The sequence below is a fragment of the Ictalurus furcatus genome, chromosome 24 (assembly GCF_023375685.1).
Source record: "Ictalurus furcatus strain D&B chromosome 24, Billie_1.0, whole genome shotgun sequence".
Classification (NCBI taxonomy): domain Eukaryota; kingdom Metazoa; phylum Chordata; class Actinopteri; order Siluriformes; family Ictaluridae; genus Ictalurus; species Ictalurus furcatus.
In genome coordinates, this window is record NC_071278.1 from 16,195,370 (window position 1) to 16,267,458 (window position 72,089).

The window sequence follows — 72,089 nt, forward strand, 5'->3', positions numbered from 1 at the left end:
TACTGCACTGATCACCACACCAGTGCAATGGTAGCATGCTGACCATAGTTTTGAGGACATCATCACCATAACTATGTTTTTGTAAGGGACACAAGGGATAGTACCATATAAGCATGTAGAAAGTAGATCCAGAGCCAATCCTGAGAACACTAGGAGTAAGGCAGGAATACAGCCTGAATGGGTTCCACTCCATCAAACAGCACTGTGCACACACACATTCACAACTAGGGTTAATTTAACACAGCCAGTCCACCTACCAGCATTTTTTGAGAGGTGGGAGGCAACCCACCCAAACACAAGGAGAACATGCAAATCTCCACACAGACAGTATCCTGAGTTTGTCGTCGAACCAGAGATCCTAGAGCTGTGAAACAGCAGCGCTACCCACCATGCCACCCTGCTGCCATATGTTAATAAAATTAAATGAGTTTGTGTAAATATATATATTGGGCTGTCACTTCTGAACATTTTTACTTAACTTTTCTCTTTCCTCACTTACTAGCTTTAGTTTGCTCACTTCAACATTAGAATTACCCCGCAGCTACTGTAACATCTCATTTACATTTAGAAGTTCTCCTAACTCTTACCAGGTGTTAGGCAGTGAGCGAGATTAGGGACAGCTGCCTTTTCCTGAATAAAACTACAACAGGATAGCAGTCAGAATGCTGACCTTCCTCAGCAGTCCGCTATTTCACTCTGCTGATGGACTCTGATGAATATGTCTGAGCATCACAGGGGGAGCTGCTGTCTGTCGTTGGTCAGGTGTAGGTGAGGACTGTTTTGGAGCCAGTGCTGTCTACATACTGTACATCTTGACATCCAGGTTATACTGTAGTATGTCTATAAAAGATAATTAAATTAAGGAAACATACCAGTACATCACTGAGGTTGCTCTATCTTTATCAAAAAATAAGTATAAAATAAATTTACATTCCTCATATATTAATACGAGCATTACTGACTAAAAGTTCCAAGGTCCCCAGTTCAATCCTGAGCTTCGTGGAGCTTCTGTACATCTACATTTTCTCACTGTGTCCATGTGGGTTCCCTCAGGGTTCTCTGGTTTCCTCCTACCTCTAAAAACATGGTTGATCTTGACTGCCCCTACAGTAGGTATGAAGAAGTGTGTGAATGTGCATGCGCATGATGCCCTGCGATGGACTGGCATCACATCCAGGGTGTTTCCCCACCTTTTTCCCCAATTGTTCCTGAGGTCCCGAATCTACCACCACCCTGACCAGGACAACGCTGTTTAGATGAATATATGAACATTTTAATTTATTTACTTTATTTGGATAGTCCAATGTAGGCAATTTGCAGTCACAAAAACACAGAATGACATCAACCTGTCACATTGCTGTTATCAACCAGCTTATTAACACGTTAACACATAAAAACAGTGTGTGGGTATTGATGTTTGGTATATAATCTATACGCACTGTAGACTAACAACTTTTTTCTGCATGGTCTACTTTATAGCAATTGATGTTTCGTAGATCATCTGTCAACAATACATGCATTTATTTCTTCACTTTTCTCGATTATACAGGAACAGCTATTTTTTAATAAAGACATTTTCTGCTAGATTCCAGTTCCCCAACTTAAACAATATTAGCTTTCCAGGCTATATAGGCTATGTGTTTCTCATTGGGAGATGGAAATACCCTACATTTTATCATTTTATCAACATTAATTTCTGAAGGATTAAAAATATAGTGTTTATATAGTGTCGAATGTGTTTATAAAAAGCAACGACAGCAATTCTAGGCCAAAAAGGAAGCCTTTCTCCGTTTTCAAGTAAATGCCAATGGGACTATTTTTGGATCAGTGTCTTTCCATTCAATACCACAAGACAGGATAGGTCCACTCAGGTGTTCCATTTTAAACAAGCTCAGAGTAAAATGAAAAACAGTCAATTATGTAATAGTCCACAATTTCCTATTAGATTGTGAAATTCTGTATAATCATCTTTAGATAAGGACACAGCAAAAAACTGCAACAATCATACGCCACCATTTCATATGAACAAACTACAGACTAGAAAGGTGCACTTTGATTTATTATTCCTTGCTGTTTATTACCTCACTCTTTCCTCCCACTGTTAGGAATATCCATGAATACTCAAGCCACTGTGTTAATTTCAAGATAATTTCAGGCACTTCTCAGAAATATTTCTAACAAGGCAAAAACCAGGCTTTGCAGTGCCATCCTAACATAGCATCCTAACATCCTAACCCTGGCATTTGTCACACCAGTTCATGTTATAGGTGTGATTCACACATAGTGACATGAAAAACAGGGGGGGTTTTTTTCCACAATTTAACAGAATTGTGCCCTTTAAAAAAAAAGTCTTCATGATCTTAGGTCCAGTTGCCAAAATGTATTACCATGAGACATCGACCTGTTGGATGCTTTATGAGGTAGAAATGAACTGGAACCAGAAGCAGTGGTCCAGGCATTCTGGAGATAAACTATTTCTCCGCTAGCCCTGGAAATATGGTTTATGTCGAATTAAGTACAGCAATACAAGAATGACTGTACTGGAATGTACTTAATTCATAATAAATAATGAGATAACCTCGTTATGAAGGAAACTTACATATTTGTAAAGGGAAAGTTTGTTCTGGACTCTTCCTGAGGGCTTTGATGTCTGTGGATGTACAGATGTGGCTGGCAGGTACAGTGCCTTCGGAAAGTATTCACAGCGCTTCACTTTTTCCACATTTTGTTATGTTACAGCCTTATTCCAAAATGGATTAAATTCATTATTTTCCTCAAAATTCTACAAACAATACCCTATAATGACAACATGAAAGAAGTTTGTTTGAAATCTTTGCAAATTTATTAAAAATAAAAAACAAAAAAAGCACATGTACATAAGTATTCACAGCCTTTGCTCAATACTTTGTTGAAGCACCTTTTGCAGCAATTACAGCCTCAAGTCTTTTTGAGTATGATGCTACAAGCTTGGCACACCTATTTTTGGGCAGTTTCTCCCATTCTTCTTTGCAGGACCTCTCAAGCTCCATCAGGTTGGATGGGGAGTGTCGGTGCACAGCCATTTTCAGATCTCTCCAGAGATGTTCAATCGGGTTCAAGTCTGGGCTCTGGCTGGGCCACTCAAGGACATTCACAGAGTTGTCCTGTAGCCATTCCTTTGTTATCTTGGCTGTGTGCCTAAGGTTGTTGTCCTGTTGGAAGGTGAACCTTCGCCCCAGTCTGAGGTCCAGAGCGCTTTGGAGCAGGTTTTCATCAAGAATGTCTCTGTACATTGCTGCATTCATCTTTCCCTCCAATCTGACTAGTCTCCCAGTTCCTGCCACTGAAAAACATCCCCACAGCATGATGCTGCCACCACCATGCTTCACTGTAGGGATGGTATTGGCCAGGTGATGACTGGTGCCGGGTTTCCTCCAGCCATGACGCTTGCCATTCAGGCCAAAGAGGTCAATCTTTGTCTTGGTCTTTGTCTGAGAGCCCTTCAGGTGCCTTTTGGCAAACTCCAGGCGGGCTGTCATGTGCCTTTTACTGAGGAGTGGCTTCCGTCTGGCCACTCTACCATACAGGCCTGAGTGGTGGAGTGCTGCAGAGATGGTTGTTCTTCTGGAAGATTCTCCTCTCTCCATAGAGACACGCTGGAGCTCTGTCAGAGTGACCATCAGGTTTTTGGTCACCTCCCTGACTAAGACCCTTCTCCCCCGATTGCTCAGTTTGGCCGGGCGGCCAGCTCTAGGAAGAGTCCTGGTGGTTCCAGACTTCTTCCATTTATGGCTGATGGAGGCCACTGTGCTCATTGGGACCTTCAATGCTGCAGAAATGTTTCTGTACCCTTCCCCAGATCTGTGCCTCGATACAATCCTGTCTCGGAGGTCTACAGACAGTTCCTTGGACTTCATGGCTTGGTTTGTGCTCTGACATGCATTGTTAACTGTGGGACCTTATATAGACAGGTGTGTGCCTTTCCAAATCATGTCCAATCAACTGAATTTACCACAGGTGGACTCCAATCAAGTTGTAAAATTTTGAATGTTATGGCAAAGGCTGTGAATACTTATGTACATGTGCTTTTTTTTTTGTTTTTAATTTTAATAAATTTGCAAAGATTTCAAACAAACTTCTTTCACGTTGTCATTGTGGGGTATTTTTTTGTAGAATTTTGAGGAAAATAATGAATTTAATCCATTTTGGAATAAGGCTGTAACATGACAAAATATGGAAAAAGTGAAGCGCTGTGAATACTTTCCGGAAGCACTGTATATCGGTATAAAGTGGTGTGACCTGGTGGATATGTCTGAAGCTTTCCACAGCTCTCCACTTAACATCCAACCGTGGCATGATTGGATCTCCACAGGGGCAGATAGTCACAAAAGTCTTCAAGCTACAAATACACAAGTACTTTGAGAGCTCTTTCACAAGGTGTTAGCCTCGCCACTTTAAGGCAGGAGGTTGAGGTACAATGCACAAGGTATGATGTTCATATGACCAGTGTTTCATTCCTTGGAAACAAGGAATTCCTGTGCCCCCAGTGTTTACAGATAGATTATGACAAAATAAATTCAGTCATAAAACTGAACCAAATCTAATACCATCAAGGAACACCAGAGGGTTTGGGGTATCACAGTCAGTCTATACAAAGCTTTACACTAGCAGTGTCTGCCAAATCTTTCCAAAAACGGTAAACCAAAGAAATACGATTTAAAACTCAAACAGTGCATTCTTCTTAAACATCCCACTGCCTCCATCATGTAAGTAAGTAAATAATAGTATAAAATTCAAACCATACTGTCACAACAGCATGGAAATCCAGAAAAACTCCACCTGGTGCACCTATTATTCTCATGAACAAAGAAGAACGATGATGTAGGAAACCATGAAATGTTGGCCATTAAAGCAGCCAATAATGGAAAAATGGAGACAGTGGCTAGAGGGCGTAGTGCATCTCTTTCTTATCCTTATGGACCAAATAAATTTGGAATATTTCAGGAATGCCAAGTGACTAAACACAAGGCAAGTGCAATGGGCTTTCTTCTTTGCATGCTTTCATATCACACTGACTTATTACCCCAGAGCCAGAAATGGAAAAGCAGATGTACTGTCCCAGATGTTTGGTGGTCCTAATGAGAAGAAACTGGGGGTAAGAAAAATGTGCATTGTAGTACCAGTGAAATGGAAGATGGGGGGTTAGAGCAGGCACTGTTCCTGGAACTGTACCCTGACAATAAAATCACACACCATTTAGTTCAGGTCGTTGACGTGAATTTCATAGCGGATCTCTCAGCACAGTTGATTGTAATCATCCTGTCACACCATTTGCCTATAATCAAACATCTGGACAACACCTGCAGTCCCCCCAAATACCAACAATTACCACAGTTTCTATGCAAATTATCTTATCAAGTGAAAATATCTTGAATTTATATATTTCTTATTATGAAATTAGCAAAAGACAAATTATTAAGTCTATTTCTAAATAATTTGTACTAGCTTCAGGTTTGAAATTGTCCTGTTCTTTTAACATATATAACATTGCTTATTTCAATAATTATTTATAGAAAAAAGCTCAGTTGTCTGCCAATAGAACAAGACAATTTCAAGTGTGAAATTTGATTGGTGTGTGTGTGTGGGGGGGGGTATTTTTCGAGTTTACATACACTTCAATTCAGCCAATTTAAACACTTAAACACACTCTCTGTGAAGTCTTGCCACTTGGATCTGTAAATCCTGAACTACGTTTCCTTGCACATGAGGATTTATTCTTTGATCGTGACCGTGGACTACTCTCTTGGTCTTTACTCTCAGATTGTTTTTGTATTGTGATTGGACTGATATTTTCTTGTTGTGTTTTTAAACTGCATTTTGGCACTTTTGCTGGAATATTTCTCTAATAAACCTTTGCTCGTGGATATCCATCATCATATTGAGTCTATGATGTTATATCAATAAATACAACAATGTAATATTATCATTACTATGTAAACCTGTGCTGTCATATCATTTCTAAGATCTTTGCAGAGGAACATTCCTCCATTAGTTGTTATCTAGTATAGTCATGCAGGCCAGAAGATCCTGTAAGAAGAGACTTCTCCCCATTTTGCCATGCCAGGTTAGGCTAGGTTGGACGCACTATTGGTCACACGCAGAGAATGTCTCATAAATTTCAGCAGCTGCCATGAGTACCACCTGCCACCACTACCAGTATCATTCATTTTCAGTAACTGTTTTATTCTAGTCAGGGCTGCAGATCATGTCAAGCCTATCCTTGGGTACTCTAGGTGTAAGATGGGAGAATTCACCACAAAAGGGATGCTAGTTCATGTACACACATTCACATGCTCACACCTACAGACAGTTTATCATAGCCAGTCCACCCACCTGCATATTTTTGGGCACTATGAGAAAACCCATGTGAACCTCCACACAGACAGTAACCTAAGCCCAGGATCAAACCAGGGATCCTGGCGCTATGAGTAACAGCACTACCCACTGTGCCACCCCCAAACATTCCATTGGAAGGTTAGAGAAGACAAAGTTTGGCCTGGATCAGCTGAATAAAATATCACTATTAAATAGTAGAATATAAACAGGGCCTATAGTAGAAAGATGAGAGCATTTGATTTTGAGAGCATTTTACCTATAGTATTCAGTTACTTTTGTCTGAGGTCTACTAAAACAATTCTACTAATAAAACTTCTGAAAAGCTTCTATTCTTTTGACATTTAATGTTGCCTCTTTACAGCTCATATCTATGAGGTATTTAGTGGTTGTTGGTTGCCTCTAGTGGCATAGCAGTGGCAGCTCTCATTTCTTTAGTTTTACGCATGATCCTCATCACGCTCTTATTGGCTGTATTCAGGGACACCCGGAACACATTAACAAGCACATAGTGAGGCCTTTTTTCATTCATGCACATGCACAGACGCAAGTTCTGAGTCAACTAAGTGGCTCATGGGTGGGGTGCCACCTAATGCAGGTGTTAGAGCTTATTTTTGGCTCCTGACAGGCAGCTAAAGGAAAAAACAGTCTCTGTGATGCAATGGCATAGCATTCAGATTTGTGATTGCTGTTTATTTTTTGTACATTGACCATAGAATGTTAATAAGGGGGAAGGGTAGATGTTATTACCAGATGGTTTTTCTAAGGGAGTGTTTCACCTTGTAAAACTGGGGTGGAGTGGGTGAGGTAGGCAGCAGTCTCAAAAGGTCTCTGAAAAAGGTCTGGTGACAGGCAGCCCCTGCTTCTGAACCCCATGCCACTTCCATAAGTCGTGTAAAGAAACACCCAGGCTCATGGGTGTGAGTAGCAAACCAGAAATTGGCACTCAAATAGCTGCACACAGGACCTCTATTGATGACATCACCAGATGATGCCTATTCAAACTATACTTTTTTTTAATAATAAAATCTGTCTGTAAGGGTTTTATTCTAATGCGTGTTTTGATTCCCATAAATCTTTTTTCAGTGCAAGTATTTTTTTTTTCTCTAATTAGTCCAATTATTAATAATTGGTAGTTTAGTAAACAATGCTTGACTACTTAAATCTTAACTGCTATGCTCAGAATCCTAAACTCTATTCATGTTTCTTTAAAAGGAAGGAAAACTGTTGCCCATATCTTTTATTTTGCGATAAATTTTATATCTACTTTTTCTATTGTAGTACACATTATCATTTTTTTACTGCAGGTAATCATTATTTGTGTCCCACTGAGGAAAAATGATGATATGAAACTGTTAATAAAAATGGCCATCAATGACTCACTCTGCTCATTTTTTTTTTTTTTTTTTTTTTTTTTAATCAGGAAAGCACAGAAAGTCTACCTTTAATTGGGCAGTAGTGGTGGACAAGGCATGGTCGACTTTATGCCACCATAAAAAAATATTCTATAACAAGATAACAGCACATCATATGATAAAAGGAGAACGTGTGATCTATGTCCATCCATCCATCCATCTATCCATCCATTTTCAGTACCGCTTATACTACACAGGGTCGCAGGGGAGCTGGAGCCTATCCCAGGGAACTCGGGGCACAAGGCGGGGGACACCCTGTACAGGGTACCAATCCATCGCAGGGCACAATCAGACACACGCGCATACATTCACACACTACGGACAATTTGGAAATGCCAGTCAGCCTACAATGCATGTCTTTGGACTGGGGGAGGAAACGGAGTACCCGGAGGAAATTCCAAAAGCACAGAGCAGAGGCAGGATTCAAACCCTCAGCCCTGATGATGCGAGTGCTAACTACTAAGCCACCATGTCCCCTTGATCTATGTCTATTTTGGAAAAATAATAGAAAAAAATCTAGTTTTGGAAAATCATTTTTCATAAATTTAATGGGCCTAACATGGGTCATGAAATGTGACATCTTAAATTCAGTTGTGAAATTAGAAATTAAAATTAAGTGGGTTTTTTTTTTTAAATACATGCCTTACATGTGTCCCATAGAACAGATGCTTCTGTTTTACCCAACCCAATTTCAATTCACACCAGTTCTGTGCAATGCTTAGACATGCAAGTAAAAACAAGAGCCCTATCGTGATATGGGGTTTGTGTACTGTCCTGCTGTCTCATTCCACATTTTAAGTGAGCTGTAATGTAATCCAACAGCTGATCCATCTTTGACTCCCCTCTCTGCATGTTCTGTTGACACTCTTATGTATTAGGTGTTAGTTTTCTCAATAAAATAAACTGTTCTGGCGTACCATTGACACATAATGAGCACAAATGCTGCAGATGAAATGATACAGAAGAAATGGCACAGAAGGCCATTTACACTACTCAGACACATACTTTTACATGACACATCCAATGTGAATTCTAGGTAGGAGCAGAACTGTAGTATACGTGTCTCTAAATACATGCAAATTATGAAATTATGAGGAAAATTCATGGTTTTGTATGTGTGACATAAACATTTTCTTCATTTAGCATCTGTATGTAGTTTTATTAACTGAGTGACAAAAAGCACTGAGCTCATTTGCAATTGTTTTAGCACACTGTCTAGCTGAAAGTTTTTCTTTCCTGTGTACCTGGATTTCTTCACCCTTTACCTTATATTTTCCTGAGGACAACGTTATTCCCTATTTCTCCCATTAGGATACATTTTCAAATGTTTTTCTTGTCATTATCCCAATCTACTGCATAAAGCCAGAACAGAAAATATTACTTTCTAGTAATCTAGTGGCGCTACACAATACTGCCACTATTTCATATAGGTTTTACCAAAGCTAGTATTTAGCTATATTTATATTACGTCAAACACCAATTATTTAAATGATTAAGTCTACAAGGTTCTGTAGGTCAGATTAAAATTCTTACTCTGAATTCATCGTATCACTTTTTTTGTTCACAACAGGCCTATACTGGGCCAAACTGTGGACAGTAACAAAATTGTAATGGAGCCATGTGCTTCTCCAATATCAGTATTTGATTTTTTTTTATTATTTTTTTTGACATTAATCTCCCTTTATCTCAGATCTTTTGGTCATTTTCTCTGGCAATTACTCTGCTACTATCAGATTCAGAAATCTGCCAGATTTCAGCCCACACAGACCACGTACAAATTGGTCTTTTCTTTAACCTGAAATCCACCAATTTGTGCTTTCAAGGTCCATTACTACAACACAGTGCATGTAAGTAGGATGGAGATTATCCACATGCCTGTTTATTGCCTGATCCAGTGCTTACATGAAACACACACTCAGATAAGCATCTGATAACCCATCTGATATCCAACCATGGCTGCATGGATGGAAGGCATCCAGTTGCAGCTCCCAGCAGTGGCTCCTATTGAGCACAATAACCCACTTGTTGCTGAAGTCTGCTCTGGCATGATCCAAAGCCCTATCGGTCTTTTGCCACGGCCTCAAATAGCTCAATTTTTAATGTGAGCTAAGATTTAATTGTAGGGTATATAATAGGATATGATGATAAGGGTGCTATTGCTCATTGTTTAATATCTTCAGGTATGAACTGACTAAAGAATTGGCTCTGAATGAGTTCATTGAGTTCATTATCTAAGAAAAACCTGGGAAATTGTGTAAATTGGACTGCATCAAGTTAATTGGAGGAAGATAGTCTTCCATGAATTAATACGTCATTAAAACACACTATATGCTTTGACACACCTTGTTCAGTTCCAAATGTGAGTACAAAGAACAGGATGTTTCCAAAATAATAATAATAATCATCATCATCATCATCATCAATATAAACAGAGATCTTTGTATTTGTTCAATGTAGGCTAATGCTTCTCATTATTTATGTTTTTGCTGCTGGTTAAAACCTCCTATACATTTAATACATATGGTATTCATTTAAGGTATGTCGTTTAACCATTTGTAATTTTAAAAAGTGAATTAGAACAGTCTAATTGGGCTGCAGAAAGTCATGATAGGTTTAAATACATTCTCCTGAATAAATAAGAAAGAACAGTGGAAAGAAATGTAGTTAAAAAAAAAAAACATCACTGAATTCTACTGTGCCGAAGTTCATATAGAAATTGCTCACCAAACTATATCTGTTATACATTGATATGTCCAAATGAGACTGCTTTAAACTGTTTGTTGAAGGAACTTCAAGATGAAAATTACATGGTAGGAGCCATCCCATAGTCTTTCACATAATATGAATGAAAATATTTATTGGTGCAACTATGAAATGGTTTACATGTGTTTCTGTTGGAGGTGGGAAAACAAGGCAAATAGTAAGAGGGAATTCGGGGAACTGTGGTGTCTAATGGATGAGAGGGGGCCAAATTTCAAATCCATCCCTCTCCACTGGCTACCCCATCCCATTCTCCAGTCTCCCCTCCTACCTCCCTTTTGCCTGGCCACAGACACATGTCTTTTGTATGGAAGGAACCAGAGAAACACCCTGTCTCTCTCAGTGGAAAAAAATACTAAGAGAGTTATTGAGAGGGGGATCGAGACAAGAGCCAAGGAGAGTGGAGCTTCCAGGTGCTTTGCCCCTAGTTAAAAGCCCAGTACGAGTGTGTAGCGAGAGTGGTCAGAGCCAAGCCAAGCACCCTTCCTCATGCTTCCTCTCTCCTGCACTTTCCTCCCCTCGCGCTCTCTTTCCCTCCTCCTTCGCACCCGTGAGTGAAAGCGCAGTCATTCAGAAGGTGTGTCTGAAATCTACTTCTAGTCAACTGGGAGACAGCTTGCAAGGACATTTTTCCTCTTCGCTTGGACTTAAATTTTCTCCAGAGACAGAAGCGAACAAAAAGAAGTCCATAAAGATTTTTTTTTTTTCCTCCTGATTTTTTTTATGTTAAAAATCAATATCTGACTGAATCTTGAAGTTCTGAGATAAACCACAAACATTTTCATTTATTTCTTTCATCGCATTTGCTGCATTTTTCAAGATCATGAGCAGAACATAACATACCTGCAGAAAGTACCTGTCTGAGATCCTGAGATATCCCTGAACTTCTTCCTCAAGCAGAAGAGCAAGGTAATTGCACATCTGAAACTTTACTTTGCCTGCTTCCACAGACAGCTGCATGTCATCTTTGAAATTGTTTCTCATATCACGTTGCTGAAAGCCAGTGAGTCTGAAGCCAAGGGCAGTAGAGAAAACAGTGGGCTTTATTTCTCAGTCATAAGACCACATAATTCTCATTGCACTGTTAACACTAGGCACAGAGTAATGCTCAGCTGATTAACACAAATTCAGCATTTTACATCATTCTCTCTTGTTAATATTTATGAATATTTTCTTATTGCTAAATGCAGTCATGGGTTTAAAAATTAATGTCTTTATAATCTACTTAACATATTTCTACAAAGGTTTTTGGAATTAAGGCTGACAACTCTCTGATTTTGTTGTAAACTCAATAGCATTAACTGAGTTGTGCTATTTTGATAAGCTTAGATCTTCATGTGTGTGTGTGTGTGTGTGTGTGTGTGTGTGTGTGTGTGTGTGTGTTCATTTCCTGGTCACTGTGTTGTAGGTTTCAGGTTGTGGGGTAAGGAAGTCACACAGCTGTTTTAGAGAGTGAGTTATATAACTGCTCTACAGTCACTATGACTGACACCTGGGATTGTTTGGTCTATATTGTGCTAAGCATCCTGTCCACTCTATCATATCTACTCTCTCTTATGAACACTTGCTTGCCCTTCAGACCCTCACATACACTGTGCCTCATTAACTGGCATGCCATGTAAGCTTTATATTATCGCTTTTTAAATATTGCATTTCAACCAAAAGATGTCATTTTCACTTTTAATGAGAGAATGCGAGTTTTTAGAGGAAAGACAGAGGCAGAGAAATGGAAACAATGTGTTTTCATTAAAGTTCTGCTTCACTTGTGCTGAGGAACAGTACTCAGTAACACATATTGTTCTTGTCTGGATAGCAGGACCCTGCTTCAACGGTCTGGAAAAGCATTCTAAAACAAAAACAACAAGTGTTTAGAAGTGGAGGCAGCACAGTCAGAACAAAGTACATATGACACTTCGGTCCCTGATCAGTGACAGCTGAACTCTTGGTTGGAAAAGAAGTTTAATGAAGGGTGCCAAAGGCACTCAGAAGAGCCCGTTGTCTATTGCTATTTTTTATGAGGTTTAGTAGAGAATATTGAGTAATGTACAACATTTGGTTCATAGAGGAAGGAGGAAAGGAATGCTCCTGTGTTTTTCAGCCTAATCTCTATCTACCACATCTGTAGCATGGGTGCAATTACAATGGACAAGAATATCCACAACTTTCCCTGTGCTGAGAAAACAACATAACTTATAGTGGAATTCTAAGGGCAGTTGTTGATCTGTCGATGAGATTATAATTCATCCTTTTGAAGATCGGACTACTTTAATCAGAGGGAAATACTTGCAGTTATGAATGACCAAAGTAGTCAACATAGTTCAAAGTAAATATGTAAGTAGGTTTACACCTGATACCTTTGTTTCCTGATACCTGCTTTTTACTATATTGATGTTGGGACATTACATAAAACTGCATACACACAGCTTTGTAACTTTGATTTCTCATTATACCGTATAGTCATTTACAACGAAAAGTATACAAACACCTTTAACAGAGTTCAACAGCTGCCATTAGACTTCCATTATATGTTTCTCAAATCAATAAATTCTCTGTTCTTTCCAGATGATTCAAATGTGTTGAATTTATGATCTATGTTAATTGCACATACACTCGAGATACAAACGATATAGAGTTTGAAAACCACTGGATTAATCCTTTAAGTGCTATAGTACTATGCATACCCTTAGAAATTATTAATTTTTGTTTGTTTGTTTGTTTGTTTGTTTGTTTTAATTGTTGGTGGTTTGGGTTGGGGGGGTTTTGCCATTCAGTAAGAGATGTAGCAATGTATTTTGCTTCTTTCTAGAACTAAATGCTTTCAATTAGTATAATTCTCTGCCAACAGAACAAGATTATTTCAAGCATGAAATTAGTAAAATGTTTAGAAATAGGCCTAGTAATCATATATTTGGTTTATTGTAAACTTATAATAGGACATATTAGATCAATTTGACTATATTCAAGATAATTCCACTTGCTAAGATGCCATTTTTATTTGCAGTGTAGAGAACATTTCTTCAGATGCATATCCATCTTGGCCCCAGGCTAGACCACCAATGCCGCAAATGTCTCAAAATGATTTCAAAGGAAAACTAAAAGTGATTCCTCAACCCTTGAATCAAGGAAAAGTGATTTTTTTTTTCTCTCTAGTATTTTTTTCCTCCAGTCTCAGCAGTAAGAATGTAAACATCCTTAATTGCATTCGCAAGAATCCCTGGGCACCAATGGCACATGACACACATGGGATTGTAACTGTAGTAGATACCTTGATGTCAGCAACCATAGCTAATGGTGACCCATTGCAAACAATCAGAGTACTTTTACAGCAGTGTGGCTCAGTTCCCCTCCCTAACCCTCCTTCACAATGTAGTTAGGAAATCACAGAATAACAGAGAGAGATACTTTGGCTCACTCTGACAGTAATGACAAGAATGTGCTGTGACCATGGATGCCCATCTTTGGGGTGGCCTGTTACTTCACTGTCTGCTTTTATGATACTAGTTAGCGCTGTCACGCAGGGGCTTTTGAAAACTATGTAATTCTTTATTGCACTCCCAGACGTCTGACTCTGGCTTTGATATATGGACCGGCCAAAGTCAGTGCTCAGTTACTGATGGAGAAGCTTCTGCTCCTACACAAAACTGACTGCATGGTTAGAGTTGGGCAATATACTCTCAATTAAATTATTTTATAAGCTTTTAAGTCCAGAAACCATATCAATCATGGGAAGGTTTTTGAACAGCTTGTGTTTTCCTCTATTCTTCTCTAGCACACTTTCTTCTAAGGAGTGGATGTGAAAATTCTTTGGCATAATTGCCTGCTCTGGAGAGGCTGAATACATGAAAAAGAAAAGAATAAGACTCGTATCCAATCCATTATGGATAGTTTTTTTCATTCAGTCTGTAATGGAGAACTGCAGTTTTACTTCCCTGTTGAGAGTACCACTGGATAGACTAGCAGGTTGAATTTGTGCACTCCATAAAACCTGGGCCAAAAAGATAAAAGTTAGAATGAGAATGGAGAGTTTTAAAGGAAGAACAAATTGCCCATCTCCCATCTCATGACTTACAATGTGCAAATATATTCATTCCAAATCCACCAGAAAGTCTGCTTAATGCACACTTTGCCTGCACAAGTGTCTAACAATTTGTCAATAAGCAAAATTCAAAACATTTTACTGTGCTTTGAAATGATTTAGGTGCATTTAGTGAATACATGCTTCTAATGAGGCAGACATATGAGGTTTGCTGTTATATCGCTCATCAATGAATATTACATTAATTCTGCTGATAAAGAACAGAATGCAAATCTGGGATTAGTTTACTGCTTCTTTGTGTGAAGTGATTCACTGAGTGGACCTGTTCTGGAAGTGTATTGTTTATATAATTTGACTAGTATATACAGAAACAAAGAAAAGGCGGTATAACAAGAATAGTATAACTAGAAAACACTAAAGTAGTGGCTTGATATAATAAGATTAGGTTAAACATTATGTCGTTGAGCTCATTTATCCTTGCCGTTACAAGTAGAAGAAAAAAAATGGGGGAAACAGATCTTATTTACTTATTTATATTTTTGTTGTTTTGTTGAGGAAAAAAGAATTCTCCCTCCAGTAAGGTGGTCACAGAAGTTGTTTCCAAGTAATCCCACTAGAGGGCAGCCTTTTTTGACATGTTACCTCAGTAGGGAAACGTGTTTCAGAGGAATGTTACAAACAATGTCCCACCCCACGCATATGGGACCAGTGTCTATGGCAAAACTTTTAGAATTCTACAAATTTTAAAGCACTGCCTTTGTACTACATAACAATTACTACCAATGAAGAGCATGACCATATTAGTTATTATGAAATTCTATAATGACTTTTCTTGTAAGATCAGCATGTATTGCTTCCCTTACTTTTTCATTTTGTTTAGATCAAGAAAATGATATTGATGGAGATTGGAACTGGTATTCATACACACATGTAATACATGCATAAGAGTTCATTCCATGGCTATATAAATCCTATGACATATTTTTTATGGATTATTAATGCAGTTGAGAACCACACCAGTTGAATCTTATCATTCCCAAAGAAAGCAAAGGGAAATTTTTAAGAGTTTCTGCATGTTGGCAGACAGGGTAGGCTTCATACCTGCTAACAGGAAATGAAGGAGAATACCACTCATTCTCCAGGAAAAGCAAAGCAAAAGCCTGCCTGTCTTCCAGGAAGCCACACCCCCATCTTTCACCATTACCATTTGTTCCTCACTGTTTTTTGCTCCCTGAAAGGGAAGAGAAAACAGTCCAGGCACTCAGTGCTACAAAGCAAGAAGTGCATTCCTTTCTCAGGCACTCTGCCTTTACTCAGTCTCTGTATTCTGTGCTCCTGCTGCACACGACTGTAATTCCACCCGCTCTCCACTTAGGGAACGGCAGACTGAAGCAAAACAGCAGATGAGAAATCACGCTCAAATCTGTCGGAAACAGCACTTTGGCACAAGTTTGGTCTGCAATCAGCACAGTACTTAGACTACGCTAGCGATTAGATAGTGTGTGCTAGTGTGTATATCAGCACATTTCATAAGTCATGGTGAGATGTCAAGATTATTTCCAACGGGTTTAACATCTTGTCGCTGAATTCCCATGTGGTGTACATAAACTGACCTGGACAAGGAAAGAGACAGCCTATAAGGGAAATCCTAGGGTTTATTAATGGCTAATCCAATGACTAGTTGCTTTGTTGGGCCTTCTATCTCTACATATTCTTCGTAGAAAATATATTTGCAGTAAACAGTGTTTTCTATGTTGTTTTCATTCATTTTATGACCCTGTTCTTACATTTAACTATATGCTTTGGTAAGAAATTTGTCCAGAACTGCTCCAAGGTTGCTGAAATCTAACATTACTCTGAATAAATAAACTTTACACTATGAAAAGTACTCACTTCAGACTGGCTGGCATAGGTTAGCTATATTGGCTAACACATGAGAAGTTCTCACTTCTCAAAATATGCACACTATTCAAGTGGTTAAAGTTGTAAAAACACTGTGGCTAAGCGAGGAAATATGGACACTAAGCATATGCTAGCCGTTGACTCGGGCTTACAATTTAGCTTGCACAATTTTTATATGAACAATGTAAAGGGTGAATGACACTGGAAATTAGTCAAAACCATCATGAATATTAACATTTTCCGCAGATGTGCTGGTAAATGAATAAGAAAACACTGAATTACATTAGAGTTGACCACAAAGCTCATTTTCATGGTTGCTGCCACTTCTGACATGGACACCACAGGAATACCACAAGAGCAGGCAGTTCATTTGGAATCATCTCATAATCATAGTGAACACATCCCCATTAAGCTGTAGTAGTAGTAGTAGTAGTAGTAGTAGTAGTAGTAGTAGTAGTAGTAGTGATGAATGCACGTGCACACTTTGCACTTGCCTTCATTATCAAGGAGGTCAATCAAAATAAGAAAAGTATTATATGGTTTTACATCGAAAAATTATAGAGTATGGAAGTGTTTTACATTAAACATGACAAGAACAGCATGGGAAAATATCCACTGTTATAAAGCCATAACAACAATCTCATAACAGGGTAATCTGTTGAAAAGTAGTTTGAGGACTAGATCACTAAATACAATGAAAATGAGTTTTATATTTTTCACAAATTTCATATATAAACAGGCAAAACATATACAAAGCCCCATTTTTTACATGCAAGTAAGCAACCATGGCAGAAAAGATGGTTGTCTCTGCTTTATCGCTTATTATCTGATACCATGATGGATGGGTGTTATCTTTAACTTAATAAATACCCTAGCTCCAAGGATACTACAAAATTGCCATCTCGCAAATATAGAACGAGCAGGCTTGAAAGACAGTTGCTAATATGTGTGAGTATTGATTTGTAATAAGGAAACTATTTAAACATTAGGCATTGCATTGCCCTTTAATTTTTATGTTGTTAATATAAGTCTAAAAAGTCAGAAGTTTTTTAATGCAACACAGTAATATGAGCCTTATTCCCCATGAACAGTGCAGAACATCATTTATAACTCTATGAGAAACAGTGCAGAAAGTAATTTAACAAAGGCATCTGATCAAGTTTGCTAGGACACATAATGTACACAAATGCATTCTTTCTTAGAAATTGATGTACAGAATCTCTTTCAGCTGCAGCTGAAGCGGAAAGATTCAGAGGCTGATGAATGAAACCCGCTGTCCAATATTCAATCTGCAAAGTCATATGGCCCCTTTGGGGCTTCATCTTAGCATCATCAATAGCTTCCGACTTTTAGAGCATGTGTTGGCTTTACACTGCGCTCTCGGTGTTGAGCACTTGAGCACGAATCTCTGCGCAATAGTGGTAAAAACAACACTGAGGTTCTGTACCTCATTTGGTGCTGTATGTGAGTTCCTGTCCCTCATTTTAGCTGTGGTTTTTTCTCAAATTTTGTGTTCACTCCCCTAAGCTCTGCCAGATCTCATTCTCACATTCTCATCTCTCCTGCATTTTCCTTGCTTTCTCTTTTCTGCCTTTTGAAAATGCACTGGACGGAACTGAGTTTTTCCGTTCCATTGGCAGTGAAAAGAAATAGCGAAGCTTGTCAGGCGGCTATTATTATTTTTCCTTTTGCTTACCATCAGCTCTATCAGAAGCCTCTTTCTCATTGCTGGGCATATGTAAATGTCTCTACCATTACAATCAAAGCACACTTATCAGCACTCTTTCTATGGATGGCTTCTGAGGCTTATGGACGGTGTCTGAGTGTAGGCCTGTGCTCTCAATTACAGAGGGTCTATGTTATGGGATATGTTCATGTTTTCCATTTAGGAATTGTATCCATCACTGACCTTTTTCTCTACATTTCCCTCGAATCCTTGATTTTGTACATTAACTGTTGGCTCTACCTATTTACCGGAATATATATTTTTATCTTATGATTTATTTCTTTCATCTTTTTCTTTATAGTATTGACTTTAATACTTTTAATTCAACAAATATTTTTTTAAAAACCACTTAATATGTTACGCTTTAGGCAGCATATAAATCTATATCTTTGTATAATGTATACTGTATATTGTTATATTTTTATATTTTCTATATTGAAATAAATTGATTTAAAATTAATTTAATTATGAAGCTTTGTATAAAATGTTGTAAGACATTTTTTGAAGTCCACACAACTAATATTTTCTTGCATATCAAGTTACATCTGTAAGCCAACATCCTGCACCATTGTACACAAACATAATTAGAGATAATTATTTAATACATTACTTTTCTAAAATTCTTCAATACATTATTTCTCCTGTTTTAGATTTGTACCATTATTAAGGCAAGACAGGGAGGTGGTGGGTGTGAAAACTTCATTACCAGTAGAGAATAAGAGAGATGGGAATTTAAAGGAAGCTTATTAGGAAGAAGGTGGTGCTTCAGGTCTGGCTTTTCTTCTAAACTTCAGTTATTTGGTAACTCAATTTAATACTTTGGAGAGTAATTCATTATGTTTATCCACACATCAAACCACTCTCCTAACTGTTTCCATCAGAGTAGGGTAGAACAATTGTGTGCCTATAATGTATATTTAAGTCTGTTAGATGTTTGATGGTAGATGTTTTGAAATAGTGGATGGACTGACCCAGATTACACTACTCCTGGTGACTTTCATACCTGATTTAACTCGAAGAAAATATTCATCTAACATTCATCCAAAGGCAAACACATGGTACAATTTAAGCACTGGACCAAGCAATGTACTCATGTACAAATGTGACATTTAGTATTCCTCTGTAGAATGAGGTCTGAATCAACTGTCTATGGTAGTGTATATCTTGTGGTTTGCCAGGATAAGGCCTTTCGTTGTATGCAGGTTTTGCTTGAATGTTGTGCTACCTTTCTTACAAAACCATGGTCAGTGACAGAGCCACCTTAATAAGAGTTGAGGTCCAGCTGGAGGCATTTAGTCTGTGTTTTGTTTAGCTCTATACCTGAACATCAGACCCCAACTTAAACAAAGGACTTGCTTTACACTAGATTAAACAGTAGGCTGATGTGGTGTGTTTGGGGAATTTTTTTATTATTATTTGCTGATGTTTGATTCAGAGCACTTGCTCCCTTTTTTCCGTGAACCGTGTCTGGCAGCAAATCATGACATGGGATTCCCAGACTTGCGCAAAAAACAGAACAGAGCCAGCTCCTCCACAGTTCTGGTCCTTCAAATAAAACTTAAATTATAACTTTTCTTTGTGCTCTACAGCCAAGGTTTTCCCCTCCATACTAGCTATAGGAGTAGAGGTAGTAACTGATATTTTATTAGAACTGGGATAAATAGGCATTCGTGGCTATTTAAACTCCACTTTAAAAACCGAGTTCTGTTTTACATGTGTTCACCAAGTACATTTACGCTGTTTTTTGGAATGGATGAACGCTACCAGTAGCTCAATCATTTATCGTTATGATTATTATGATGATGATGATGATGATGATGATGATGATGATGATTATTATTGTTATTATTATTATTATTATTATTATTATTATTATTATTAAGCTACTCAATAGATTGCAATTGTCAAATTTAGTCAGAACTCCACTTTTCCTATCAACCTAGTGCTGTATGTACCTATGCTTAAATTAAAACCACCAATGGTCATGTCTATTATGTGCTTGTAACTGTGTTAATGCCTGTATTATAATAAGTACATTATAGTTGTTTACCTCCCAAACACTCGGGCAGTACTAAGATGCCTTTTCTCTACAAGTTTTCCAGCAAACCTCCAGACCACCAAATAACTTTGTTTCACAGCACAGGCAAGCTTGTCAAGATGAGAGCACCCATATGGGCTATATGCAGTCCAGCTTCCAAGCACAACTGGCCATTTAGGTTCTGAAAGGATGTTGTCCATGGTAGCAATAGATTGGAATCTTGCCCTGTTTGGACAGATAAAAGAGATAAAACATGCTGAGAATAAAGAAAAATCCATAATATTCCTAGACTTTTTTTAAACAAACCTCAAGAAGAGCATTTGAAAGTAGATTAATACGCCTAACCTTATTTCAACTTTTTGAATAATCTTCCAAATACCCAAAAGATACAGTAATTACTTAGTAATCATCTCAAAGGAGATATTCTCTAGCCAATAAACACAATATTTTAATTAGTGTGTGCTTCTAATCCATTACCAAAGTGTTTCATGTGGCCTACAGCTGGTTACATGCACTTTCTCTCTCAGTTTTTCCTTCCTCAATGCAGCCAATCAAAGCTCTATTTGTTGCTGCTGCTCTAATGCAAACCAGAGATTTAGTGATTGGTGATTTGCCAATAACTCTTCTTAAGCACAAAAAACTCTTTCCTACCCTGTACACACACTGGGTGGATGGGAATAAAGAAAAATTCTCATGTCTTACAAGCTACAGTATTCATCACCATGTGAGTGTCTGCTTGTGGAGTCATTTTGTGAGCAGCATGTGGGAGCTTTGATCTGAGAGAGGTTTGGCAGTTTCAAATTGTTCACTTGCCATATTTGCTAGGAGGCAAATATTTTTACTTGATTATACAACTGAAACCTTTGCTTCCTGTAATTTGTAAGTCATGTCACAGAGGATTTAGAACAATTAAGATGAGCATGCAAACTCAGTCTAATGTTAAATTGTTATACAGTGTTCATGCCGCCTCATCCGTAATGTGTTTGCTAAAGAGAAATCAGAGGGAATTTGTGTCAGCTCCTTGTATAGAAATCCACCTCCTACAATGTGCAATGATATATTGTACAGCAGAGCTGTTTAATTTTATTGGTCAGAATGTGTTGATCAGGGCCGGACTGGGACATCATTTCAGGCCGGGAGTCTCCCACTCATCCAGGCCACCCCACACACCCAGAATAAATTTTTAAACCACTGACAACCCTATTTTTTCTTTCTTAAATTCAATTTACTACACACAGTTTGCCATCCCATAAAAACAAACAATCAACCTAGAGACAATGAAGCAGTCCTAATTTATATCAGCTTACATGGGTATGCCAAGCATTTAACAAATACCACAAGTGCAAAGCTGCCAGTAGCGCTCTATATTTCACTCACAAAAGTACATTAAAAGCAGAGAAAGGTAAACAAAAGACACTTTTTTTTTTTTTGCCATTTTTCATGGACCTGTCACTTCTTTACCATGTCTACTACTATAAACAGAACTGTCTCCACATTATTGGAAAACAACAACTTTTTAACCTTAATGTAATTTGTGAGCACAGAATCTAAATTTATTTTAGTTAAAAATACCTGAGATTTAACCATACTATATTTTATACGAATATATTAAAGCATATTTAATTTCTCTTATTTTACCTCTACCGGTCATCTCAAGTTGACCCTGAAGAGTGCCCACAACTCAGAGCTAGTGCCAGGTTGACTCTCTCCACCTTTCTGTGAAAAACAGGAGAAAAGGGGGGGTTTTTTTCAACCTTACATATGGGAAGACATAATTTTCTAAATTCCCTAAATAATCTGTTAGCACAATACTAACTACGTCATGACAATATCTATTTAGAAAAATCCTAATATTAATTAAACATGATGTTGCCTTTTATGACTCGTAGCTTGGGAAACTGTCTTAGTTGTTATTGCTGTTGTTGTTGTTATTGTTGTTGTTGTTTGCCCTAATTGTATTTATAACTTCAACATTTAAAATAACAACATGGAGGGCTCCCTAACTGGACGTAACTTTGGATATTTGTCTTCTAAATTACTTAGTATTATAATTATACAGTAGATAATGCTGGCCTTTAGCATATTTTGAATGACGATATAGTGCTGACGTCTGCTAGTAGTGAAACTGTAGTTAATACTTGATTAGCTAAGTTAGCAAACACAAAGCTCCAGTATTTACAGGTGAGACTGAACTGCACTTAATTTTGCTACACTTCTTTTTGGAGGTCTTTCCTCTTGTGCCCTTTCCCTCTCTGCTCCCCGGGGCCGCTTCCTCTCGATCCTCGCTCTGTGCAATGATGTCTGCTTGAACCCATTCGCAGGAGCTGAGGCCAATGGTTGCAACGTTGCAAGTAAAGACTAACAGATTGATGATTTATTATTTATGCTGAAGGGTCCGGTGGGACCGGTCCAAAACCGGCTCCTTCTCCAGATCAAACGCTTCCTTCAGCAAGGCGTCAGGCCCCTCTGGAACTCCCACTATCTTAATGTTATTGCGCCGTGACCTAGACTCCAAGTCCTCACATTTATTCTCCAACTTGTCTACGGTAGCAGTGCGAGACTCGATAGTAGTCTTCATCTCATTGGTACAACCGGAGAGACCATGCTCCATTTCCCCAACACTACCTATCAGTGTCGATATGGTAGCATCGGTAGCAACTTTATCACTAACCAGCTATGTTTTCACGGCTTGCAGGTCAAGCTTGATAGTACACAGAGCATCCCCGAGAGTCTCCTGGAGCTCCTTATTAAAAATATCGGCAATGTCTTTCCTCAGCGAAGCTAGCAACTTGAGCCTGAGGGCAGCAATGTCGGGGTCAACACGCGGTGAGGCAGATTCATGCAGAGTCACACATAGAGCGACTCACAGCGACAATACGACCGGAGACCGTTCATTTTCAATGAGATCTCGCGACTTCCGGCAACATGAGCGACGGCGACCATTGGTGACCGGATGTGGGCGTGTCCAGCGACGCGACAAAGTTGAGAAAAGTTTAACTTTATGCAAATTTGGAACGACTTGGTGCAGCGACTACCAATGGGAGTGAAGAAGAGTGAGCACACGTCATCTGTGGCCACGGCTCAGCTCAGCTTAGTTTGGGATCTTAGCATTTAAAGCAATAAATAAATAAATAAACAATAATGAAACATTTACTTTTTGTTGCAATTGAGCAAAATCCCAGTGTAGCAGAATACCGGTGTCGCTCCCATCTCAGTAAGTGAGCGTCACCATTAGGGTGTCACTCAGTATATGTTCGATGGTGACGGGGGGCCGGACCGCAGCTCTTCGGCCGTGGCCTCTGTGTTTCCTGGGTGAAGTGACCGGCTTGTCGCTGATTCCGAGCAGCACCGCCCTCGGTCACCGTCTAACATATAGTGAATGAAACCCTAATGGTGATGCTCACTTACTGAGATAGGAGCTACACCGGTATTCTGCTACACTGGGATTTTGTTCACTTGCAACAAACAATGAGTATGTTTCATTATTATTATTTTGCTTTAAACACACTAAGGCCATAAGCTAAGCTAATTGGCGCTTGTGCTTTTGCCGCATGTAGATAGCCGAGCACACACCGCTTCTCCTTCATCTCGTAGGATATGATGCATATATACACTGATGAATTTTATATAAACTCGTCTCTCTACAGAATGTTTTATTTCAGCAACAAGAAAACTGGTTTGTTGCCAAAAGTGGAATGTTAGATGCGCCACCCATGTTACTATGACAACCAGTAGTAGGAATGCCTACCTGCGACTTCATAGTACAGCGACTGGCGACTTGCAGCATAAAATCACTGTGTGTGTGTGTGTGTGTGAACACAGCATCAGGGGAAGAAGGCGATTCACTCGCAGCTGTGGTCGTGGCACATACACTAGGCCTCACTTGTGTCTATTAAGAGTTTTCATGTTTTTTTCCCAGACATTTTAACGTAGATCAAAGTTAAACGTCAAAAGAAAAAACGGAGTACAGTAAGTCAAAATCTATGGTATGACTGAAAAGTGCAAGATAATTACAATTTTAATTGAAAACAGCAGGAGCCTCCAACCTCACTCACTCCCTGCCCACCCCCCCCTGGTGTTGATTCATTTTCTATAAGAGCACAGATATTAGTGCTGGCTGCAAGGTTTATATTAATACACTCATTTGTTATGCTTTCTATATAAATCTCTTGAAAGGCCTTTACAAAAGACTGGAGGCTGTCATAGCAGCAAAGGGGGGACCAACTCCATGTTAATGCACTGGTTTTAGAATGGCATTGTTAAACAAACACAAATGAGCATGATAGTTAGGTGTCCGCATACTTTAGGCCATATAGTGTATTTTTAGACCCCTTGTTTCCAACATGCTCTCAAACTAGATGTCTTGACAGTACCTGTTTCTCTCTTAACCCTGACTGTGAAATCAGAATGCTCATAGTCATATTTCAGCATGTAACTTTGTTTCTATATGTAGCACTCATAAAAGTTAAGCAGAGTTGCTGATTACCTGCATGAGTTCATCGTAACAGCTTAGAACATACAGTATTTATTCAGAATTATATGTTCTCTCTTTAAAATATATGGGTAAGAATTGTTTTTCTTTTTACTACTTAACTTTTACAATGCAAACATCCTCAGTCTACTGTCAGCATTGGGTTCCACTTTACTTGACTCATTATGGGATGTGACCAAGCCTGATCTCCACATGTCATCATGGTAATATTGTTCAATTGATGAGATGTCAGCTGTGGGGCATCTAGAGTTCAAAGTCACCTGTAAAATGAATCCTTGAGAAGACAAAGACTGAATTGTACCTTTGAGCCTAAGATGAAATGAGGCTTATCCAAGTCAGAAGGTCACCCGTCCCATCTCCCGGGTGGAGACTGGCATGTTAGAAGATGACCCCTCTCTACAAAGAATGTATGATCTCCTTCAATTCAAACATTATTATCCCTGTCAGATCTATTTTCCTGGCATGGGTTTTTGCGCAATCAAAAACTTTGTAAGGAGAGCACACTGAGAACATATCTGCACACAGAGTCTCAGTAGTGCTGTAAATGCTGCATCTCTGTATGGATGGTCCGGTTAAAACCATGCACAGTGAGACTTTTGTAGAGGAAGTCCACCCTGTATCCCACAGTAACAAATCCAGCTCCGTGAATGTATTCCTGCTCTGAACACTAAAACGTTTCTAATGAACTTATTTGCATGTGTTTATAATAACTGCTGAAGGCTAGCAGTGTGATGACTAATGGCAGCAAAATGTCATTTCCCACCAATATATCAGGCTGTAGAAAAATCATGCATTTAAGCATTAACATTTGGCTTGAAACAATATGTGATGATAGCATCTCGATATTGATATTGGTTTTCTGCATCACTGCTAGTTTAGATTGTCAGAGAAAACTGTCCTGTATTAATAATGTAATAAAAACAAAAGGGAAGAAAATAAAAAGTGGAAGAAAGTGAAAAACAATACAAAGAGACAGCTGTTCTGTCTCTGCAAGCAAAATCATATACCACTTTGATGACGCTTTTATCAGAAACACGGTCTATTAATTAATATGGTACATATGGTACATTAGGGGCGGCTATGGATCAGGTGGTAGACCGGGTGGTCCACTAATCGTAGGGTTGGAGGTTCGATTCCCGGCCCACGTGACTCCACATGCCGAAGTGTACTTGGGCAAGACACCGAACCCCGAGTTGCTCCCGATGGCAAGTTAGCGCCTTGCATGGCAGCTCTGCTACCATTGGTGTGTGAGTGTGTGTGAGAATGGGTGAAAGAGACACAGTGTAAAGCGCTTTGGATAAAAGAGCTATATAAGTGCAGACCATTTACCATTTACATTACTTAATAAAATCACAATACTATAGTATACAGTATAATACTATATGGCCAAAGGTTTGTGGACACCTGACCATCACAACCATTTGTGCTTTTTGAACATCCCATTCCATATTTAGTCCCCCTTTGCTGTTACACGAATCTCCACTCTTCTGGAAAGAATTTCCAGTAGATTTTCGAGTGTAGCTGTGGGGATTTCTGTTCATTCAACCACAAGAGCATTAGTGAGGTCAGACATTGATGTTGGGTGTGGAAGCCTGGCATTCCAATTCATCCCAAAGGTGTTCAGTGATGTCAAGGTAAGAGCTCTGTGCAGACTACTCGAGTTCTTGAGTAGCATGGATATAAATAGGCAATACAGAAGAAAGTCCTGATAGAGGATAAAGTAAATAAATCTAGAAATCACCCCTTCTACACTTCTTGTACTTTCATAAGAATTTCAGAAGAAATAAAACAGCTGAAGATCATAATACCCAACTTTACTTGGCAAAAGTTTCCTTTCAGACATGCCATTGCATTATAATAGATCGTAAATAATGTAAAGTTGCATTAAAAACCATTTACTGGGTAAAGAATACACTAAGAATTTCTTTTAATAAGACGTTCAAATGCTTTAGTTCTCTAAACATCAAATGTTCTTTCAAAATATTGGGTCTAGAATGCCATTCACCCACAAATAACACACTCATGCATGCAGTCAGAGACTTAAAATGAGTTGCAGGAATACACAAGAATTTGAGAATGGGCAATTTGATTGGGTTCAGATAGATCCAGACACTGAGCAGATCCTTGTACAGATTTGTGTCCCAGGATGTTCCTGCTTCAGTCGGGAGAATCTCGGTCTCAGAGAGCATTTGTGGGAAATAGAGTCACATCTCATTATCTGGGGAGTTGGATTATGGTGTGCTCACCATCTGCACTGCCAGTCACCTCAGATACACTCCAGCGTTCATTCATTCCACCAATTTCCCTCTCTGCCCCTTTCCCACTCTTCAGCACATGGCTGGAATGTTTCTGTAATTGCTTTCAGTTGGTTTGCTCTGAGAGGATAAAGGAAAGCAGTACTGCTCATTTGGAAACTACATTTTTCCTATATGTGGCTGCACATAGGAGTGAACATTAAGGGAGGAGGAGATGCTTGACTGTTTGCTCATACTGAACAGTTCACATGCTTCCACACTAAGCATTGAACAACTGCCTCAATTATTCAATCCATCCATCCATCTTCTATACCGCTTATCCTTCAGAGTCGTGGGGAACCTGGAGCCTATCCCAGGGAGCATCGGGAACAAGGCGGGGTACACCCTGGACTGGGTGCCAGTCCATCGCAAGGCACAATCACATATACTTTCACACACCCATTCATACACTATGGACACTTTGGACATGCCAATGAGCATAGCATGCATGTCTTTGGACTGGAGGAGTAAACAGGAGTACCCAGAGCAAACCCCCACAACACAGGGAGAACAAACTCTGCACACACAGGGCAGCCACAGGAATCAAAGTATTGAACCCCCAGCCCTGACGGTGTGAGGCAAACATGCTAACCACTATAATCATCATTATATGAATTATGAGACTGCATGGAAATGTACAGCCATGGTACCTATAGGCAAACACTCATAGTACGCACACATACACATTTTACCCCCTCTATTTCGCTTATACTGATGCACGTGAACACACACCATACCACCCCACATAACTATTTACATTCCCATAGGATTTTAAGCACTATCTATGTTATTCCAGTAAAAACCACAGGTAGCCTATGTCTCAGGAAAAAAAGACTGAGAGAGGTTTATTAAAGGTTATTTCTTACTGCTGGTTTTATTTTCCTGTATGTACTGTATGTCTTCTGTAAAGCACTTTGTAAATATTGTTAAAAATATAAAAAGTGTTATATAAATAAAGCTTTACTTACTTACTTACTTACTTACTTACTTACTTACTTACTTATTTAAAAACAAAATTAGTGAAAAAGTCTGTCAGACAATGGTTATTTTCATGTTTCTTTTAGTCTCATTCTTGTCAGGTTTTGTGGGGGTGCTGAATGTCATTGCAGGATTTACTGTGTACGAAGCAAGGTGTGAAAGGTTCTCATTCCTGCCTTTCTGCATGGGTTTTTCTTCCTTTTTTAACATTAACATGAGTGTGCACCTCATGGGAAGTATATTTTTTCAATGTATTCCTTTAGCAGAGACAATATGGCTACATACAGAAATCTCATCAAGATCAAGCCAGTATTTCCAAATGAGGGCTCATCAATGTGATTTATGGCCTGAAATTCTCCTCCAGACCATATAACGGCATTGTACAGCTAAACATTCCATGACTATTCATGACTATTATTTTTGCATTATTTTCCCACTGTTTCAAACACCATAACAGTATTATATTCTCTCAGCACCTCATATCATACAAAATAGAGTGAAATGTGTTTTATATTCACTTTCTTATGTTGTATCATATCCATCAAGTACAATGCAATAATTTAGAAAAGATGGTTTGTCATGGGTTCTCGGGATAGTTAAGAGCTACTTGGAATCCTCTCTAAAAGCTGTACATAGAAACTTTAAAATTTCCCCCAGAGGGACAAACCAAAGAATGCTTAAGCAATGGACAGGAGTATAGATTCACAGTGTAGATTTTTAATGTCATCCCACAAATATTACCATCGTAGCAATCATTTTAAAGCATATAGTAAATATTTATTGCATATCGACCTGTAAAATAAATACAAGGCAACTGGAAAAGATCATTCTACATCTCAAACATTCTTACATTTTCCACTTGAGAACAGTTGTGGGCTATCGACCTGTGTCACCAGTACTACAGATTTCTGGCCAATCTTTTTGTTGTTAACAAGAGTCAATATATCAAGTTCCATGGTGTTTGTGGATACATGCCCAGTATGCAAAGGCCAACAGAGTTAGAGTACCAAAGAATCTGTATTGTCCAGTGAAATGGTAGTTGATATAATCTGCAACAAAAACTATCATAAGTTATATCAATCTGTGCCACAAATATTCCAGATTTCTAGCCGATCTTTAAATAGTGTCTGTAGCAGACTGTCCACTAACTTACCAGACATAAAGACAGCTGCATATTTTTCTTCAATATTTGATTTCTCCATGGTCTGAAACGCAATAATACTGTATGTAGAGGCCCAAGGTGTCTATGGATTCATGCCCAGTATGCAAAGGCCCACAGAGCTTGCCTAAAGTGCCACAGAATCTTGTCTAGTAAAAATGGCAATAGTCCAACAAGGATTATTTTGGCACTTAATCTTCCCCTTTTTAAAACACACACACACACACGCACACACACACACACACACACACACACACACACACACACATAATAAATGAAATAATGAATTCCTAGCTTATGACCAAAATGATGGCTTTCCACAAATGTCTTAGTATGGTCACTAAAGATTATTTTAATTATAATAATATCTGTAACAGCCATTTAGTCACAAACGTTCATTTGAAAATGGTAAAATAAAGACCCTGGTCATGTGGTCCAATGTGGTCTGCGGTCTAATAGTGACCTTGGTTTTTACAATATCCTTTTTTAAAAATATGAAGCTCTGTTTTATGACATAAAATATGTCTATCAAAATGCTCTAAATTGGCAATTTGGTATGAGACTCATAAATTTGTCCTATGTCATTTTATACTTATACTGTAGATTTATATCCCCCCCCCCCCCGTATGTATAAATGAGCTGTACCATATTCAATGTCAGGGAGTGCTTTTCCCATGGCTGTTTTTCTTTTGAGCTTTGTCCCCTTTCTCTTCCAAACTGTACTAAATAGAACAGTGATTGGTCAGTACCTGATGAATGGAAGCATGAAAACAGCACAATCTTGAACTGAAAGTAATTACATCAGAACCTGCTCTACTCACAGTAGGGTTCTTTGTATTACATTGCCTTAGCATATTTATATTGTTTTCTTATCTCTTTTAAACAATTTAGCAACAGGATTTGAAATTACAGGATTTCTCGTATGAATCTAGTTTATAGACATAACTTGTGAAGTGTGTAGCAGCATTTTTCTTTTTTTTTTTCTCTCCATATCACATGAATTCTGAAGTTATGGTTCTTAATTAAGCTGGACAGCTTTGGTGCAAATTGGTCAGGGTTAACTGGTATAAATGCACTAGCAGGGCTAACCACTGTCTTCCAAAGATTAAAAGAAAAAATACATTACTATAAAGTTTCACTTTAAGCATTCACATCATATTATTTGTGGCTAACAAATAATATCTAATGTTTTAAGCTGAATTATGTTGGACTTTGTGGAACCAAGCACAACAGCAGTACCAATGATCATAAGAAAAACACACAAAATGGCATGAATGAGTGAGGCTGGGGCTGATTTTTGTCTAGCCCAGACTGTAGATTCCTGCAGCCTATCCGTCATGTCAGATGATTACACAGAGTGAAACACTTTGTAGATTTGATCTCCATTTGGGTTTATATTTTTCAGCCCGCGTTGCTGACACATAGTTAATGCATCCTCAACAGTGATTATGAAAGAGCATGTGAAATACTGTCACTGGTGTAATGAATGTGAACAAGGTGGATTATTTATTCCATCCTCTTTTTATTCCCTAAAGTGCCTTTGGATGGAAATTAAATGTAATTAGACTAAGCACACACTATCCAATCAAAGTACAAATTGCAAAAGAGGACAGTCGAAAGAACTATAAGTTTGTAGTAGATTTCCCTTTTCTATTCAAATTATTCCATTAATGAGACCTGATGATACGATGCATTTTTAACCCTAACAGTGAAGCTATTGATATATATTAGATTTTAGCCTGCCCATCTAATATCATGACCAGCTATCACTGAAACATTGTTCGTTCATACTCTGACTTGATATACAGCCAGATACCTCCAACCTGAAGCATGATGAAGGAATCTGATACACTCAAATAGCAAATAGCCAATCGATGAACTCAGTAATGAAGTAGGTTACTGCTAGGGTACGTAATACAGAACACAAGTTCTTTATATTATACATTATTGACAGTGTCTTAAAATTAAACAGTTGAAAATGACTGGATTTAAAAATTGTTGATGGTCTCTTGACAATACAGCAATATTCCTCTCTGTTGATTAGTAAACATAATAGTTTTTCCAACTCTTATTGGAAAAAGAGAGAAAACGAGAAAGATGTCGAGTTCTATTTTGTTGCAGCTGTTAACCTAATTGCCAGCCCTGACAAGGCAACCTTGTGAGACAACGTCTCCAATGAAAGAAAAAAGAAAACAAACAAAAGGAGGAGAGTACAGGAATGCATTATTGTGTCAAGGCTGGCCAGGACAGGCACATAGTTTGGCATGGAGCAAGCATTTCCATTAAATAGCAGGTTTAGGGAACAAGATAATTGCTATAGCAGAAATGAGCCCCCTATCATCCAACTTCCATAAGCCATTTACTTACAACTGCACAGAGAGCCATTCACTAGTGAATAGATCTAGCCATGCATTAGAAATAACCACATTAGTCTCTAAAACCATTTGCAGACTTTGTACTGAGAGGGATTTAAGCTGATTTTACACATGAAGGTGATTCTTGTTTGGGTCAGTAAAGTGTTTGTCTAGCCTTTCCATGTGTTTAGGCCTGACTGTGCTGGCTGGACTCTCCTTCTCCTCCCCTCTAGCCATCTGGATCTGCAGTCTGCCTCATGCTTGTGTGTGTGTGTGCGTGTGTGCATGCATGCGTGTGTGTGTGTGTGTGTGTGTGTGTGTGTGATCATGGAATAATGACGGAGAAGCACAGGTTCCACGTGGTTCCAATCACATAGGCCTCTGACTCTTTACTTGACGGGGTCTGCAAATATGGAGGTCAAACTGGGTCTCGCCATCCAGATGAAAATAAAGCCAGGGCACGGAAATCATTAGAGCTGCTAGCTTATGTTTGTGCTGATACACACTCCTCCAAGTCTCTTTTGAAGAAAATAATAGTGATCATAATCTCATTAATAATGATTGAGCCACTCTTTTCAAGCCAGCCTGTTTTTACACAGTCCTGAAAAACAGCCGTCTCTCATCCCTCCCATAAGACATGCACTTTGGCTGGAATGCTTGTTTGGGTGGAAGCGTGTCTTTGGCTTTATATCTGCATATTTATCAATTGTTGCTCTGCAGAAATATGAGTTTAAATATTTGTTTGAATTTAGCTTTGGGGCTGATTGATCAGTGAACTAATAAAATGGATTAAGAGGAAAGGGATTGTTATAAAACTGTCTGAGACTGCAGCTACAAATATTACTAAGGTATCTAATAACAAATAATCTATGAACAAACCTGCAAAAGAAAGTCTGAGGAAAACACATTTGTCAGATTCCTAAATTCAAATATAACATGCAACCCGAATTCCAAAAAAGGTGGGACGCTGTGTAAAATGTAAATAAAAACAGAATGCAATGATTTGCAAATCTCATAAACCCATATGTTATGCACAATAGAACACAGAAAACATATAAAATGTTTAAACGAAGGAAATGTACCATTTAAAGGAAAAAAAAATAAGGTAATTTTGAATTTGATGGCCACAACACGTCTCAAAAAAGTTGGGACGGGGACAACAAAAGGCTGGAAAAGTATGTGTTACTAAAAAGAAACAGCTGGAGGAACATTTTGCAACCAATTAGGTTAACTGGCAACAGGTCAGTAATATGACTGGATATAAAAAGAGCATCTTAGTATACCATCTATTGAGTATGATTACATATGTCATTTTCTCTGGTAGTCCTCCCATGATGGCAGATAAGCCTTCCCATTTAATGTTTGGGGTTGCCTTTAGTGATATGCAGCTATTACAGTGGTGGACTAATGATACATTTATTAGCTAGCCCACTGGCCAAATAAAAGTTCCAAAATGTTTCCCCTATCTCATGTTTTGGTTTTCTGGAAACCTCGTTTACCAGGCTAAAAATGGTAGCTAGCATAATGTAATAATGTATGGTGAGGTAATTAGCTATTTAAGTGTCGTGCTAACAGGATCGTTATATTACGGCTGTACACTGTACTTTTATTTTGCTTGGTTTCCTCAGTAATCCACATTCCTGATTCTGAAAATATCAGCTGATCCGCACAAACCAAATCCTACCTGACCAAAGAAAGCGCCACAGGAAGCTACTAGAGAAAGCTGAGTAACTAACCCGTGGAAGTGTCTTTCCTTAGTCAACCCAAGTCAAACACACACACACACACACACACACACACACAATGTGGAAAACATATTTACCAAATCTGACCACATATTAACAAATTGTGCTGCTGCAATTGGTTGATATTCACAATGCACAAATTGGCTAAGGAATAATAACTCCCTTCAACTTTAAGATTCCTATAAAATCTCCCGAGACCTATAATTCCATACACAGTTAGTTGGGCAAAGGCCCTCTCGCTGTAACCCATGCACCTGGTTTGCCATCCTACAGAGCTATTGTCTAAGACCAACAGGAATGCACCAAGAGGAACTTCTATATCAAAGCGTGAACTTTAAAGAAATGAAAGGGGTGGAAGAACAGAGTGCTCTAAATTTTGCCTCTAAATTGTGAGAGGCATTCAAGTCTACGATCAAACAAAATGACTGTAAAGTCTCTGTCCACAATCCAGTTGACAGGCTTCGGTTTCCTGAACAGCGTCTGCACAGTGTCTGCTTCAGTGCTCATTTTTCAGCATACAGCTTTCTTTACTTTCTTTCAAACCAGCATCCTGGGAGCAAGCAACACACAGTGAATTCTGCAAAATTGTGATCATATCTGGTTTCTGCTCTTCTATTTTTCTGGCTTTCGTTCTGTCTCATCTGACTCTCTCTATTTACTCTCGCAGCCATCTAACCTACACACTTCTGACTCAGTCAATTTTCACAGAAATGCAGCAGCCAAGCAGAGGCCTTCACTCAAAACAAAATAAACCACCTGAAATGTACATGTCCAATAGGCATGCTTTGCTCTTCCTGTACTCTCCCCTGAGGACTATGCAGTGTGCAGTCCATTGGAGCCCTCAATAAGGTGCTCCCTTTTCCCTTCCTCTCCCTTACAGAGGTTGTATCAGGCCATCAGCACAAATGGAACACAGCACAATGTAGTACTTTAAGCAGTTAAACAAAGGGCCTTTTTAGCCACCACCGTTTCTTTGCAGGTTGTTGACAGTGATGAGTCACTTTATGGGAAAAGAACGAGTGTCCGGCACACACACACAGTCGCACATTTTTTTCTCCTCATGACATAATACCACAGGGGTGGATCACTAAATCTACCTCCTCACCTCACTCTTCCCACTGCCCGTTTGCTTAACAGCTCCTTTTCAAACAAATCTGGGAAACAGCAGCCCAAACAGTCCCAGCCTAAACAACACTGCAGTCTCTCTGTCTCTCTGTCTCTCTCTCTCTCTCTGCACAGCCTTCAAGCTCTCATTCGCTACTGCTTGTTTTTACTCATAACAGTATAAAGCTGCCCACCCTACAGAGGCTCACAATCTTTGAGCCAGACATTCTCACTCAACACAATAGTGGCTTTTTTAGGGTCGTGTCTAAACTAAATGTTCGTGTGCTGTGCTTATATTAACAGTTGTTTAGTACAAGTTGGGTCTTTTTTTTCCTTCAATATTTCAGGCCAGATGTTTTCATATTTGACTTATCAAATTTCTGTCTTATCTGCCTTGACTCTGTTTAATTTTCTGGTGATTACATCTTTGTTGCTGAAAATTATAGTCTGTGTGGTTTTGAGAACCAACTGGAAATATTAATGAGTAATAGATGTATTCCCCTTTTACCAGTCCACAGCTGAATGCCAAAAAATGCATGGCCCAAGGAAACCACAGCAATTTTATTAAATCCATGTTGATGCATGTAAAGGTCTCAGTTAAAACACTGGAAATGCTTTTAGAAAAAGGGTCCTTCAGTGGTTATTAGCTCTACTCAGATAGGGAAACACTCTATTCTAAAAACCTATAAAGATTTCCCCAAAGGCGCAAACCAAATCCAGCTTTAAGGTTCTAGTTGGAACTTTTTTTTTTTTAAGAGTGCAGATATCGTCATTCATTTAATAGTATAACACAAATGCAGCTTCTATAGAGAACTGATTACAATTACAGTACAAGGTACACAAAAATTCATTGTTTGGCCTTGAATTGGGCATTTTAGATAACGAATAATCATGGCAGGCTTTATTGTGTATAGCCTAGCCATGACTAAATTCACTCAGGCTTTTACTGGGGTTTGGCATGCATACAGGAATGCTAGTGAACAGGCGGAAATGGGGTTCTGGTGGATGTAATTATCTGTGCCTAGTAAATGCCGTTAAACTCAGATTTTTTTTTTATTTTGTATGTTTTTCAGTCCAGACAGTTTCAGTGAGTCCCAGACGCTTTAACAGGCCATTACCCATAATGTGCTTTAATTCTGGCATGTTTACGACTGGAGCAGTTGTGAAAATGATTCCTAGTCTGCCTCTTCGAGATGAAATTGCGTTAAGGTTTTTTGAGACAATTAGGACAGGATGTTTCCCTCAGCTTCGCATGATATTTATTCTTAAAACAATTGCCATGTATTCCATCATGCCAGTTCCTGCATTAGAACACAAGATTTGTATCAGTTAGTGTCAGTAGACCTATGATGCCAACGTTTAGTTTGATGGCATTGGGCTAATGATCAGGGTCATGATACAAGGTTATAAGGTAAAATTCCAGCACTGCCAAGCTTCTACTGTTGGGTCCTTGGCCCCTAACCTTCAAGTACTCGGTTCTATCCAATTTTTTATTCACTTTGAATAAAAGCATCAGCCAAATGAGGTAAATAATATTGCTCAGTGGCAGCAGTAAGATGATAGTAAAAAAGAGCAACATAACACTGGCTACACTATATCTCTGATGGAGGAATTATTGCATAAACCCCGTTTCAAAAAGACACACATCTCATGCCTAGCTCTAGCCTCCAGGCCTGGACTAGATTTATACCCCAGCCACATCATTCTGCACAACTTTGTAGCTGAAGCACATCTGGAGATGAAAACAGGACAGTGAAGCCTTTCTGTCTCTTTAACCTCAATTTCAGAAGCACCTAAATTTGCCTCGCAATCTGTTCTGGATATGTTCTTTGATTGTTAGTAATTTGGCTATGACAGGTTTTATTGCTCCTTTGAGCTTTTTTAACACTGTTGGATAGAGTTATCATCTCATTCTTTATCCTTTTTTTCAGTGTGTCAGAGAGGTATGTATTGCATTATGCAGCTAATGGTGTGCAAGTTTGCCACATGTGCTAGGGAAATGATGATATGATTATTATATGAGTAATGTTATTAGTAATTTACACATTTACAACTTTGCTTGATTTTCATTAGTGCTTGTACAGTACTTCTTTTGGTGGTAAAGAAAACAGATTTAGGCTACTTGACATAAATTTCACATTTTCCGTATACATAGAACACTGGCTCTGAATGCACATATTTCATTGTAGTCATCTAGGACTAGTAAAGTTGGGACCAGAAAAACACTGAAGGGTTTGAAGGCATTACATAAACAAATCGAATGAGAATGCTAGGAGAGCCAAGAGTAGATTGGAGGCTTTAATGAGACTCCAGTGAGTCCGGGACCTTTCCCATACCCCGCAAAGTCTAGACAGAGCACATTCAAAACAACAAAATGATTCCAGTTTATCACCACACAGAATACTGTCATGAGCATCTGCTTGTACCTTAACACCTTAGTTACACCCCAGTAGTGTACTGAAGGTTTCATTCTTTTAATTTTTTTCAGAGAGCAAACAACACAGACATTTTTCTAGTTGAATACCTATGAAATGTGTTATAAATTCCTTCTTGAAAAGCAAGGGGGGAAAAACGCATTTTATCGAAATGGAAACTTCATGAAGTCCAAACCATCAAATTCCTAAACATTCAAATTTTATACTCCCTCCCTGTAGTTCTCTCCTGCCTGTCATAATCACAATATTCAGTAAATTACCTTAAAATGGCCAAGATCTGTGCAGACACCATAACGCTTTGTACTCTCACAGGAGGACTTTTGTCTGTCTGGTTCTCTCTCTCTCTCTCTCTCTCTCTCTCTCTCTCTCACACACACACACACACACGCACACGCACACACACACACACACAACTTGACTAACTTTAATCAGGTGGCCAGAACTTACATTTCAAACTAATATCAAAATATCTTTTTTTAACAGTTAACATTTTAAATTAACAAAATATTTAAACATATAAATACAACAGTTTACAGTTGAAATTTTAAACTGAAAGAATTATCTATAAAGCAGTGATATTTTGATTATTATATTATTATCACCCTTGTTTATCTTAAATTTCCGTCCAATTGTAGTACTTGAGCTCTATTTGCTTTTCCCATAAATCAAAAGTACAAGTGCTGCCCCCTACCTTTCCTTTGAATATATCTGTCCCTATAGCCCCCTGCTTCAAAGTAGCTGAAATTCCTCACCAGTATTGTTATCCCTGGAACCCTCACAATTTGGTGACTGGCAAAACACTCTCCATAGAGCAAATCTCTCTGCCAAGTCAAAGCCATACTCAATTCCGTGAGAGAGAAGTGTTTTTGACTGATTGTTGAGACTTTCTAAAAGCTGGACAGTAGTCCAAGTTGGAACAGTAAGGCCTAGTGTGGGACACTGGCCCCATGGGAGCATAGCTGTTCCAGTTACAAGGTCCAGCTGGAGACTTTTGTCCTGGTGACAAACCTACTGGTTTGTTTCAGGTTCACCTATTCACGAGTGAAATGGGGAAAAACAACTCTCAAGTTCAACAGAGAAGAGGCTTGACTGCTTGAGACAGAGACAATAATGATGCATTCTACGGGATTCTGAATGTCCTCTTAATACCCCAGCCCTGTAAAGCGATAGCAAGTTTTTCCCAAAATGGTATGTGGCCATATGGGTTGTATTGGATAAATGTTGTCCCAACAATTGTTACTGCATGTTTAAACTAAACCTTGACAAATTAGTCTCTTTACATTTTTCCTGGCAAATAACAAAAGACTTTTCAGCATATAATGGATTGATGTGAAATGCTGATGTTGCTTTTTTCATTAGCCAATGTGTGCTTTCACTGGAAACCACTGAAAGTTTGCTTAACATATTACAACATAGCCAAAATACCCAAGACATACTCTCATCCACTTTCTCAACCACACATGTGTATACACAAAGACACACATGCACGCACGCACGCACACACCGCGCACACAGATTTCAAAAAATAAACTTCACAGTTTGGTGCCATAATTTTCGGTACATTAATTTCTGTCAGATGGGGGGAAGCAGCTGGGCTTCTGTATTTCTAAGATCTTCACTGGAGGTGTAATGAGACCCTTTAGAAGCCTCTCTCTAAATATAACAGAGACGTCTCTAGCAGCCTGCAGGAATTCCATTATAGGGATGTTTTGGAGTAGAAAACGTGCACTCAAGCCTTTATACTGTTACCACAGGCATAGATAAGTTCGTATTATGCATTATGTTGAATTCCTTTCACATCACATCAGAAGACAGTGATGAGTAGATATTTAGGTCTTTTAAAGCCAATGTGTTGATGTCCTGGCTGATCAAGGTTGTAGGCTGAATCCTCTGCTTAAACTGAACAACTTTCTCACTGAGCCTGCAGTCTGCATTCTCAATACTGAGACATTTAATTCCATTCAAGGGGATTTGACAAAGATTTCCTGGATCTTATTAAATTATAATCCCCCTCACTCACCTCCATTCCCATTGAGGAGCTTGGACAAATTTTGCTGACAGCCAGGTTGTGAAAATATTCCAGAGGATTACCTTGTGTCTTGGCCCATTCAACAGTCGAAGAGAAAGGACTGTGTTTGTCCTGGCACATGTCTGAAATGGATCAGGGTGGAGACTCCATGGTCAATAGACCCATGCTAAGCACTTCTGTCTTCAGGTCCATGGACAATACGCCCAGATTATGATAATATAAACCCTTAGACTAACAATTTCTTTAGGTGTCAAAAATGAATCAAACATCACGTGATATACACGAACCAAACATTCCTCCTGGAAAATACTGAAGGTCACAACCAGTATTTAATTGATCCATCTTCGGAAAGATCAATGAGGTTTGGATTAAGTAAGATTTCCTATGTGGAAGCCAATGAAATGGTAACACAGATGTTTACATTGTTCATTGGAAATGCACAGATCTGGTCTCTAATTTGATAGTTTTATAGGTTTTGTAGAACCACTGTAAAAATAAATAAATAAATAAACTTCTAAAAAAAAAAAAAAAGTATCTGTTTGAAATAGCATTTCTTTTTTTTTTTTTTTGTGGATACATTCTGTAGGGGAATAAAGTGAAATTTTCCCAAATAATAATAACTTGTTCAGACAAAATTGTCTAAAAACTACTAATTGTCATAGATAATAAATATGTTGAACAGATGTAGCAAAAACTGAGTCAATACTAAAATGCTTTTTTGCAGTTGATGAATATAATTATATCGTCCAACCCTAAAAGGCCTACTGTATTCAGATAAGAAATGTAACGCAAGAAGTGCATTAAAGATGTATTGGAACTCTGTTAAAGTGCTTCCTATTTCTTTTCAACAATGAATAATGCAATCATTTTAGTCAGTTAACCATACAGTTAACTGAAAATTAACTGACAAGATTAATCAATCTAAATTTGCTGGATGGTCAAGGCTACGGTCGGGTTTGCTCTCATGCAAACCACAAGACAAAAAACATGCACGAAATGTACTATCTTCACAACAGACTAATCTTTGTTCACAAAATTCAAGATGTCATGTTTAATTCTGAGAGTAATGAAGAATTGACACCAGTTCCACCCAATAGAGGAAAACACAAACAGACTGTAACAACAGATATTTTTACATTCTGCAAACCATTACTTAGCTGTGTTATTTACAGTCATGGCAGGTTGAAAATACAGTGTTAATTTATAAAAACTAACACCACTATGGATCCCATAGTAATTTTAGCTCTGCAGATTCCTGGGATCTGAAAGCTACATCATACGTAGGTATGTACGTGTTTTCCTCCTTATTAAAATGTCCAGGGAGCTTGCCTATTCATATAAGTCTCACTTCACTGACGAGTACCACCCACATGGACAAGTAAGGCTAGCCATTTGTCATCCACTTTGAATGCATGGCACAAATTTGTTCAGACAAAACACACCCAGCTGATTATGTTCTTTGAACAGCACATCTGTGTACCAAAGCTGAACACTTCCTACTTTCACTCCTGCGTCCATCCATCAATCCTTTCATACAGCTAGCTCTTCATTTGCCTTTGTCCTTCCTTTAACACCGGAGGAAAATGTGCATGATGAGCAGCCAGCACGTGTCAGCATTTAAAGGCAGAGACATGAGCAGAAACGGGGCCTCTGCTTCATCGGGCCTTGGCAGCCCACAATAAGAGCATTCACACAGGCAATCTGCTGTGGTAAGGTCGGCATGGGGAGGGGGGGCTGTATTGGGGTGCTTGGAGGAGAGTGAACAGAAAGAAAAGAGAGGGTTAGAGGTAATCTAGCCAGTTCTACTTCAAAAAATCATAGAGTAAAAGAAAAGGAAAAGAAAATGATAGAGACATAAGGGGAAAAACAGAGCTTGTTAATGGGGGAGGCAGAAAAGGACAGAAGGATCATATTGTGTCTGTGTCTGAGGAAAGACAGACAGACAACACACACCATAGAGAGCTTGACCAAGGTACAGCCAGCGCTGAGGTCATGCAAGAAAACCCAGCTGAGTCTGTTATAGTTATACATTAAACCTACAAAAAAAAAAACAGTAATCTTGTGTGTTACAGCAGCTGCTTAATATCTTGCCTCTAATTAGATTATTCACATTTTCAACCTTGATTCTTTATTTCAAGCATTTGCTATAGGTTAGACATTGGACCACTGAATTAAAATGAAATGGGATGTTTTTTGTTTCAGATTTAACATTGGGACTGAATTTTGAATGGGGATGTAGATGTGGTGAGGTGAAGGGAAGAATCTATCTGCCGGCTATGCCACAGGATATGGAGGGCTAGTGTGTTTGTAGGGTGGGGTGGCATGGGGTGTGTGGAGGGCATGTTTTGGTCCAAGATACACTATATGGCCAAAAGTTTGTGAACACCTGACTGTCACACCCATATGTGCTTGTTGAACATCCCATTCCAGATTTAGTCCCATTTTCGCTGTTTTAATAACTCTTCTGGGAGGGGTTTCCACTAGATTTTGGAGTGCAGCTGTGGGGATTTGTGTTCATTCAGCCACAAGAGCATTAGTGAGGTCAGATACTGATGTTGGATGAGGAGGCCTGGGGTACAGTCGACATTCCAGGTCATCCCAAAAGTGTTCAGTGGGGTTGAGGTCAGGGTTCTGTGCAGATAATTCGAGTTCTTGTACTCCAACCTTGGCAAGCCATGTCTTCTTGGAGCTTGCTTTGTGCACAAGAACATTGTCATGCTGGAAGAATTTTGGGCCCCTCAGTTCCAGTGAAGTGAAATCTTAATGCTACCGCATACAAAGACATTCAAGATAATTGTGTGCTTCCATCTTTATGGCAAAAGATAGGAACCACATATGGGGGTGATGGTCAGGTGTCCATATACTTTTGCCCATAGTGTCCACACAAGGATAGGAATATCCGACAGTATTGACTTTGTGGGGACATTTGGCTGGTTCCCATATGAAAAACAGCATTTTACAAAAACTGCTGCTTTTATTTAAATGAATTACTTAATAAATAAATATTTCAAAACAAAAGAGCCAAAGTTTCAGGTTGGGCTTAAGTTAAGGTGTAGGTATATGATTAACTAGCTGCATTTATATAATATTGCACTGGTAGATCTGTTATTGTGTTATTGACCTCCAGAATATCAAGGAACACATCAACATTTCCACTCTTGACTCTTATAATATTAGCTTAATGATATAACAATCCTTGTCTAATAACTACAGGATAAAAAGGTTAAATCATTAAAAAATTCTTTCTGTCTTTATTCCTTCTACTTCCCTCTGGATTCTTAAGAAACCCAGACATCAGTTTCTGATTGTGAATGCTCTTTTACAAACAATTTTTTCCTCTTTTCCTTCAAAATAGGAAAGAATGGTTGTGCTTTTTTGTGAGCTAAGCTGTCTTGTCTTAAGGTAACACCTGGATTGTATTTTCATCTGCCTTAATGATGTTTCTCCACAAATACTGAAACAAAGTTCGTCTCGCTAGGAGATTACCAACTTCCCTTCCACAGTCATTTATCTGTCTCTGAAAATGTTTACTGGCTCGACTAAAATGCTTTTATTGTCTTTTCTTATGACTTAAGGTGAAATGTGGAATAGTTTGGTTGAAAAGTCATGTCTGGACAAAGATCACTGTGTATCTCAACTGTGGCTTACATGTGTGTGTGTGTGTGTGTGTGGGTGTGAGAGGGAATGTTCTAATCGCCTTATGGGGACCAAATGTCTCCAGAATTAAGTGACAAATTTGAATGTGTGAAGGTGTTTGATCATTAAACTATATTCTAGTTTAAGGTTTTATTTCATTATTTATAAGAAATAAAAGGAGGACTTACTGAAAGTAAGTGTGTGTGTGTGTGTGTGTGTGCGTGTGTGTATGTTTGAGAGAGAGAGAGAGAGAGAGAGAGAGAGAGAGAGAGAGAGAGAGAGAGAGAGAAAGAAGCAGAGAGAGTGTCCAGATGTTTACAGCCTTTCCATGCTAAAGTCATAGCTGAAAAGCTTGAAACAAATCAGTTAATAATTTACTTATTTACATTTTACTGACATCCCTTTAACTGTATATGCACATTTATCCATTCGTTCATCTCCTGTAACCACTCTATCCTAATCAGTATTGTATTGGATCCAGATGTTTATCCCGGGAACACTGGGCATAAGGTGGGAATACACACATTCACACCCAGGGACAATTCAGAACCTGAAGAATATCTACACAGACATGGGGGGAACCTGCAAAACTCCACACAGACAGTAACCCAAGCTCAGGATTGGACCAGGACACTGGAGTTGTGAGGCAGCAATGCTATCCACGGCACCACTGTGCCAACCGTATGTACATATGTAACCATGGTGCAACATACCAGACAATACACTGGCTTTGTGCACACAACAGCAAATAGTGAGACTAGATAACTGTGCAAATTATAAATAACTAGGACAATACAACAAATAATTCTAAAATGGTGTCCGTTGAACTCGGTTTGACCCAAATAATCAGAGCTGAGTGGAATCGCGTTTCAACGACACTCAGTATGTTTACATGGACAACAACTGAGTAGCAGAATTATTGTTAACATATTTCCAAATTTGCTCTATTGGTGGCTTAAGTGGTGCATACTAAAATTGCTGTGAAGGTAACCTTAACTAAAGCCCATGCTGATGAAATACATCCAGTTATCAACAGCGTACACTTCTGTAGAGTAAGCAGTGTGTTTGTGAATACATGTTCCAGTAAACTGTATTCCGACATCTACACCAGGCCCAAGCATCATTCCTGAAGCCAGGAACGAAATACAAGCAAGATGAATTATGTCTGCTTTGTGATATGGTTCAACAAGCATTTATAGAGAGGGAGGAGAAAGAGATTCACATCTGAATTATCAGGGAAACATTTTCCATATCCTGTGCACCACTTACCAAACCTCCCTTGCTCTCGGTGTGTGGAAGTCCTGTTTGGATGAGGTGAAACTCCAAAGGAGGGTGATTAAATTAACATGCCTGTCACTTCACTTGACGAGAGCCTTATCTGAGGATCATTGCTTAATCCCCTATGGGAGCTGGGGAAGGCTGGAAGCCCTATTGATGGAGGTATGGATGGAAAACTGAAGGCCAAACCTGTGCTAGGAGTATAAACAGCTTACATCATGCCTCAGCAAGCTCTTGCAGCATTAAATAGATCATTTTTTTTTATAATGATTCTGTTGAATGTCAGCCGAGCAGGGAGAAGGCTGCAAAGTATAGATCCCCTTTTGTGGTCTGCTTCACAAGCCACTGTCTCTGAGAAACGCTCTCTGCAAACCAATTTAGCCAGGCCTCCATTTCAACTGCAACACATGGGCTGGGTTAGGGCCACCACTAATGTGGCATTCCATCAAAAAACTGAGTGCGTACTGTGCTGAAAATGAGCGTCGTAGCCATAATTGCTTGCTTATGTTTGCTCAAAGCTGAACGGTGCTCTCCGGGTGAGTTACAAGTGGCAGTTCACAAACAGTAGGTTTAAAAAATAAGCAAATGAATGTTGATGGTGGACAAAAGAAGGCTGCTAAGCAAAGTGCCACTCAGTCCCTCTTGGGGCTTATCTTCTGCTGAAAAGAGGATTCTCAGTATAAAAAAACCTAATGTCCATTTTCCTGCTTTCCCTCGAACCCAATAAGCATCAGATACGTACCCTCAAAATACACCATTCAAAAATACACACAGACTTCACCTCTCACACTCTCTGTTTATTACAAATGTTTTTTTACTGTATGAGTTTGGAGGACAAAGGCAGTGCTTATGTGGTTTTTTATAGAAGATTGTGATCCACTGTCATGGATATCTTCAGTGCCTTTGGTGCTTACTGTGTCTCCACCTGAGAAAGGCAATGGTCCACAAGACTCTTTGTGGGTTTTAGTGCAGTACACACTCCATAAACATTGGTAAGGACCACTTGATGCTGAAAAAGGTGTTGAAAAGAAGGTCTACCTTTTTCTCTGAGAGTATTTACTTATGGCTCTTGGGGTTTTGCTGTTTTGGTTGTCACCTGAGCTGCCATGTTGGGTTTAGAGATTACACTATTAGTCTTGGCCTCAGTGCTTTGCAGTCAGTATTAGAGAAAACGGTAAAACTATCGAGTTGAAGTTTCTTTCTCTGTCTCCCAGAGAACTGTATGCTGTCAAGAAAGGGCTTATGTTAAGACGTTTCACTTTATTATTGCTTTATTGATTTACTTTATTGTGTGGTGTTAGGGGAATAGGTAAAGATTGAACTGTTTTAAAGTATAGCTAATTCAGTGTAAGAAAGCCATGGGTCCAAAGTGTATTAAGGACTGGGAGCAAGCATCCTTATTCCAGCCTTTTCTAAAATAAATATGCTTTTCTGTTTTGAATTTTGGTGGCTGTTACCATAAATTCTTGTATGAGACCTTTTTCTGAGAAATCTGTTTTAAATAAATTCACTGACATCTGCCAGATTGGTCCATTTTAGGCCGGGTTGGATACCCTACTTTTAATTGTAATAAATGCCTCTCAGAGGTTCTTTGCTTTTATCTTCCTCATAGGCCAGTTGTTTGGCAATCATCCATCAATGTGTGCATATGTGTGTTTTAGATCTCAGTTTCAGTATATATTGTAAACAGAGAGTGTGTGAATACATGCGGACACACGGGTGAACACTTGGCCAGACAGATTGCGTGAGACTATTTAACTGTGTCTGCAGCCCTTTTCAAGAAAAATATTTGATAAACAGATTGTGCTGGCCTGGGGAACAAAAGTAATGTCTGATTTTGATCGCTGAGAGTGTTAGGACGCCTGCTCGACGTTGGGTACACTGTTAAACACATCTAAATTGCTCTTCCCACAAAACCACAGCCACTAGGATTAGTACCACCCCCCAGGCAACCTCAGCCAAGCATTCAACCACCAAACACTGATTTGCCACCACCACTCTTTCTCTTTCTGTGGCTCTTGTTCCCTCTGTCTCTGGCCTCTGTTCTTTCCCTCCCAGTCTGTCTCATGATTGTGTTTTTCCTGGAGTGGGAAACAGCTACATTTGAGAGCTAAGAGGAAGCGTATGTTTTTTCGCAAGCACTAACACAGATGCTTTCACAGACATGACTATTGCTCATGGTTTCTGTGCTTTACGTCTTTACATGGCAGTAAAACCCGATGGCAAGCCACAGAACTATGTGCTCACCATGGCAGAAAAAATTTGCACACCGCCAAGCGGCCTCGCCATGAGATTTCAGCCTAACCATTTCCTCTGGGAGACAAACAGACCCTTCATCCCTCTTCCAGGAATAATAATAATAATAAATGAAAATGATAAAAGAGGAGAAAGCCAGTGAACTGCAGTAATTTTGGCAAAGCAAACAGGCACAGAATGCCCCGTTTGGAGCCGTGTTGAGTGGGAAAACATGGCATGGCTGAGTCTTCTTCCGTTTGTGTTGATACCATGCAGTTAGACCTTTAGCTTGACCAGGGAGGAGGAACATCAAGCCAGAAAGGTCTAGCTCTAGACAAATTTGCTCTTCGTCATGTTTCTCTGATTTGAGATAGGCATGCATTAAATTCAGGACTAGTTTTATATTCAGTCATTTCTTTTACATGCACACACTGCAATGTGCACTTTTCCTTTCCAAAAGGTTTAGTGTATTTTCAAAATCTGTTTTATATTAGTTAAATGTGCCCAGGCACTGCATATGAATGTGTGATGTTTTACATTAAGACAGGTATCGCTGATCACGAGGACATTACAGTAAGGGTAGTTTATAGAATATGATTTTGCTGGTAGAACTACCAGCAAAATCAATTAAATCCTATTAATTTTACATAATTAACACTCAATATTACTCAATATTATCAAAATGATTAACTGATCTGTAGGTTTTTTTTTTTTTTTTTTTTTTTTTTTGCATTTTTGCATTTTGAATGAAGGACTGTGGTTATAAATCACAGTGCCAAACTGCACAAGGAAAGAGGATGTGAAGTATATTAGTAAAGTGTCCACAATTCAACTACAATCACACAGAAGTTCATGGGCAAGCTGAAACCCATAAACTGTTGAACCACAGACTGGATGTCCATGATTCCTTCAGACAAGATTCTTTCAGTGCTCCTATGACCAGTGCCTTTGTTCTGTCCAGCAAGACCTCCTTCATGGGGAACTTCTGCAGCATTGCTGTGGAGAGCTGGGAGACATTTTGATTTCCGGAGTGCTTGTCACATTCAATAGATTTACAGCTCTGTCTTACCAGAAGGGAAACCGTCTGGAAACCATCGGGACAAGTGAAAAAGATGAGTCCAAGGATAATAGTAATGCTTGACTGAAACTATACATATGTGGAGAGTGGATCAGGGCATCAGTACCTTAGAAATGTACTGCAGACATAGCCTCAAATCCTGGATATCCCCAGTTTAAGGGCCCAGTGATTTATATTCCCATCATGGCCTGTCTGCTCCCACCCAGTGGCCTGTCCTGTACACCTGATGAAATGTAGCCATGGTATGATGTGTAATATGAGGATCAAATTATTTAAACATGTACTTCCTGGAACAAATTAAATAGGTACAGCTGTCACCAGGAATGGCAACCTAAACAAACAGACAGTCAAGACCACTGAGAACAACCACTGCAAATCAAACATTCTTTTTCATGTTAGCTTGAACTTGAACTACTCAGTTATCCACCCACAAACAACCATGCAGAATAAAGCCTCCGTGCTATACGATATGGAATGTTTCTGGTCAGTGCTTAGTCATAAGGTAGCTATCACCTTTCAAGTGCCTGTAGCATAAACGGTTTATGTTTGGCAATGTTACAGAATATCTCTCCAGCTACTAGCTCTACATCTGGTGGGCTTAGGACTGAACCAAACATATCAATTAAGCCAAGATAAATATGGCATCTGCAAGGATTTTGGAGTGGAAATTTTAACATTTACATATGAAAAGTCTCAGGAAGTAATAAAACCTCATTCATAACTAGAAGTATGGCAAGTTGTGAGAATCAAACACCTAATTGTATCATGCATAGCTCAACAAAGCTGGAGTGCTTTAGGTGTTTTAGCTTCCAAAAGGCCTTTGGCACATCTGGCTTTCAGTAATGATAATTGGATTTTACCAACAGACTTGTTAAACTGTGTACGCAAATGTTACCTTTAAAGGAATTGATAAGGAGTGGAATGTCCCTTATTCATTCTGTCTTTCTCTCCACAGTTTGGAGATTCTGAGCAAAGAAGACAGTCAACCATGACACTGGTATCCATATGTGTGCTGCTGCTGATGTTGGGGGATGATGCTCTGTGTGGTGGCTATGCCCCTATGCCCCAGATGAAGTACATGCAACCTATGATGAAGGGTCCAGTTGGCCCCCCCTTCAGAGAGGGAAAGGGTCAGTATCTTGGTAAGTGTTGCTAAGTAACTGACCAAATCACATTAATTGCATACCTCTCAGAAAAGTTCACACAATTCCATTGTGTGAGATGTTTCAACAAGGACTAAAAATGCTACCAAAACTGTCAAAGTTCTATAATAATTGTACTGACATACACATTTAAATGTATTTATGTAAAATACATACGATTAACATGTTTTAGCATTCATGTCATCACTATAGCACTGAAGCCCTCCAATTAGTCCATGAGAAAGTGTGAAAATAAAACTTTTTTGTCTTATAGTGAATGCTGAAATGTTTAGTGGGAGAAAAAAGAGGTTGCAATGAAGCCATGCCTGCCATGGCCTTCTTTTTCTATTTGCGCTCCTCATCATTCAAAGTCAAAGTCAGCTTTATTGTCATTTTTAGAACATTGCATGGCAATGGATAAAAACGAAACACAGTTCCTTCAGGAAACCACCGTGCCATATGTAGGAGACATAAACATTGACAAGGACTAAAAGACAACAGTAAATACAGACAATAATACCGTAAGAAGCACAAGTCACATACATAGGAAACATATGAAATATATATAGGGGGCATGATGGATTAGTGGTTAGCACATTTGCCTCATACCTCCAGGGTTAAGGGCTTGAATCCCCCCTCCGCCCTCCACCATGCACATGTTGAGTCTGCATGTTCTCTTTATTGGCTTTAGTGCTTCTTATTGGCTAAACTAAGTAACGCACTGGGTGGTCTCAGCCATTTAAATTAAAATTTTCAATTGTTATCACCGCAGCAACACATCTAATAAAATCAAGGCAATAAGATAGATTGATTATGCTGATAAAATTAGCTTTAAACCTAAGATTTCTTTTTTTGTTTGACAAAAAAAATCTGTTTTACAGTTTCAAAGTGTCTCTTCTGTACCTATAAGAGTGCCACATAGGCAATTCCTTGAATGACTGTATCGCACTTCGACACACAACCTAATCTCTGTGCCTTTAGTCTGAGAAATAGACTTTCTCCGGTCAGTGAGTGGTCAGGAAGAAAAGCCAAAAGTATGTCAGACTAAGGGAGTAGCAAAGATGAACAATGAGAGGACAGGAACAGGTTGTTGTTTAGTGTCTCCTCTCACCTCTGTGATTTATGAGGAGCATTGTGAAAGTATCAGAGAAGGATAAAGAAGAAAAGAAAAGGCTAGAGAGGGATTGAGAGCATTCAGGTTAACTCCCTGTGGAGCAGTATATCACAGGTGCATATACTTCAGTCCTTGGGAGAGTAACAAAAGGAAAGGAGGAGAAGGAAATAGTGTCAGAAAGCATAGTGAAAGGCTGAGGAGGCCAGGATATGATGAGAAAGCCAGGGCAGGCACTACGATGAAAACACTTCTTTCTCGTCTACTAAAGCTAGGCAGTATCTATTTCACAAGTAGTGAGAGAGTGGGAGAATGGAGTAATGTTTACAGTCCTGAGCTCTTGACAGACATGATGGTTTTATATGAATGTCTTGACTATTCAGCAAAATAGCTTCCCTCCCTGATAGCTCATCAATGCATTTTCCTTCTCCTTAAGTCTTACTTACAGAAATAATAAGAATATTAGACAGCAGCATTGTGTGTCATGATATTGCTCTCCCATGGCAAATAAATAAATGAAGAATCAGATACCTCAGGCACTCCAGATCCTGACAAAGTGAATTATGAACCTATGAACCTTAATACATTTATCAAAGTTACTGTCATTTTGGTTCATACAATTTCTTTATATAGTCCCTTCTGAAAATATTGGAACAGCAAGGCCAATTCTATAATTTTTTTTCTACTATACATTGAAGACATTTGGGTTTGAGATCAAAATATGAATATGAGACAATAGATCAGAATTTCTGCTTTCATTTCCTTATATTTACATCTAGATGTGTTAAACAACTTAGAATGTAGCACCATTTGTTTGAACCAACCCATTTTTTCAAATGATAAAAAAATATAGGAACATATGACTGATAGGTGTTTCTTGCTGCCCAGGTGTGCCCTGTTAAATGGAGAATTAAAGAATTAATAGCTCTTGAATGTCTACTCTTGGTTTGAGCCATAGGTTTCGCCTGAAGACTGCATTTGTTGTTAAAAAGGATAAACCAACATGTTGACCAGAGAGCTGCCTATGGGAGAAAAGCAAGCCATTTTGAAGCTGAGAAAAGAAGGAAAATCTATCAGAGCCATTGCACAAGCACTGGACATAGCCAGTGCAACAATTTCAAATGTCCTGAAAAAGAAAGAAACCACTGGGGTACTAACAACCAGACACGGAGCAAGATAGCCAAGGAAAACAACAACAGTTGATGACAGAAACATTGTGAGAGTTGTGATTAAAAACCCCAAAACAACAGTAAGTGACATCACCAATAACCTTTACAGGGCAGGGGTGAAGGTATCACAATCCACCATTCAAAGGAGACCTCATGTGCAGAAATATAGACGCCATAGCACAAAATGCAAATCCCTCATAAGCAGTAAGAATTTGAAAGCCAGATTGGAATTCGCAAAGCAATACAGAGATGAGCCACAAAACTTCTGGAACCAAGATGAACATCTACCAAAGTGATGGAAAGGCCAAAATGTAGAGAAAGAAAGGATCTGCTCATGATCCAAAACATAGAAGCTCATCAGTCAGGCATGGTGGAGGTAGTGTCATGGCATAGGCTTGCATGGCTGCTTCTGGAACAGGCTCACTAATCTTTATTGATGATTGGGGGGGGGCATAGAAGGTTTTATACTGGCCAGTACAGTCACTAGACCTTGGGGCGATGCGGGGGGTGACTGTATTTTGAGGATTGTATAAAATAAGGAAAAAATAGTGTGAGTTTGGTAGAAAAAATTATTATTGGCTATTTAGAAAAGATTAAAGTGTGAATGAACTCTGGAGTAGAAATGTATTTTATAAAAATAGTGTCTCTGTGGCCTGCAGCAGTTTGTTCTGGCTTTGGCAAATGCTGATAAAGCCTTGATTGACCTAGAAAAGCTACAAAAGACTTGCCCATCTCAGCATATGGTAGCTTTTACCTGTGTTATTGGTGGGTGTGTGTGTGTGTGTGGTGTGTGTGTGTGTGTGTGTGAACTCTATTCCGTAATGCACTGTTAGATTGATGCTTGAAAACTTTAATTAGGAATGAACTAATGAGTTCTAAACCGTTCTAATGAGTTCTACCCAGAACCATCTGTGATAGGGAAGCATTCTCTTCTAGCACTCTAACCTTAGGTATCTTAGGTGTTACCTGCAAAGGTACAAACCTAAGTACACTTAAGGGTGCGAAATGGAACAGTGTTACAAATACAAAACACTGATGCTTTTTTTCTTGTCTTGTCTTTGATTGTCAGCTATGAAACATAGCATGCTACCTGGAAATAAAACATTACAACAATCAGGGGACAAAAAGTACAGTAAAAAGTAGGAATAATAATAAGACCACTGCAGTACATCACCATTACAAATGTATTTCATAATTCTTTAAAGCTATATCTGTCTTATATTTGAACCAAATTCATGTCTGTAGGTGGCAAAAGCTTGATATTTTACCATTTCAGTAATGCAGAAAGAGTTCAGAGTCCTGAATTTGTCCAGAAGGTTGGAGTGCTGACTGTAGTAGGCTAATGTATCTACTACCATCTAGTGGATGATACAAATAACACACAAAGATCAAAGGGAATATCCTTTGCCTTTTCTTTTTATATTCTTGTGTGTTTATGTTGCATAATCAATAAATTTCTGATTTAAATATTACAAGATGGGTTTAAATAGTGCCTCAAGACCTTTATTGTTGTGTATTTTCAAAGGCACCATAGAGGATCTGTGATCCAGAGCAATGCCATGCACTGGATAACAATAATTTTCAAAACTCCATAGAAAATCTGTGATCAACAGCAATGCTATGCAATGGATAACAATAATTTATTTGTCTTAGTCTTTACTTACATTATCCATCCCTCAGATGAATTCTGACTGAGCACAGCTGCTTAGCTGCATAGATCTTTGCCCTCTTTTCCTTAAAAAGCAACCCATGAGGCATAAAACTTGCTAGCTACCTGTGTTTATTAGGTATTCTGAATTCTGTATGTCTGATACAAGAGATTATGCCACAAAGGACACAAGACTAGGGTGATTTCATTATTTATGTAAAAAGCTGCATAATTCAGCAAGAAGCAAAAATATAGTATAACTTTGAGCAGAGCTTTGAAAGTAAGCCCCAAAACAAAACCAGACTAGGCTAGCGCCATAGTGAAGGCTGGTAAACGCAATTAATAAGCAACTGTCATTGTGTTAACAGTTGTAGTTAAACATCTATTACAACACTTCTTAAAAATAATAGTCTAGTCAGTAAAATCATATTTGGTAATCAACATAATTATCTATAAATGTTTGTTATTAAAAATGGGGGGGTTAGTATCTCTAAAATCTATAAAAGAAAAACTAGGATCTAAACCTATAAAAGAAAAGTTGTTTTGTTTTTAGGTAAAGCTCGTCATTGACCTACTTTTGTAACTCATACACTCATAGAAAACTATCAATAATAAAAGTGTCCTTAGTTGGGGGTGGGGGGGCATTGTGGCATTACCATAGGCAAGGCACCAGTAATGCTATGTAACAATGATTCTTCACATTAATTTTTCAGTTTTGCATTTTTCAGTTGGCATGGAGATTTCTGTAGTTTAGTCAGTGAAAAGGTGTTTAAAATAGTATATACTTCTTTTTAGAAGCACAGCCAGGGGGCCCCACCCCAACTTTCAGGTACACATAGCTGATAAGAGCAAACTAGCCAGTTATATTAGCTAATTAAGTAAAAGACATCATAAAGAACACAAATCAAATCAAATAATCACATACACATCAGGCAACAAGAGAACAGAGAACAGAGATTGGCTAAGAAATAATACATACACTGAGAGCAGCCAGATATGCCAGTTTTGCTGTTTATTTAGCCAGCTAGCTCACCATAAGCCATTAAAGTCACAAGTGGAATGATGTAAACTTTACAACTTGGTTTTGAATTAATTTGATCAATTTTACTAAATTAATTTTACAAAAGAATCAATGCAATTGTTCAATTTACCAAATTTCGAAAATATAAAAGGTTTGCAATCCCAAAATGCAATGCCAAAATGGAAAATACCGATATCTATTGAAAAAGAATAAAACTCACAGTGTTTTATTCTTCTTTCTGTTAGGTTACTAATTCCGCAGGAAATTAAATGGGTCTGCACATCTATGAGTCTATCATTTTTAGCAAAAATGTTTATTAATTTTAATTTTCTTTTGCAGAGTATCCACCTGCAATGGACGTGAAAGGGGAGCCTGGCCCACAAGGGAAGCCAGGACCCAGGGGACCACCCGGGCCCCCAGGATTACCCGGGAAACCTGGAATAGGGAAACCAGGTCTCAATGGTCAGCCAGGACCCCAGGGCCCATCAGGGTTGCCAGGAATTGGAAAACCAGGACTACCTGGTCTGCCAGGAAAAGTTGGGCCCAAAGGACCACCAGGAAATGATGGTGACAAGGGATTTCAAGGTGAGCCTGGGGCACGTGGATTACCAGGGCAACCAGGATCACCTGGTCCTGCAGGTCTCTCATTAAATGGCAAACCTGGGCTCCCTGGAGTTCGGGGCCCACCAGGATCTAGGGGTGAACCAGGACCAAAAGGTGGTCGTGGTTTGCCTGGTGACAAAGGAGTCAAGGGGGAAAATGGCAATGGCAATCCAGGTCCACCAGGCCTCAGGGGACCTACTGGCCTTCAGGGACCTCCTGGACTTCCTGGTAATCCAGGTGTGGGAAAGACTGGACTGAATGGGCCACCTGGGCCTTCTGGAGGAAAAGGAGACCAGGGGCTTCCAGGGGACCAAGGTCTTCCAGGGAAACCTGGGCCTTCAGGACCACAAGGGCCACCTGGAGCAACTGGAGTGGGAAAACCTGGGTTGGATGGTGTACCTGGTCGACCAGGTCAGATTGGACCAAAAGGTGAACCAGGTCAAAGGGGTTCTAATGGATTTCCTGGGGCTCCTGGTTATGGTAAACCTGGTCTTACAGGACAGAAAGGAGATAGAGGCCCTTCTGGATTACCAGGAGCTCAAGGTGATAAAGGGGAACCTGGAACAGGAGGTCTACCAGGGGAAACAGGGCCAGCTGGGCAGCCAGGACCTTCAGGTTTACCAGGTCCAATGGGTCTTCCAGGAAAACATGGCTTGTCTGGCCTGAAGGGAGACAGTGGTCCCCAAGGGCCTCCTGGCTTGCCTGGACTCAGAGGTGATCAGGGCCCCAATGGGCAGGCAGGTAAGCCTGGCCTCCCAGGGGATAAAGGGCTTCCTGGGCCAAGTGGATCCATTGGAAAACCAGGTCCTAAAGGTGATGCTGGTCACATTGGTTTGCCTGGTAATCCTGGACTGAGTGGGCCTCAAGGCCCTAAAGGAGAAAATGGCCTTCCAGGGCCAGCAGGGTCACGTGGTATAGCTGGAATTCCTGGGTTACCAGGGCCCACGGGCCATATGGGGCCACAGGGCATTCCAGGATTGAAAGGAGAACTAGGCCCACCAGGACCCCCAGGAAATGGAAAGAACGGGGATCAGGGAATGCCAGGTCCACAGGGACCACCAGGAAAACCAGGCCCTTCTGGAATAAATGGTCCCAGAGGTCTCCCAGGTCCACCCGGCCCACCCGGCCCACCTGGTCCTTCAAATGGAGATACCAAAGTAGCTGTGTCAGGGCTTGATGTTGGTGGAGAAACAATACCAAGTCAAAATGGAAAACCACAATTTAGAGTTGAGCTTTCTGCTACTGCAGCTCCTGCTTTCACTGCTATTCTCACAACACCTTTTCCACCATCTGGTATGCCTATCAAATTTGACAGGACTCTCTACAACGGGCAGAATGCTTATAACCCCACCACTGGTATCTTCACCAGCCCAATGCCTGGAGTTTACTACTTTTCTTACCACGTTCATGTAAAGGGAACCAGCCTGTGGGTGGCACTATACAGAAACAATGTGCCTGCCACATACACATATGATGAATACAAGAAGGGCTATATGGACCAGGCATCAGGTAGTGCAGTGCTGGAGCTAAAAGAAAATGACCAGGTATGGATGCAGATGCCATCTGATCAAGCAAATGGGCTCTACTCCACTGAGTACATACATTCATCCTTCTCAGGCTTCCTACTGTGCCCTACATAACAGGCCATCTTATACATCATTTATTATCTAGTGGTCTGCAGTCACACAAGTAACACCTGTAACAACAAAAACAGGAAAGACTGAACAACATAAAAACCAAGATAAAAGTAGGACATGGAAACTTTGCTGTATCTGTTTTAGCGCTTTAAAAGGTCTGATTTGATTATGGTTTTACTTTAAGTGTGTTTGATATCTTCTGCGTATAGTATGTTATTATAACTGTTGTATTAATGTTGTTGCGGTCATTGTTTTATTCATGTACTTGATGTTATTGTTTATTGGAATCAAACAATGTGTAAGTAACAGTTTTACCCATGTGACTGCACACTCAAATGACTAATTGAACTCCATCTCTTTGACTCTGGGGAGTGTGTTCCCCTGACTGCAGTCACATTTAGTTTGAACTTGTTGTTTCTCTTTTATTCCCTTTAAATAACAGGCTTCTAACTCAGTGCCATATTTCACAAATTATTTGTAAAAATAAAAAAGATTAATAAAACAATTATTTCTGTGCTAGCCTGGTAATTTTAAGTGACTAAATTAAAAATATTTTGTTTAGATTAATCTGCCTACAGTCACAAAGGATACAGTTCATTGCTACTCTTTGTGATTTGGTGGTATGTATGTAGGGTTTATTGTCCGTATCCTTGAAGTGGAAGGCTTTACTTGACAATTCAAAATGTTTACTTTGAATGCAAACTGAGCTTCTGATGTGTAACAATACTAATGACATCATAAGTATTATTTCTCCCTATAATGCTAGCATATATTTTATGATAACGTTTCAGCAAATAAACAAGAGTTAATTGTTTGCTCATTAACATATGTTTGCTTGTATAACATATGTAAATCTGTATTTGCTCTAACTTGATATTCTGATATTAAAGAGAGTCCATGGTAAAGACATAACATGATATTGGCAATTATGCAACTTATCAATTATGTACTTTCTAAACACTAATCATCTTCAATATTAAATAGCTAAGTGCTCATTATATCTATAGTCTATAGGTGATACATTTTCAAATTATTTCTAACTTCCCAATTATGATAACAATTCACACAAAACTTACTACATTTAAGTCAGTTCATACATTTTGAAGACAGATGAACAGATTTAATGAATGCACTGGGTTTATGTATTAAAATATATTAAAATACTACGTCATTCTTATGTACTAGTATACATGGAACTAGACATAGTGGTTTACTGAGTGTTATTAAGTGGATTATCTTTTTGCAATAGACAAAGATGCTGTTTAGCCACCTAGCGTATCATTTCTATTTCTTTGGATCAGAGTATTACATTTTATTTCTATGTCACGCCATGCCATTTTTCACATTTACCACATTAAAAATAATATGTGAATAAACTGTTGCCATACTATTGCATTGACTGGTTCAGTGTGAATTATGCAGACAGGAACATTACCCAGACTACTGTGAAAAGAAAAATGACATTACAATAGGCTTTACAATAGAGTTAGGGCCATATCAGTCTCTAAGTTTTACAACTAAGTGTCAGTATGCTCGAGCCTATAATTGCTCTGTTCTCATAGAATTGGGACTATTATTAGATACTAAGGTCAGCAATATAACATAACATTAAGATATATAAAATAAACATAGAAAAATAACATAGAAAATTTTTAAATCTGAAAGTTTTAATAATTGAAAGATTGTTTTATCCAGCAATCAGATTGCATGGCTTTTAAACAAATTGATGATGCAGATGATAAAAGAATCAGACAATTATTATTATTATTATTATTATTATTATTATTATTATTATTATATACATACAATCCACAAAGGATAATGAAGTACTTAAGACTTGCACAGTGCTTCGACTGTGGTACAAAGACAACTATTGATGTAAATGATTGGCTACAATCAATAATACATTCATTATTTCAATTAAAATTAACTTTCAAAATTAATTTTCAGTTTTACTGTGCTGAGGTTTACATCGACTCATGATGAAAGAGAAACAGCTAAAGTGGAGGACAACAACTGTGTCTCATGGTTTTAAAATCACAGGAACATCCAACCAAACGTTTTCAGGAAGGCAGAATTGAAACTTCACAACTTGCCTTTGCTGATTAAAAGCATTACATGTACAAAACAAGTTTATGTATGCGACACCTCCTGTTTTTCCACATAAATAGATACAGCAGAGCTCCTGATAAAGCAGAGCCATACTATATCAAAGAAAAGTTTTCTGTCATACTTCAGTCCTAGGACGTCAAGAATGAATCAGAGCAGAGCAATAATAAGTACATCATAGATAAAAATCAATAAATAAAGCAATAAATAAAAAGAAGCAAAAATATTATTCAAATCATCATGATTTCTTAGGGCTACTACATATTCTGCTAAATATACCAGTGTGGTCTATCAGCATTTTATCAGAGGCTTATGTCTGTCTTTCAGATACTTACTCCCATGAGTATGATGCTTTTCATGTGGCAAATGAATAATTACATTTAACGTGACTTTTTTTTCAAGTATTTTCATATAATTTCCATTTTTAAACATGTATTTAAAGTTTTGGTTTTCAATATTGTCATACCTGCTTCTTAACGTCTGTTTAAATTACAGCTTTTGCTTCAATTTCTTGAGTGACACTGAGTCCTTTTATTGTCCTTTCAGAACTGTATTTTTTTTTTTTTTAAATAATGAAAATTCTTGCTTTGTTTTGTATGGGATATTTGTTATTATGGACATGATAAATACAAATAGTTGGTCCCATTTGCACATGAACTTAATTAAGGTATATTTAAGCATATGTGATAAATCGACAAGAATGCCTTCCGAAGCACCCACATAAATAAAACATGCAAATAATTATTTGTATGTATGTGTTTAATTATTATTATTATTATTATTATTATTATTATTATTATTATTATTATTATTAACCTATTTAACAACATTAATTTGTTACATTGTAGTTAGCATACTATTGTTGCTTAAGAAATATTTTTTAAGAAACATTATTTCTTTTACTTTTTTTTAATGTACTAGGTATCAGACTATAGATTTTGTGTTGTATACATGGCTATTGCATGTATGCTGTGCAATAGGCATTAGCTATTGAATGCACTCCTTTGATTAAAGGTTTTGTCAGTTTATACATCTGCAATACTTGATAGTATTGATGCAACGTCAATAAAGATTCTCTTGTACAAATGTTGATGGTATGTTTTGTATTTTTTAACTCATGTTCCCAACAACCAATCCCTGATCACTATTCTTGTCCCACCCACATACTATTGTTTTGTTCTTTGCTTTAAACTCTCTCCTTGACTATATTTACAAGTAATAACAAGTTAGTTATTCTATCTGTAACTGATTTCTTTATGTCTATTTCCCAAACATTTACTACCACTGTTTTTTTTTTTAAGTCTGCAATCTTGATAGAAATAATTTTTTAAAAACATAATAGATAAATAGTTATTTTGTGGTGCTGTGACCAAAGAGAACTTCTTTGTATGAGACATACAGTATGTTATTATAATCTATTATTTTCCATTCTGATGAAACTCTATCTTTGTGTAACTTTTTTGATATGCAAATAGCCGTGTTGATCAATTAATATGCAAATTAGGCAATTAGCATAATTTGGTGATTCAAGTGACTTTTTGTGCATGTATTAAAGACTTTCGCCTTAAAAGAACTGGTAACATCGTTTTTGAGAATGCATGAGCTACTTTCCGCTGGGAACAATAAAACAATTCAGCAAGTATTTTGTGCTATTTTGTATACTTTATTACTGTGACCTTCATGCCTCCAGCAGAGAAATACATGCAGCATATTTTGGTGTCTCTATCTTATGATCAGAAAGAGCCTCCAGCGTTAGAGTATATGAAGACGTGTGAATTTATGGGCGTGCAAAAGTGAAGTGTGCATGCTCAGGAACACATTAGGACCGACAGATACAGTAGGCAGAGTCAAGAGTGGGCACACTCAAAAAATGAATTCATTACTCTTACTTAATTTAACTGAAGAAAGTTTTTACACACAATTTAATTTAGTTCATTCAAAATAAATCAGATTAGTCGGGTCAAAACAATTTAGTTGGTTTATACCAAATTAATTTACTCTAGTACGTTTAATTTACTTTATTACATTTGTCAAACTAAATTTTCTTATGTTGGTCCAACTTAATTTTTTTTTATTAATTTACTGAGGTTTAATAACTTTTCTTATGTTTAAACAAGCAGTTTCATTCATCATTCATCATACACAATTTCCATAATAAACAAATAAGAAAAGACGTGTTAATATTAACATCAGTACAGATCATTGAGTGCCCACAGCCTAAGCACAAGCACCACTCATCAGCACAGTGGTAACCACAAAATTCAAAAACATTACAGAAACTCCTTCAAATGTCCAACATAACTGAACATTAAACACTAACATGTCATTCTCTTTCCTGAAAAACACTTAATCCCTACATTTACTCTCCTAATGCAGTCCCCTGCAAAGCATGCTGGGAACTTACTGATCCACTTCCCAGTTAGTTATGTCAACAAAAATGATTAATGTAGTTTTAACACAAATTAATTAAGTAAAATTCAGTTTTAAATATATTAGGTGGATTGAACACAATGAAATTAAGTTGTGACAAAATGTTCAGAAATCATGTGTCTTTAGCTCATTCTAATTAATTAAACTAAACAAGAGGCAAAAAAAAAAATTTTTTTTTAATACACAGTGACAGTGTGAAACACAGCTGGAAAACGAGCTCTCATTAAACTCTCTGCTGCATTATTTAGCCGGTTTAATAAGCTACTGTTGAGTCTGTGTAGATTTGGTGGGGATGTGGCATATCTCGAATGCTATTTGCTGTTGGGGAAATCAGTCAAGCCCTCTCCCTTCCTGCTTGAAAAGGAAATGCGACAACAATCGAATCATGACTCACATGTCATTTCATGGGCAATGTCACAGACAGGCACTTTAAAGGATGAGTCAGTGCGGTGATGACAGAGATCAGTCCTGATCTCAGAGTGTCAGCTGTAAGTGTGTCCTCTTTATGTTAAGCACAAATGTTAAAAAACATGAAACACCACGTACAGTATAGGTTAGAAACCTTCATTTCTTTCAATGTGCTCTGGTGTTATTTAAGTAAAAAGAAATGACCAATGAATGGCAAGGCAGTATATATACATACATGCATACATACATACATACACACTATGGCCAAAATGGTTTGTGGACAACTGACCATTACACTCATATATGCTTGTTGAACATTCCTTTCCAGATTTACTCCCCCTTTGCTGTTATAATAACTTCCACTCTTCTGGGAAGGCTTTCTGAGGAGGTACTGATGTCGGGTGAGGAGGCCTGGGGTGCGGTCAGCATTTCAGTTTATCCTGAAAGTGTTCAGTGGGGTTCAGGTCGGGGTTCTTCCTCTCCATATCTTCATGTTCCACTGAAGGGAAATTGTACTACTGCTACAGCATAAAAATACACCCTATGCAATTGTGTGTTATATGTATATATATATATATATATATATATATATATATATATATATATATATACATATATATATATATATATATATATATATATATATATATATATATATATATATATACACACACATGACTCGTCTGTAGGACTGAATGTGAATGTGAGCTCATTTAGTAAACAGTATCAGCAGGTCATGCTTGAACTAAAGATTTCCTTTCATCTTTCATTCTACGTCATGTGTGGCTCACTCTTTCCAGTCACTTGACTTATGACTCATTCAGGCCTGAAGCATATCTTGGCCGTCGTACAAGTACGGTTTGTTTTTTCTCTGAAATTAGATATGTAACACGTGTCGAGTCGGCTTTACATTACACAACCGTATAGTACCCGCGGTTCTGATGAACTTCTTTCAAATTCAATCTTATGACCGAATCTCTTTCACCGTCACGCCCCTGGAAAAAACTATCAAAGGGCGTTTTGACGTCAATATGACGCCACGACGTCCCCGGTTGGCGCTACGGCTGTTCAATTCCGGGTATGTTTGAATCGACTCTGATTCTGATTCCATGGTTGATCCCAAACGATACTTTTCTCGATCCAGAATAGGAAAGATCTTATGATTATCAAATAAACACGGTCATATCACTTTTGTTAAGTGCTTTATACACCATATTTAGTTGATACAACAAATGACAGCGGATCTTGGCTTTCTGCTTCTTCTTCTTTTCTTTGACCAAGTTTAATGTGTTAGATTTGAACATTTAATTACCATCACATTTAGCAGTACAATTAAGTGAGAAATGCTACACACGTTACCTTATGATACTTTACAGCTACTGACGCCAGTTTAACATGTATCGTTGCTTTTCCAGAACCGACAATACCAAAACAACTACATTGTATGGCATTCGATTCCTGGGTTTTTATAGAATCGACTCTTTTGCGAATCGACTCCAAGCCTGTGTAGCCTCGCCCCCGATACTACAGAATCGAGACAACTCACTTGTTTAGTATGTGTGTGAAGAGGAAGAACGTCTCTTAGCGTTAAAAAACCCGCTCCTGTCCACCTTCTCAGCGATTGTTACGGGATTTCAATGTTCAACCTGTTTGTTGTAAGTATTTATATATCACTTTCTTTCTCACTTTGTTTGAGAACGGTGTAGCAAATAAAACGTGTTTTTCCCTCCCGCAGCAGTAGCGTCTCAGGCTTCTTGCAGTTAGCTAGCATTCAGTCGCCGCTAGCCGGCCACCCAAGTCAGCTAGCGTACCAAGCTAACGGGGAAATGTGGCAGCCATTTGCGAGCACGAGACGTTTCAGAATCGCATATAAATCTATCTCGCTAGCATTTCTGTGGAATAATTAACTGTATGATATATTACATGTTTTTTTTATTATATCTTTTAAACATATATGACAAAGAAGTATCGGTGTGTAAACCTCGGGTTTAGTTGAGCCTGATTAGCTGGCCAGCCACGCGCTCCTTCTGACTGCCAGTCGGTTAGCAATAAAAGCTACAGCTCCACACTTCTGGCGTGTCGACTGCTCGACTGTCATTTTTTTAAACGTTAAGCTCGAACACCGTGTCCTTGAGCATGTCTTGTCTAGTAGTATTATTTTTTAAAACCAGAATCTAGTTAGACATGTATGTTAATCTTGCTAGCTGTCCATGTTGGCGCGGTTGAGGTTGAGACCGCTTCAACCGGCTGGAAATGCAACATAGCAACACTAACTAGTCTTCAGTCTTGGCTAGTTGTTGTTTACCAGTAGTGTTATCTTAAACAGAAGCGTCTTTCTGTTTCGCTATATATAAATATAAATAAATAAAAATATAGATTAGGCACAGTTTCTGGATTCGTTTAGAGTAAGAGAGTTCAGCTAGCAGTCTGCAGTTAGCATTATATTTTATGTAGACTGTTCAGTGTTAGTATCTGTCCTGTTAGTCAGAGAGCAATCTGTGGGTTTTCTTCCTCTCTTGACTTGTAATACGTGTGAGATGAGCATGTGAAGTTTGCTATGATCTCGTCCTGTGATCACGCAGTGAACAAGTGCTGCAGACATGTCTGGACATGAGTGAACAAGGGCTTTTTTTATTATTATTATTATTTATTAAAGAAACCACTGACAGAACGGTTTATTTAAAAATGACCAAAGATCACCGTTGCTCTAACGGTAAAGACACCGATTTCTTTTTATTTCTAGATAGTGAACTTCCTCAACACTTCCTCATACCACACCATAGACATGTACATAATACTGTCCATGAAGACGTTTGAGTAGACTGCGTGAGATTAAATACTGTGTTCAGGTGTTGATTATCCTTTACCTTCTCTAAAATGTTATTGTTACAGCTTGTGTGTGGGGTAAGGGATGAGCCATATGGACCTATAACTATATCGCGATATCTTCTGGTATTTATTGCGATAACGAGATCAGTGATGATTATAAATATAGTACCGTGCACCACTGTTTTTAGCTACAAGTTATAGCTGTGATCTTGAGAGCCTCTGAAACACAAACATTGGTCTAAAGTTAAAAATTGTTTTCTGTAACCGAACCAGTTCCTGATTGTAGAGGTACAGTAGCTCCTCGTTTAGCGATAAACTCCTCCTCAGCTTCACGTCCGCCTTCCGCCGTATTTGTTTTCGCTCTGCACGTGAGCTGTGAACGGGTCGCACACAGAAACACGTCATTAATCGTTATTATCGAGGGAAGACTGATTCCTATCGTGGGGAGAATTTCTACTGGTATATCGCAAACGATAAGATAATCGTCCATCCCTAGTGTGTGGTTACTGTAATTTTTATTGCACGATTTAGCTATAATTCCCCTCCTGATCATGAGCCTAACCCCTTTTTCTTGGAGAAATATTCATATATAGTATAATAGTAAATCAACTGAAGTGTTTTATTACCCTTGTTAGCTATTCTTTTTTCATTTTTTTTTTTATTGATTGATAAACACACCACTTTTTTTTTTTATCAGTTTATAGTTACATTTAGTGTCGAGTAACATCTGCAAGACCGTTAAGTTGCTGTTATCGTTTGAATTATAGCAGCTATAAACAGTTAGTCCCTCATTAGCCTTGTGATGTTACCGAGAAACCGGAAAGGGCAAAGTCGTCTGTCCTGAAGACACTTCCATGAAGAAAAAACTCAGGAGCGCATTTTTACACTGTTTATTATTAACTTGAGATTACGTGGAGTGTCCGCCATACAAGGTCCTGTGTTAGTCGTTACTATAGAAGTGACGACGGCAACCATTAGAACCAGCGCGTTAATATAACCCTGTGATTTTAATTACAGCTGGCACTACTGTCAAAGCTGCTGTTGTAGAAAATGAATCAATACCATTAGATGTAATAGTACAGTATAGATAGATACAGTGTGTGATTCGGTCTGTTTTAGTGGTTTTAAAAGGATAATTTTGACAAAGGTGTGCACCAGGCATTCAGTGTGATCTTGCCTGAAGTGCTCTGAACTAGTTAGCATGTTTTGATGGCGCTGAATAAACCATAACAGTGGATGTCATTTTGGAGATTGGCACTGATGCTGGTTTTTGAAGTTGTTGGGCAAATGACTAGGAGACACAACTGAGTAAAGTACAGTGAATGTCTTGTTTTAATTTACCAACGTGTTCATTGCACTTGGACTGCATGGTTAGTTTTTAGAGCAAATCCACAGGGCCACGGGAATTTATATGAATTTGTTACAGTAACCTTTAATGCTCATTTTCATAACTAGTTAAACTTGCACTAGACTTCTTACTTATGACTTACCATCCTGTACTTAACGTTTAACTTTGAGACCATATCACTGTTGCTTAACATCAGCTGTCACGGATATCAGCGCTGCTTCATTAAAGGAAGCAAAAGAAGCGAAGTAGGTCTTAGATGTGGAAAGGTGTCTACTCTGCAGTTTCCTTTCCCTCCAAATGAACTGTGGTTTTAAATGTTCTGCATCTTTTCACAACAATGACAAAACCCCATAGTTCAAACTAAAGAAGCCTACAAATAACATAACATTCACTGAATTGTTTAAAAAAGAATACTGCACTGCTCTTGGAAATGCTGCCTTCTGTCAAATGAATGTTTTGGGGAAACTGCAGAAACCATGTAGATATAGAGATTTCTTTTAACTAAAATAGGTACGCACCTGGTTTCAACATGAACTGTTTGACATTTCTGGACATGTTTACTTCAGGTGATAGGGTTTGTAAAATATTTTCCCAGTGAGTGTACACCATTTATTTATTTTTAGGTAAGTGTTTAAAAATACAGTTATATACAGTCAATATCATCGAAAGTTTTCCGGACACGTTGCGATATTAACTTTTTGTCTGCTTTCAATGGAAATTCTCACACATTTTCAGGACTTTGGACTTCCATGTCCATCAAATGATCCATTTAAAGGACATTTTCCATGAGAAGATCCAGATGAACTCTGTCCAGCCTTTTTCAATCTTAATCCTCTTCCTGCCACTACATTCGATAAGGATATCAACATCAGCAATTTTATTTATTTATTTGTTTGTCGGTCTTTTTCAGAATTCGGGCTTGAGCTAAATGGCACATCCTAGATAGTATGCTTTGATCGAGAAGCTGTAAGTTGTAACTTTTGCCTGTGAATAAATTTTTTTTGGGGGGGGGCGGGCACGTTACGTCACGGTAGCTGGAACTCACCGTGGTCACGCCCACTGAGTGGCAAAACGACTGAGCAGCAGCATTAGTGTACAGCGTGAATTCAGAAAAAAAACGCATCTAAAATGGGGGGGAAAGCTGTTGTGCGATCGACTCAATAGTAGTAACAGATTGAACAAGAATTCGTAGCTATCTTTTTACAGACTGTCAAAAAACCATTCATTTTATTTAATTTATTTTTTCTACTAACTCGAGCAGTATAAGTGTATGTTCTTTGGCATGTGATATTCATGCTGTACAACGATGATTAATAATTTGCTACGTATTTCTTTTTAAACGCTACCTGTTTCCATTGATGAATAACGGGAGCTCATTCATTCTGTGACTGTGTTTTACCTTCACAAATATATAACGTTAGTATGTGGAAGCAGTGTTCGCTACAAACAAACTAGGACTAGCTAGCTTGTGGTTTACTAGATAAAATTATATCATGAATTAAAAATATTTGTACATACCTGTCCACATACAACCAGAATGTTTATTGTTGTTCTTGTCACTTTAATTTCTCCAACAATTTGAGAAAGCCTGAAAGGGTTTTATATTCTTTCAGGCTTTGCTTAGTGTAGTTCCCTGGCGTCAAAATCAGGTACATATAAATGTCAGGAAAACCGATTTCTGGCCACATGCGAATGTCCATGGACCACAGGTTCTTGGGCAAGTTGTAATGGTCACTGTCAAGTCTACCTGCCTTTAATTTAAGCTGATAATTGTTAGTTATACTAGCTTTTTTGCAGCTTCCCCTATTAAAACCGGACATTTTGCTGGATGTTTTGCCACTCAGTCTGGAAGAGGGGGGGTGTGTACCTGCAGGAAAGTGATGTCGATGCATACCCTCTCTATACATATACAGCCTACCTCAAATGGCTCCATCTACCTTGTATTTACAGCTTTTGTGTTTGCTTAGGCATTTTAAATGAACATTAATATCAGAATGTTTTTTTTGTTTGTTTGTTTTTCAGAATGGTTAGATTGTGCATTCAGGTGAAATGTCTGTGTGGTTTCTGTAGACGGGTCAGGAGAAAATAAGCAGTACACCTGAACACCGATCAAATTTCAAATCAAATCGTGACGAGTTAGTTATTTATTTATTTATATAAGATTTGGTGTTTTTTTTTTTTTTTTTTTTTAATTCATAGAACACTGAAAGTGGAAGCACCTGGCTTCATAACACAGTTGGTTCTCGTGTTTGCGTTTTGCCTCACATTTTACAAGTTTACTGTCAGGGAAGTCGCATCAACAAGGAAGTGGCGGACTTGTGGCAGCATTTGCAAGCGCCTGCGCCTTTACCAAAAGCAGGTCAGCGTTGCCATCTGAGCAGCAGATCTTTTGCTTTCTGTTGTAAGTTGGTATGGTACTGTTTGTTTTGTTTTGTTTTTCTTTGGGTAACATCTTGGGTAGTTTTCCCAACACAGTTTACACTGTAATCTGTCACAGCACAAATTTTAATAACAAACAGCACTGGTGTATTTATTTTTCTTTCTTTCTTTTTGTTATGTGCCAACTTATGATATGCAGCCGTTTAATTGAAATGTGCAGTTCTGCACAGCCTGTGATGCTATGTTTATGTTCTCATTTGACCAGTCTAGGTACAGTAGTCATGAAATGAGCCCTCTAGTCTGATTGATTAATTGCTAAGTTATTTAATTAATGTTAAGCAGCCCACATTGTTACCTTATTACATGTGAAGTTGAAATAGGAAGCTGAAACAGGCTGAATCATTTACAGCTAGTTGTATATAATATCGTAATTATACTACAATAGAAAATCGTGTTCACTGCATTTTAACGGTGGCTTTTATTAGTATGAAATATTTAGTTCTTACTGCATTCACTCCAGCAAGCTACAAGCAGGCAAACTAACAGTACTAGCTATGTACACTCACCAAGGACCATCAGCGCTAACATCTTTTCCGCTTCCTTCCAAGCTTTAATGTCTCTAAGCTCATTTAATGAGAAGTTGTCATATTACAGGATAACCGCAGTAAGTGTTTGTTCCATTTTTGCTCATCGAACCATAAATGGTAACTTGTTTCATGGAGGGTTTAGAGTGAGGGAACTGAAAAAGCTTCGGACCACACTTGTGCCATAGGATTGTCACTGTGTCGTATCTAAACATGAGACCTTTGTCACTTCTTGCCATGGCTATAGAGTAAGGCAGATATTTTTAATTTTTATATTTGATGGTCTCCGTGATTGATCAGGAGAAAACTGGACATAACTGGATATACCACAGACACGACAATGGTGTCACTGGCCAACATGTTTCTGGTGACCTTCACACCAGGCAGTATTTTCTTCAGGCTGCCAGTGGTCAGTGATGGACTCCAGAGGTTTTGTATCTGTTTATGCTCCTGTCAGAAAAGCAAACAGTAGCTGCAAACGTACTGGCAGCTGAATTCCAACAGGTTGTAGCAAAAAGCAACTCCAGCATCCACTAGTTCATTTGAGAGTGTGAAGAATTTCCCTCCACTTGTTCCTTCTGCTAGCTTTTTAGTCCCTCATTAATTGACTGTTGACATGTATGAGCAAAACAAGGCACCAATTCCCTGTTCACTGTCTCTTGGCAATGGCACCTGTCTTGTTGCTGGTGTTGTCATGCACATCTGCTAGCACTTTGCACCCCAGGTCCCTGGCCCCATTCTCTCTCTTAAATATTCCCCAATGTTGTCTACATGTTCATGCGCCACTACAGCTTCTCATCAGTGATTAAATGGCCTGTTATATAGCCACATGTTCTGTAGTCAATATAAGGTGTGTAATGGAATTTGGAATTTGGAACACACATTTTTCTCTGGTTTGTTTCATCATTGCTGCTATACTCAAGCAGTGATGTTGTAGTCAGCAAATGGTTCCACCAGTAGACTTTCACCAGTTAACTAGCAGAGTACTAGTGGTTGAACAATACATAAAATTCAAATTCTATATGATCTGAGTAATTGTGTCTTGATACAATATATTGTCGATGCTCTTATATAAGCCTTAGGTTTCCATTTTAAATTGAATAAAACATATGTAAAAAAAAAATACTGTTACACCCCAGATAATTGCATCAAATTACAAGTCATTTATTTTGTGCCCATCTCGAAATAGGTTAAAGATTAAAACCTCTCTACATGTGTCTGAAGACTTTTCTTTACAATTTTATTTTCTTTTAATTTCAGATTTATTTATGACCTGACAGAAGTTTTGTTACTTTGTGTTCAAATTATCTCTAGTGTACAAGTTGCCATCATGTGATGTTTTGTTTTTGTTTCATCACCGCCTTTCCCAGGCTGATAAAGATCAGCATGGTAAAAGTAGTTTTAAATTACAAATGCAGCTATAGATTATTTTAAAAAATAATAATAATAATTGTTCTAACAAATATTGGCTCAAATGGGTGCTTGGTTTACCAAAGGATATGAAATCCTAACAACCACCTATCATCAGGTCGGTCGAATATTTTGCTACCATCATGAGGCTACATTTTTTTTTTTTCCCCCCCTACTAAAGCTAATTTATAAGGTCATTGCTTGCATGTTATCATGCGTTTTGGTACAAACTTAAGCCTCTTTAATGCTGCTGCAATCTGTGTTTTTTTTCCTGGGAGATATGACGAGGTAAGAGATTTTTCTTGGCCTCAAGAGACTGAAACTTATCAGTTATTTTATCATGCATACTTTTGTCGAACAATTCCCAAACCAACAGCAGAGGAGAACGGTCCATAAACTAACAAGTTTATCAATTATGAGTCTGACTTGGTCAGCAGGATTACATTATTATATTACATGCCTAATGGATGTAAGGTCTAAGGCTGTGTTCAAAATCGCGTATTGTGACTACCTACTGCGTTCAATTCAGTAACTAGTGCTCGGCCATTGATACAGTACGTACTGATCAGTATAAGTGTCTCGCATGAATACAATCCGGACAAACTATGTCTGCCATGTTGGCATTGTCATGTGACTCGCAACTTAATAAGAGCAGACGCGCTGTCTGCCGCCATTTCTGATTCTGACAGCTCTTCTGTGCCAGTCCTGTTGCCTTATGGGATAGCACAGTGTGCATTGCTTCTATACTGCAGAATCTCGGCAGACGCAGTAGGTCATCCGGACATTTATCACCTACTGTTTTACAGTTGTAATCAAAATTATTCAACCCCCAATGTAAATCAGGTTTATTGTCAAAATTTACAGACTTTCAGCTGTTTGCAATGAACAAATCAAGCAAAAGCCATTGAAATGGTTCAACACAACAAATGATTCAAGTGGTTTCCCCAAATTCAACTGAAAATGCAACTTGTAGTGATTTTTTTTGTAATGAATTATTCAACCCCCTGAATAGAATTCCTCGCAACAGCACAAATATGTAAAACAGGTGTTGTCTCAAGCACATCTGATGCAACTAAGCAAGGGCTTCATTAGTTGCACCAGCTGTGCTTGAGCTGGAGCACATGAAATACCTGAACTGGCTAGGGGCAGAAAGTGTATGAAATACCCGGACGGGGAAGAAAAAAGGAAGCTATCAACGGCCGCAACCAGATTTCTGAGAAGGCAGGTTGTGAAAAACTCTCGATTAAACGCAGAAGGCTTCCATGCCAGAACTCCAAGATGTACACCACTACTGACTCAAAAGCACAAGAAAAATCGGCTCACGATCTTATAAATAAGCCACAATTTTTGAGGTTCTGTTCTGTGGCGCGATGAAACAAAACCGGAGCTTTTCGGCACGAAAGATCAGCGGTATGTCTGGAGGAAGAAGAATTAAGAAAGGTCATTCTGTCCACAGTCAAGCATGGTCGTGGCTCGGTGATGCTCTGGGGCTGCTTTGTATCTTCTGGCACTGGAAACCTGCAGCGTGTGGAAGGCAAGATGGATTCTCCGAAGAAACGATCAGGAAATCCTAGGAGAAAACATGCCATCTGTGAGGAAGCTGAAGCTTGGGCGTCATTGGACCTTCCAACAGGACAGTGATCCCAAGCATACCTCAAAAAGGTTTGGTTGCAGAAGAAGTCCTGGAAGATTCTACAGTGCCTTCACAGTCGCCGACTTGAACCCCATAAAAGATCTGTGGTGGGATTTGAAGAAGGCGGTTGCAGCATGCAAACCCAAGAATATTACTGAACTGGAGGCTATTGCTTATGAGGAACGGGATAAGATTCCTCAGGAACGCTGCAGAAGCTCTGCATCTCGTTTGCAGCAGGTCATAACAGCAAAAGCGTGCTCTACTAAGTACTAAAGATGTTAGTCATGAAGTTGTTGAATAATTGTGAAACTGGAGAAATCATTACAAGTTGCATTTTCAGTTGAATTTGGGGAAACCACTTGAATCATTCGTTGTGCTGAACTGTTTCAATTGCTTTTGTTTGATTTGTTCATTGCAAACAGCTGAAAGTCTGTAAATTGACAATAAACCTGATTTGCAATGGGGGGGGTTGAATAATTGATTGCGACTGCATGAATACTGAGAATTCGGAAATACTACTCCTTTGGTGTACTGCTTTTCGCCATTGTATAGTAGGGTGGTAGGGATATTCGGATGCAGCCTAAGAGTACTGTTTTGTGTGTCTGAAACAGATCATTGAGGTGGATTTTAAGGGGTGAGTCCCTCTTTCATGATTAGAAAGCACTTGAGGAATGTAGGCAGACAGGCCACTGGAATGTGTGTGGCCTTAAGCACATGGCTTCAGGTGTATTTATAGCTCCGAAGCCTATATTCATCAGTTTTATTTTTGGCCCTGATTAAATACTGTATATGGCTGTCTTCTTAGTTCTCAGGAGATCTTAATTGTGTCTGAAGGATTTACCACATACCAAATGTGGGCACTGGCCAGCTTTCATCCTGTCTTAAACCTTCATTTGTGTGCATGCTCTTAGGAAAAGCATTTCTGAGAACTGACTCTTGTTGTGTCCCTTGAATTTTGTTGAATATGCAGAATTTAAAGTGTTACTGTTTTCTCGTCAATTCAAGTTCCTCTTCCTGTAGTCAAGTTTCATTAAACTCCTGTGTTGCTTTATCACATACAAACCTGACCACAGAAACAGCCAGCTGACATTAGCATGAGGACATGGTTAAGTATTTAGCAGCTGGTACCGGTTGTTGGTTATATAAAGTTTTCCTTCATCTCTTTCGTCATGTGGAATAAGTTTTAAACGTTACCAATTAAATTAAATGGGTATAAAAGGAAGAAGTTTCAACTAGCGCTTTTTTTTTTTTTTTTTTTTTTTAACTGTGAATTCCTTCATGGGTGTTGGCAACGCTTAACCTTTTTAATCTTTCTTGGGACTGTTGGAAACAAAGCGTCAGAGCACTCAGTTTTGGGGTAGAAACACTTTCAAGCCAAAAGAATGCAGTGTGAGCGGTACGTTTTTACATATTTCCATTTTGCCGTTTTATTCATGTTCAGCGTGTTTGCTCCGTAAGTGTGTATGCGCAACAGTGCACTTTGGAAGAAGTGAAGTGTCCTGTCTGTGTTTGGTCACTGGCCGCGGCTCTCTTTCATCAGGACAGTGGTGGAATTTAACCTC

At 38.6% G+C, this 72,089-nt stretch overlaps 2 protein-coding genes across 3 annotated transcripts in view; both read left to right on the forward strand.

Moving 5' to 3' along the window:
- The first annotated feature begins 10,883 nt into the window (after positions 1-10,883).
- On the forward strand, positions 10,884-56,020 carry col8a2 (collagen, type VIII, alpha 2). The gene is made up of 3 exons (XM_053612673.1): positions 10,884-11,456; positions 48,022-48,208; positions 53,497-56,020. The coding sequence occupies exons 2-3, from the start codon at positions 48,055-48,057 to the stop codon at positions 55,398-55,400; spliced, it is 2,058 nt and encodes a 685-aa protein (XP_053468648.1). The 5' UTR covers positions 10,884-11,456; positions 48,022-48,054; the 3' UTR covers positions 55,401-56,020.
- Positions 56,021-61,866: 5,846 nt separating this feature from the next.
- ptp4a2b (protein tyrosine phosphatase 4A2b) overlaps positions 61,867-72,089 on the forward strand; it is a 27,033-nt gene continuing 16,810 nt past the window's right edge. The window contains exon 1 of one of the 2 annotated variants that reach the window (XM_053612694.1): positions 61,867-61,999. The gene's annotated coding sequence lies outside the window, so the exon portion shown is untranslated. Of the gene's footprint in view, positions 62,000-70,976; positions 71,924-72,089 lie in introns of those variants that run through there. The other variant, XM_053612695.1, reaches the window with a different exon arrangement.

Bases quoted from the DNA above. Each gene is read 5' to 3' on its own strand.
- col8a2 (XM_053612673.1), top strand. From the start codon at position 48,055: ATGACACTGGTATCCATATGTGTGCTGCTGCTGATGTTGGGGGATGAT. The intron at 48,209-53,496 runs GTAAGTGTTGCT...TTTCTTTTGCAG, and splicing joins GGGAAAGGGTCAGTATCTTG to AGTATCCACCTGCAATGGAC.